This window comes from Rana temporaria, chromosome 10 (assembly GCF_905171775.1).
Source record: "Rana temporaria chromosome 10, aRanTem1.1, whole genome shotgun sequence".
In the NCBI taxonomy this organism is placed as follows: domain Eukaryota; kingdom Metazoa; phylum Chordata; class Amphibia; order Anura; family Ranidae; genus Rana; species Rana temporaria.
The window spans coordinates 22,327,527-22,399,615 of record NC_053498.1 but is presented as its reverse complement, the minus strand read 5'-3'; the positions used below and the strand labels follow the sequence as shown (position 1 = coordinate 22,399,615).

The following is a 72,089-nucleotide window of genomic DNA, read 5'->3' as shown; positions in this document are numbered from 1 at the left end:
GACTCACTCACCGAACCCCTGGGGTTAAGAACCACTGCACCAGAGGGTGCACAGGAGAAAACACCAGAAACCTGTGAGGGTGGCCCTAATGTTTTGACTGCCTAGGGACCTCCATAGAGTGTAATTCGGCACTGAGAATCTCAGAGCACACTAATCCAAAAACATCGAAAGGTTCCTATTATCCTAATGGTAGGTTCCAAAATCTTATTTGGCTATGAGTCGATCTTTCATGCAGGAAAATCTTTGCTATATGTTTGCAACCGCTAGAGAAATGCACATTCTTGTAACCGCCAAGATATTGTACCTGGACTCTGTCCTGAGCTATGAGCTTCAATAAAACAATACTTAACTCTGCAACCAAATTGTCTTCAGTGTCTCATTCCGCTAAAGAAAACGTCACTATAAAATGTCTCATTCATATTTAGACTGGGGTAGGGTAATGAGAGATCAAAAGGCTCTACTGTTTTTCCACACTTATTAACAATGTGCATAACCTGGCTTGTTGTACCACTGTACTGAGTGAATAAGTATAACACACAACCCAGTGAGGGTGTTTCTTCTGCCTATAAGGCCACGTACACACGGTTGAACATGTCCGCTGAAACTGGTCCGCGGACCAGTTTCCGTGGACATGTCCGACCGTGTGTACGGCCTAGCGGACAAGTTCTCCAGCGTACAAAAGTTTCTTAGCAAGCTGAGAAACTTGTCCGCTGGAAACATGTCCGTCGGACATGTCCGATGGTTAGCACACCTAATCGGAGATGTCCGCTGGTTATGACGTGTAACCAGCGTCCCGAAATCCTGCGCATGCGTCAAATTGATTTGACGCATGCGTGGAAGCATTGCACTTCCGTGTTTGAGAACGTCGGTGTCTTCTACATCACCGCGTTCTCTGTCCACAGGGATTTTGGTCTGATGGTGTGTACACACATCAGACCAAAAGCTCCCAGGAGACACGTCCGAGGAAAACGGTCCGCGGACCGTTCTCATCGGACATGTCTCCTCGTGTGTACGGGGCCTTACAGTCACTGTACCCTTATGTCAAGAAGGCCTATACAAGGTCTAGTCTCTGGCAAAATGACACTAGGACCGAGGCAAAGAAGAGGGCCTGAAGTCCCCAGGCTGGCCAGGCAGTAGATACTTGCTGTTTACCGGATCCTGGGATAAACCAAGGTCAGGGCACGGAGCAAGGAAACATAGTGTGAAAAGAGTTCCAAGGTCAGGGCTGGTTGAAAGAAATTGTAGTCCAGTTAACAATGCAAAGTCCACTTCAAGAAGCAATCCAAAGAGTAATTTCGGTTCAAGGCAAAGGTTGGCAACACGTGAAGCCAAGATAATAGCAGCAGTAGTTAGTCAAAGACACAAACTTGGAGCCAGGAAGCAAACGCTATCACAATCACAGAGAAACATACTGATGAGATTTAAATAAGATGCCTCCCACGCTGAAGATTAATCCAGCTAGGAGGTATTTGGCCAGACTCGTTTACCCAGAGCCGATGGGAGCAGCTAGGTGTCTGAGAAGACTCATAGACCTTCAGATGACAGGAGAAATTGGAAGGCTTCCCAACAATAAGTCCTGCTTACTAGAAGAATTGGTTTCTATTAGACATGTGCATTTGTTTTCGTCCAAATGCATTTTCGTCCAAATTTCAGGTATTTTTATTATCGTTTTAACAAACCAAAACGAACGTGCAGAATCCGAAATCCGAAAGATCCGACATAAAAAAATGCTTTATTTTCGTTTTTGTTGCTACAACAGTTGGATATAGATAGGAGATTCGACATGATGCTGACAATAACAATCTGTGTCTATCGAACCTGTGGTCAAATGTGCCTAACCTTAACTCTATTAGTCCAAGATTATTCTACATAGAGAGAAAAGATTCGACATAGAGAGAAAAGATTCAACATTATAGAGACAGTGTCGGGGTAGACCATTCGACATGAACGATGAAGATTCAACGAAGCAGCGAAAAACATACAAACGTTGAATCTGTCATTGAAGGCTTATGGTGTCTGTCGAAAGTTCTAAGAAGATTCGACAAGCAGCTAAACTGTACAACGCCGTACATTTCCGGTCAAATGCTCGGCTCATAGGCTATAGAAGAATTAGAATGTTTGTTGACTAGTAATAATAATTTATAGACATAACTATTACTAGTCATACAACATATAGCTATACTATGGCTTGTAAGCTGAACATTCGACGGGAAATGTACGATCGCGGCGTCGAATCTTTAGCTGCTCCGTCAAATCTTTTTAGAACATTCGACAGACACCATAAGCCTTCAATGACAGATTCGACCTTAATTCATTCGGATTTTCGGACGTATGCATTTTTTAACAAAACAAAATAAATAAAAACGAATTTTGTGAGTAACTAAATAAATGTATTTTTCAGACGAAAACTAAATTCCGAAACAAAATATTTCAGTGTGCACATGTCTAGTTTCTATACAGTGTTCTGATGATGACCATTGGCCACCTAGCCGAAAACGGCCATTTTTAAAACTCTTTTTTGCATTGATACATGTCCCCAGGGGCAGGACCCAGGTCCCCAAACACTTTTTAGGACAATAACTTGCATATAACCTGCACACAAGAAGGAAATGTCCTTTCATTGTCTAGATGTGGTTTGGGCTGAGCACTTTTACCTTGTAGCTATTGCGTTCATTAGGATGGATGATTCTCTCTTGGTCATCCCTGATGGTTCCCATGAAAAGTAACCAGCTGTTCTGCTCCCTGGAATTATCCTCCCAAAAAGCTAATTTTCCGTTTCAATGGCTCCCCTCACTGCCCTATTTAGGTATACGCCTCACTCCTAAATATGATGGTCTGTATCAGGCCAATTTTCCTCCTCTCCTTCAAAAACTCTCTGATATACAATCTTCCTGGTCTCACCTCCCGTTGTCCTGGTTCGGTAGAATCTCTGCCGTCCGTATGACCTATCTCCCAAAACTGTTGTATTTTTTCATGTGCTACCAGTCCCGATTGCCTCCTATATATTGTGAATTCACCAATGTAAGCTTTTAAAATTCATCTGGGGTTCTTCTCGACCCCGGATCAATAAGCAGATCCTGTATGCCCTGACGGATCAATGGGGGCTTCTCGGTCCCCAATCTTTAGGCCTACTACACTGCAGTGAACATAGCTCCATTATCCCACCTTCATGACACATATCAAATGCCGCTATGGGCCTCTTTAGATTTGATTGACTCTCACCCCACCCCTATTTCCTCTGTACCCTGGTTGCCTCCTTCAAAGCGCCCAAATAGGTTTGGCCCTTTTATGGCACACTCTCTCCGTATATGGGACTCTGTTCCATATTCGGCGGTTCTATTATCTCCTCATTTACCATTGCTACGTCTCAGCCATTGTCCATTGTTTCCCCCGAGTTGTGAGAACCTTGAACCCTCTTGATGGGTGAATAATGGATTCACTGATGTCCATTTTCTGTTTACCCCCATGAGAATAGTTACGTTTGAAGCCCTTAGATCTTCCCATGATATCCCCCTTCGGGAACATTATAGCTACCTCCAACATAAATATTTCCAACATCTTATAAGAGCCCAACCCACTCCATACACCTTGACTCCCTTTTAAAAGATTTGTAGGGCCCAACCTCACTCCCCTGGATTAATATCCTTAATTTATTCCTCTATCATTTCCTCTGGGAAACCCCCAGTGAGAGCATGTCATCTTCAATGGGAGCGGGACCTGGGTAAAAAACTGGACCCGGAGGACTGGCAGATCATGACGATATCCCCTGTAAAGAGCTCCAGGAATGTTCTCACCCTGGAGAATGCATATAAGGTAATCTACAGATGGTAATATATGCCAGCCAGGATAGCTCGCTTTATCCCTTCTTACTCCCCTTACTGTTATTGGGGTTGCCCAATGGAAGGCACAATGGCCCATATTTGGTGGACATGTCCTAAGGTATGGAGACTATGGGTTAGAGTCGATTCCCTTCTACGTAATATGTTCCATTCCAACCTAAGAAGAGACCCTTATGAAGCCCTCGTATGTAAACCCATCCTTGAACTTCTCCGCCCGAAACGCCAATTAGCCCAGCACCTTTTTAATGCTCCTAAGTTGAAAATTGCGAGAGCATGGAAAACCCCCATACTTAGCTTTGAGGCAGTTAAAAATCGCATGAATGATATTATGATTAACGAAAAATTGGAGTCCTTCACCTCTGATACCCACAGCAAATTTCTTAGGGTCTGGCAACCATGGATATCAAATCACCAACCCTCTAGATTTAATAGTCAACTTCTCTCAATCTAAGTGTCTCTGGATGCTCCCCCCCCCTTTTTTTTTTGACGGACTCTCTCCCCCCCTTCTCTTCTCCCTCTTTTGTTTCTTCTCTCTCTTGTAGGTCCCCCTCCCCCTACTCCCTGTAGTTTACCTATTCCTATTTCCGTGTACTTTTCGATGAGACTCTTGATGTTTTGGAGTCGACTTAGTGACGATGGTTACAGTGATATAAGATACCTAACTTTGAGAGACCAAATGGGAGCAAAAACCTAACAGTTGTCTTTTTTTTTGTGTTTCATACGATCACTGTACAGTAGAATTCTGTATATTTGCACCCCCTTTTTTATTTTCTACTTGTGTCATTGAATGTTGTACAATGTATTTGGCATCCCGCTGCTGGCAGGGCCATCTTAATAGCATCATGGGCCCCTGGGCAAAGTAATGCTCTGGGGCCCCTACAATGGTGACAGTGCAGGTAAACAGAAATCGAGTAGGTAGGAGGCAGGCGATAACTGGGGTGTAGAGGGGTCAGAGTGCTGGGGAAATATCTCGGGTGTAGAGGGGTCAGAGTGCTGGGGGGATATCTGGGGTGTAGAGGGATCAGAGTGCTGGGGATATATCTGGGGTGTAGAGGGGTCAGAGTGCTGGGGGGATATTTGGGGTGTAGAGGGGTCAGAGTGCGGGGGGGATAACTGGGGTGTAGAGGGGTCAGAGTGCTGGGGAAATATCTCGGGTGTAGAGGGGTCAGAGTGCTGGGGGGATATCTGGGGTGTAGAGGGATCAGAGTGCTGGGGAGATATCTGGGGTGTAGAGGGGTCAGAGTGATGGGGGGATATCAGGGGTGTAGAGGGGTCAGAGTGCTGGGGGGATATTTGTGGTGTAGAGGGGTCAGAGTGCTGGGGGGATAACTGGGGTGTAGAGGGGTCAGAGTGCTGGGGAAATATCTTGGGTGTAGAGGGGTTATGTAAACCCATCCTTGAACTTCTCCGCCCGAAACGCCAATTAGCCCAGCACCTTTTTAATGCTCCTAAGTTGAAAATTGCGAGAGCATGGAAAACCCCCATACTTAGCTTTGAGGCAGTTAAAAATCGCATGAATGATATTATGATTAACGAAAAATTGGAGTCCTTCACCTCTGATACCCACAGCAAATTTCTTAGGGTCTGGCAACCATGGATATCAAATCACCAACCCTCTAGATTTAATAGTCAACTTCTCTCAATCTAAGTGTCTCTGGATGCCCCCCCCCCCTTTTTTTTTTGACGGACTCTCTCCCCCCCTTCTCTTCTCCCTCTTTTGTTTCTTCTCTCTCTTGTAGGTCCCCCTCCCCCTACTCCCTGTAGTTTACCTATTCCTATTTCCGTGTACTTTTCGATGAGACTCTTGATGTTTTGGAGTCGACTTAGTGACGATGGTTACAGTGATATAAGATACCTAACTTTGAGAGACCAAATGGGAGCAAAAACCTAACAGTTGTCTTTTTTTTTGTGTTTCATACGATCACTGTACAGTAGAATTCTGTATATTTGCACCCCCTTTTTTATTTTCTACTTGTGTCATTGAATGTTGTACAATGTATTTGGCATCCCGCTGCTGGCAGGGCCATCTTAATAGCATCATGGGCCCCTGGGCAAAGTAATGCTCTGGGGCCCCTACAATGGTGACAGTGCAGGTAAACAGAAATCGAGTAGGTAGGAGGCAGGCGATAACTGGGGTGTAGAGGGGTCAGAGTGCTGGGGAAATATCTCGGGTGTAGAGGGGTCAGAGTGCTGGGGGGATATCTGGGGTGTAGAGGGATCAGAGTGCTGGGGATATATCTGGGGTGTAGAGGGGTCAGAGTGCTGGGGGGATATTTGGGGTGTAGAGGGGTCAGAGTGCGGGGGGGATAACTGGGGTGTAGAGGGGTCAGAGTGCTGGGGAAATATCTCGGGTGTAGAGGGGTCAGAGTGCTGGGGGGATATCTGGGGTGTAGAGGGATCAGAGTGCTGGGGAGATATCTGGGGTGTAGAGGGGTCAGAGTGATGGGGGGATATCAGGGGTGTAGAGGGGTCAGAGTGCTGGGGGGATATTTGTGGTGTAGAGGGGTCAGAGTGCTGGGGGGATAACTGGGGTGTAGAGGGGTCAGAGTGCTGGGGAAATATCTTGGGTGTAGAGGGGTTAGAGTGCTGGGGGGATATCTGGGGTGTAGAGGGATCAGAGTGCTGGGGAGATATCTGGGGTGTAGAGGGGTCAGAGTGATGGGGGGATATCAGGGGTGTAGAGATGTCAGAGTGCTGGGGGGATATCTGGGGCGTAGAGGGGTCAGAGTTCTGGGGGGATATCTGGGGTGTAGAGGGGTCAGAGTGATGGGGGGATATCTGGGGTGTAGAGGGATCAGAGTGCTGGGGAGATATCTGGGGTGTACAGGGGTCAGAGTGATGGGGGATATCTGGTGTGTAGAGGGGTCAGAGTGATGGGGGGATATCAGGGGTGTAGAGGGGTCAGAGTGCTGGGGGGATATCTGGGGCGTAGAGGGGTCAGAGTGCTGGGGGGATATCTTGGGTGTAGAGGGGTCAGAGTGCTGGGGGGATATCTGGGGTGTAGAGGGGTCAGAGTGCTGGGGGGGATATCTGGGGTGTAGAGGGGTCAGAGTGCTGGGGGGATATCTTGGGTGTAGAGGGGTCAGAGTGCTGGGGGGATATCTGGGGTGTAGAGGGGTCAGAGTGCTGGGGGGATATCTGGGGTGTAGAGGGGTCAGGGTGCTGGGGGGGATATCTGGGGTGTAGAGGGGTCAGAGTGCTGGGGGGATATCTGGGGTGTAGAGGGGTCAGAGTGCTGGGGGGATATCTGGGGTGTAGCGGGATCAGAGTGCTGGGGGCATATCTAGGGTGTAGAGGGGTCAGAGTGCTCGGGGGGGGGGGTATCTGGGATGTAGAGGGGTAGCCCAGGCTCAAGGACCAGCTGCTTTGGGGAAAGGGCAGGGGACCCCCATGCAGTTGGGGCCCCTGGGCAGTGCCCAGGTGTGCCCTCTCTCATTAAGACAGCCCTGGCTGCTGGGATTCTCCTTTCCATCTTCTGTTTGATGTAACCATCACATTGTTGCACTAACCTGTTGTGACTACTTTTCTATCAATAAAACTTTTGTAAAGAAAAGTAACCAGCTGTTCAATCCACTATCTTCCGGTGGCTCTGACAGATCATAGATAGGGTTCAACATTTTCCTATCAAGGTGCACTCTACTAAATCTGTCAGTGCTTCTTAGGCCCCTTTCAGACGGGATGACTCCGCCAGCAGATCTGCCTGCTTAGTGTGGGATCTCTCCACCGATGCCCACTGAGCAGATGGATGACAGGTCTGTGTCCGCTCCGCTGATGCAGAGCACACATGAACACAGCTCGTTCAATGGGCGGTCAGATGGAAATGGACTGCCTGCCTGTAATCTTCCATCTGCCGTTCAAACCGATCCACTTGACGGATGGGGAACGAATCCCCATGCGCCAGTTTTTAGCAGATAGGATCGGATGTCAGCGGGTGTCAGTGGACACTTGTCTTTGACATCTGTCGCTCAATAGAGGGCAATGGGTGGTCCGATTGGGTCCGCCTGTAAAACTGACAGCTGGACTGATCGGTCCACCTGTGTGAAAGGGGCCTTATGCCGCGTACACATGACTGTTATTCATATCATGGAAAAAAACAAAGTTTTTCTCGACACGATTCCTCTCAAGCCTGCCTTGCATACACACTATCATGATAAAAAATGCTCGAGCAAAGCGCGGTGACGTACAAAACGTACGACGGCACTATAAAGGGGAAGTTCTATTCGAATGGCGCCACCCTTTGGGCTTGATTATGTAAATTTCCCTTCTCATAACTTGCTTCTGAGCATGCGCGTATTTTCCCCAGTCGTTAAAGCCTACACGCGACCGTTTTTCATGACGAGAAAAACGACGGCGTGAAAAATGTAGAGAAAAAATAGAGCAGGTTCTAAATTTTTAAAGGCCGTTTTTCTCGTCGAGAAAAATGATCTGGAGCCTACACACAATCGTTTTTAATGACCAATTAAAAAAATGGCATTTTTCTCGTCATGAAAAACGGTTGCGTTTACGCAGCATTAGACTTTTCAGCATCGGCAAGTTGTTTGCCAGATTTGGAAGTATGCTACCTGGTCTTTTATTCACACGGGGCTGGATTCACAAAGAGTTACGCCGGCGTATCAGTAGATACACCGACGTAACTCGGAATCTAAGCCCTTTGTAAGTTTAAGTGTATGCTCAAACTGAGATACACTTAAACCTAGCTAAGATACGACGGCCTGCGCCGTCGTATCTTAGGGTGCAATTTTCCCGCTGGCCGCTAGGTGGCGCTTCCGTTGTTTTCGGCGTAGAATATATAAATGACTAGATACGCCGATTCACGAACATACGCTTGCCCGTCGCAGTAAAGATACGCTGTTTCCGTAGGAGGTACGCCGCGTAAAGATAAAGCTGCCCCTAGGTGGCGTAGCCAATGTTAAGTATGGACGTCGTTCCCGCGGCGAAATTTGAAAATTTTACGTCATTTGCGTAAGTCGTACGTGAATGGGGCTGGACGTAATTTACGTTCACGTCAAAACCAATACGTCCTTGTGGCCGTACTTTGGAGCAATGCACACTGGGACATGTACACGGACGGCGCATGCACCGTTCGTAAAAAACGTCAATCACATCGGGTCACCAATCATTAACATAAAACACGCCCCCCCTCATCCTCATTTGAATTAGGCGCGCTTACGCCGGCCCCCATTTACGCTACGCCGCCGTAAGTTAGGAGGCAAGTGCTTTGTGAATACAGCACTTGCCTCTCTAACTTACGGCGGCGTAGCGTAAATACGGTACGTCGCCGTAAAAATGCGCGGATCTACGTGAATCCAGCCCATGGTTATTAACTTTTACAAGGCAGATGTTTCGTTTTCAGGTGATGCCAGCTGGACCTTCAGGCAGCTCAGCTGCTGGCTGCCCCCAGTTTTTCTATTAGTGTTTTTTTACTGTTGCCCACTCCTGAGTTTGAACAGCCCAATTGTTTATAAATGTATTTCTGATCCTGTGTTCCTCAATTAACGATAAAGAAAACAAGGGGCCAGATTCTCAAAAGAGTTACGCTGGTGTATCTACAGATACACCGGCGTAATTCGAAATTCCCGCCGGCGTATCATTGTTTTGTATTCACAAAACAAGATACGCCGGAATTAGGCTAGGATCCGACTGGTGTAAGTCACTTACACCGTCGGATCCTAAATGCAATACAACGCTGACCGCTAGGTGGCGTTTACGTTCAGGTCTCATTTGACTATGCAAATGAGCCTGATACGCCAATTCCCGAACGAATTAGCGTCGCGTAGTCGTCAGTTACGTCGTTTCCGTAAGCGTAAGGTTACCCCTGCTATATGAGGGGTAACCTTACGCCAGTCCGCCGTATGCCATGTTAAGTATGGCGTCGGGTCCGCGTTGGCTTTTTCCGTCGGTTACGTCGTTCTCCTAAGTCGTTCTTGAATACGACTTTACGTCAATGACGCTCACGTCGGCGTCATTGACGTTTTCCGTCGTGAGCTGGAGCATGCGCACTGGGCTGTTTTTTCGCCCGGCGCATGCGCAGTTCGATCGGCGCGGGGGCGCGCTTAATTTGAATACAAGCCGCCACCTTAGAATTACGCGGCAATACGCCAGACCATTTACACTACGCCGCCGCAACTTACGGAGCAAGTGTTTGGGGAATACGGCACTTGCTCCTGTAAGTTGTGGCGGCGTAGTGTAAATAGCTTACGTGGCGCCGCCGCAGAATCTTAGAGAATCTGGCCCAACGTTTTTGTAATTTATGTGAACTCAATTTCTTAAAGATCATTAAAGCCTAGTACACACTTGCTGAATTCTGGGCCGTTATTACAGCAGCCAGTCTGACAGAAGCATGCATCTGTCGAGAAGGGGCATTACAGAAAATGGTCTGCCGATCGGCACACAATCAATGCTATCAGCCAATGGCTGATAGCACTGACCATTGTGTTTTGGAGGGGGGTGCCCCTTTGTCAGAACACAATAGCTCAGCAGGGGAGATTGCTGTACTAACATTGCATAGTTAGTACAGCGGCTCCTCCTGAGCTCTTCAGTTTTTTTTTGTTCAGTTGAACAAAAATAATAATAGTGTGTACCAGGCTTAAAGGAGTTGTAAAGGAAAATGTTTTTTCACCTTAATGCAATCTATGCATTAAGGTGAAAAAACTTCAGTGTATACCCCCCCCCCTCCCGAGCCCCCGTCTTACTTACCTGACCCATCGAAAGTCCCGCGCGCGGTCCCGAGATCCTCTTCCCCGCTCAGCCTGGCCGCTGATTGGCTAGAGCGGATGGATTGAGAGCAGCGCAGTCATTGGCTGGTGCTGCTGTCAATCACATCCAGTGACGCGGCGCACCGAGGGGCAGGGCCGAGTGATACAGCGAGCGGCTATGGCCGCTCGCTGTATCACGGGAGCGCGCCTGCATTTACTCACCACCATGCAAGCTCTCGCATGACTGTGGTCAGTACTTGCGGGGAGGAACAGAGACAGCCCCCGAGGGACCCCAAAAGATGTGGATCAGGGCCACTCTGTGCAAAAACGAACTGCACAGTGGAGGTAGGTATCACATGTTTGTTATTTTAAATGTAAAAAAAAAATTCCTTTACTAACACTTTAAGGGATAAAATGTTCCACCTCTCTGTGTTTGTGATCTACTAATAAAATAGATTTTCTGCAAAAGTGAGTTATGCTGGAAGTGGGAGGGCTTATACATGGCTGGCCAATGTTTTTTTTTTGTTGGCAGTATCTAAAGCCCTGTACACACGATCGGTTTGTCTGATGAAAACGGACCGATGGACCGTTTTCATCGGACAAACCGATCGTTTGTGGGCCCCATCGGTTTGTTTTCCATCGGTGAAAAAAAATAGAACCTGTTTTAAAATTTTCCTATGGGCAAAAAAACTGATAGAAAAAAACGATCGTCTGTGTGGATCTCCATCTGGGAAAAATCCACGCATGCTCAGAAACAAGTCAACGCATGCTCGGAAGCATTGAACTTCATTTTCTCAGCACGTCGTAGTGTTTTACGTCACCGCTTTGGACACGGTCGGATTTTTGACTGATGGTGTGTAGGCAAGACTGATAAAAGTCAGCTTCATTGGATATCCGATGAAAAAATCCATCGGATTAGATTCCATCAGATATCCGATCGTGTGTACAGGGCATAAGTCCTTCTGAAGATGGCAGTTTAACCCAATAGTCTGTTCATTTAATTCTGATGTTGCATCCCCTAATTTACTTCAAGAAACGGTACAAAAGTACAAAGTACAAAAATCCCACTTTGGATGTTTTCATACATGAAGACCATCATACTATTATATCTTTGTACATATTTTACAACCGTGGTAAAAAAATATATATATATATAGTTCTTAAATTGTTTGAAATTGTTTGATTTTATTGTAATTACATTTGGCAACGATCATTTCACAATCATGTTTTATTTGATTAGCAACCAGTAAGACTGAGGACATCTTATGGTGAAAGAGAAGTATTGTGGGGGACTACTTCAGATTGCAGGTAAGTAAAGCTGCTGGGGGGGGATTTAAAAAAAAATAAAAAAATACCTCCCTGGTTGTATTAGCCTGTTTATCAGATTTTTTGGTGGGATGTCTGTTCTTACCAATTCTCAGCCTGTATCCTGTTAAAGCCCTTTACTGGCATCTAGAACAGTGGTCTCCAAACTGTGGCCCTTGGGGATACCAACAATGGCGCATAATTCGTCTCACTGACACCAATGAAGGGGGTACATTTCCCTCCAATTACACCAATGATGGAGCACAGTTCCGCCCACTGACACCAACAATGGGGCACAATTCCTCCCAATGACATCTGCAATGGGGCCCAATGACATCAATAATGGGGCACAATTGACACCAACAATGTCAATGATGGGGCCCAATACACCAATCCCAAAGCACACCTTCCTGTAAAAATGGCTGTGCATCTAAGTGGGTGTTGTTGCAACCAACGGCTAAAACCGTGTCGAATCAAAGCAAAAAATGTCACCAGCACACCAAGGATCTCCACATGCCTGATGAAGGGGTCCCGCGTGACTCCGAAACATTGCTATCTGCTGTAACTATGTGATCACTGGTAAAAGCTTTGGACCCACTCTGAAGATCCTTGGTCTGCTTTGATGGCAGGGGAGGGCTGGCAGCCTTAGGCCTGGGGGGAAAGTCCAGTCAAGTGGCCCATTGAACCGTCGAATAAGCTCACCATCCGGTCCCAGGGAGTTGTAGTTTCCTCTGCGCTGCTCTGTTTTCTACCCACCGGGAGCTTGAGCGTGGACTACAACTCCCAGAATGCAACAGCTAATGGCGAGCCGCTGTGGCCATGCCCCCGGCCCAACTTCCTAGTGCAGAATAAAAAAAAGATGGTAAAGGGCAGAGGCTGCCGACCATGATGAACATAAGTTAGAGCGGCCTGGGAGGCAATTGCCACCCTGCCCCCCGGCCCAGCCCTCCCCTGTTTGATGGAGCACAATGACACCGACAATTGGTCACGATTCCTCCCAATGACATAAGCAATGTGGCCCAATGACATCAATGATGGGGCACAATTGACACCAACGATGTCAATTATGGGGGATAATGACATCAACAATGGGGCACAATTCCTCCCACTTACACCAATAATGGGGCACAATTACTCTCACTGAAACAAGCTATGGGGCATTATTTTTTTTACCACTAACATTGGAAACTTTTCTACTCCCACTGGCCACAGTAAAGCCGTCCTAAAATCTGAAGGACAGTACACTGGCCCTTTGTTTATAAAGTTTGGAGTCCCCTGATCTAGAGGGATCAAGTCCACAGCAAAGGATAGTATAAGCAGACGTGGGGGGCGGTGTATCGAATATGGTGATCCAGGCTGGATAGGTAATAATGACGATTAGCAGCTTGGAGGAAGGGATGTGATGTAGAAAGCTGTAAAGCAGCAGGCTAGGAAGACCACTGTCGATCACTGAATACAGAGATGCAATTATACGAATAACTATTTAAGCAATGCATTTAGCTGGCTGTAGTTTCACTTTGCTGTTTAAATGATTAAGATGCGTTTCTTTCTTGTATCAATCTGTAGCTTTACTCTCCGTACCATTTTGAGGCTCAGGTTTAGGAAGATAGCACACATGTTCAAGCAAGTTATATATATTTAGTCCAACCACATAGCTGTAGTCGGGGTACTGACAAGCCAATTCTGACATGCATCCCTGGGCAGTAAGACCATGTTCTACGCCATCTAAAAAACAAAGATTATAAACATTAGCATACAAATAACAAAAAAATAAAAAAATAAATGCATCTCCAGCACAGCACCGTGGTTAAGTCGTTAGCACTTCCATCTTAGTAGAACTAGGGTCATCTGTTCGATTCCCAACCACAACATTACCTGCCTGGAGTTTGCATGTTCTCCCTGTGCCTGTATGGGTTTCTTCCCACACCTCAAAGACATACTGGTAGGCATAGGTGTGTGCAGCCTATGGCATTAGGGTGTGCACCCAAAAGCTTAAACACACATGCGCAGTAGAGCAGTGGATAGTGTCAGTAGAGCAGTGGATGGTGTCAGTAGAGCAGAGGATGGTGTCAGTAGAGCAGAGTATGGTGTCAGAGCAGAGGACGGTGTCAGTAGGGCAGAGGACGGTGTCAGTAGAGCAGAGGATGATGTCAGTAGAGCAGAGGATGATGTCAGTAGAACAGTGGATGGTGTCAGTAGAGCAGTGGACGGTGTCAGTAGAGCAGAGGACGATGTCAGTAAAGCAAAGGACGTGTCAGTAGAGCAGTGGACGGTGTCAGAAAGCAGTGGATGGTATCAGTAGAGCAGAGTACGGTGTCAGTAGAGCAGAGGATGGTGTCATTAGAGCAGAGGATGGTGTCAGTAGAGCAGTGGACGGTGTCTGTAGAGCAGAGGATGGTGTCAGTAGAGCAGAGGATGGTGTCAGTAGAGCAGAGTACGTTGTCAGTAGAGCAGAGTACGTTGTCAGTAGATCAGTGGATGGTGTCAGTAGAGCAGAGGACAGTGTCAGTAGAGCAGTGGATGGTGTCAGTAGAGTACGTTATCAGTAGAGCAGTGGATGGTGTCAGTAGAGCAGAGGACAGTGTCAGTATAGCAGAGGACAGTGTCAGTAGAGCAGTGGATGGTGTCAGTAGAGCAGAGTACATTGTCAGTAGAGCAGAGAATGGTGCCAGTAGAGCAGTGGATGGTGTCACTAGAGCAGAGGACGGTGTCAGTAGAGCAGTGGATGGTGTCAGTAGAGCAGTGGACACTGTCAGTAGAGCAGAGGATGGTGTCAGTAGAGCAGAGGACAGTGTCAGTAGAGCAGTGGATGGTGTCAGTAGAGAAGAGGACAGTGTCAGTAGAGCAGAGGATGGTGTCAGTAGAGCAGTGGATGGTGTCAGAAGAGGAGTGGATGGTGTCAGTACAGCAGAGGATGGTGTCAGTAGAGCAGTGGATGGTGTCAGTAGAGCAGAGGACAGTGTCAGTAGAGCAGAGTACGTTGTCAGTAGAGCAGAGGACAGTGTCAGTAGAGTAGAGAATGGTGTCAGTGGAGCAGAGTACGGTGTCAGTAGAGCAGAGGACGGTGTCAGTAGAGCAGTGGACGCTGTCAGTAGAGCAGAGGATGGTGTCAGTAGAGCAGAGGACAGTGTCAGTAGAGCAGTGGATGGTGTCAGTAGAGAAGAGGACAGTGTCAGTAGAGCAGAGGATGGTGTCAGTAGAGCAGTGGATGGTGTCAGTAGAGCAGTGGATGGTGTCAGTACAGCAGAGGATGGTGTCAGTAGAGCAGTGGATGGTGTCAGTAGAGCAGAGGACAGTGTCAGTAGAGCAGAGTACGTTGTCAGTAGAGCAGAGGACAGTGTCAGTAGAGTAGAGAATGGTGTCAGTGGAGCAGAGTACGGTGTCAGTAGAGCAGTGGATGGTGTTAGTGTAAAATTATTTAAAGGGATTTATTAAATTTTCCAAAATTAGTAGCAGTTAGGAATCTCCCACCAACTAGTCAGAATTGGGAGTAAAAACTTCTCTCACTGCTTTATTTCCAGACTAATATTATTTTGATCCGTTTATAACTGTTTATGGGGCATGAGTTTGTGTTAAATGTCAACCAAACATACAAAAATAATAGTTTTTAGAAATAAAATTACCTGCTGTTTTGATCCTCGCACGTATTGTGGCGCATTGATCGGTTTCGCCTCTGCAGATTGTGACTGAGGTCGGAGTGCACATTTTTGAAGTATCAGTTGAATAGCAAGCTGGACATTTGGGCCCTAGTTTTTCAGCGGTTTTATTCATTTCTGTGTCGTCATTTTGTAAAAAAAAAAAAAGAAATAAATTACAACACATAAGAAAAATTGAACAGTGCATAATGGAATAGATAAAATAATAATAATAATAATAATAATAATAATAAAAGATCATGTAACATAAAGAAAAATTGGCCACAGAAATGGAAAGTACCGTATTTATCTACGTATACCGCGCACTTTTTTGCCCTGAAAATTAGGGCAAAATCGTGGGTGCGTGGTATACGCCGATACCTGCTTTCCCGCGCTGAGTTATGAATACTGCGCCTACATATACCGAGCGCAGTACACTCGGGTATAGTCGGCCAGTCTCGGCTCCTTCCGCGCTCACGTCCTGGACGTACAGGACGTCAGCGCGGGTAGCCGAGCATTGCCGACAATACACGAGTGTACTGCGCTCTGTATATGTCGGTGCAGTATTCAAACTCGGCGCGGGAAACGAGCGGGGAGGCCGCGAGGACGTCGCAGAAGGATGCCGGACCCGCCGAAGAGGACACCGGACCCGCCGAAGAGGACACCGGACCCGCCGCAGAAGGACACCCGAAGCCGCAGAAGGACACCCGAAGCCGCAGAAGGACGCCGGACCCGCCGAAGAGGACACCCGAAGCCGCAGAAGGACGCCGGACCCGACGAGGCCGCCGATGGACGCCGCACAAGACACCAAAACTGTAAGTACAAAAAAAAAAAAAATTTCCACGGGATTGGGGGCCACTTTAGGGGTGCGCGGTATACGCGGGAGCGCGTTATACCGCGATAAATGCGTTACTAACAACAAGCTTTAAAGGGGTTGTAAAGGTAAAAAATATTTTCCCTAAATAGCTTCCTTTACCTTTTGTGTTCATTTGTTTTTTATTTGATTTTAAAATGGCTTGGTACAACAGGCAGATATTTAAACAGATAGCAGTATTACAGCATACGAGCCAAGAAAGGAAAATTAAACAAAAAACGACAAATTACAGACAATACTAATCATGTTCTCAGCTTGTATAGCCGAAGGTACCTGGTGCCTGCTATGTCTCCTAGCCATATGTCTATTCTTTCCCTCCCCCAACCCCCCTCCCTACCCCTGTCTAAGGAAGCGTGCTACCCTATTGATCAATCCACTGAGCAAAAAGGAGAGACGAGAAGAGATGAGGCCATTGAGTTTACAGCTTTTTTCTTTATATTGGTCAAATTCCCAGGGGGGGGGTGCTGAACCCTATTTGGGGCTTTCATCCGTCCCACCCCGACCACAATGGGTGTCACAATGGGGGGGGGGGGGCGTGGTATCCTGGAAGGAATTTTTCCGATTTCCCTAGCCTAAGTTCCCCTCCGCCCTCTGCCACGGTCCCCATATTCTTTCAAATTTCCCATAGTTCCCTTGACGAATGAAATACACTCTCTCGTTTGAGATTGTTAGCTTCATAGTTGCTAACCAGTTTTCTACCGACGGAGGAGTCTGTGCCTGCCATTTTTGGGCTATCGTCTTTCGTGCCTGGAAGAGGCATCTCAATATAGCTTCCCTATTGCCTTGAGGAACTCTTGTGTCCTCTATGCACCCCAAAAGACAAATCCTAGCCACTGGGTCAAGAGATATTCTAAAGACTTTGTTTATCTTCTCTATTATTTCCACCCAAAAGCCATAGAGTTTGGGGCACTTCCAGACCATGTGTATTAGATCTCCTTTATAAGAGCTGTGAAAATGTGGAACAGACTCCCTCCAGAGGTGGTTCTGGCCAGCTCAGTAGATTGCTTTAAGAAGGGCCTGGATTCTTTCCTAAATGTACATAAAATAACTGAGTACTAAGATTTGTAGGTAAAGTTGATCCAGGGTAAATCCGATTGCCTCTTGGGGAATCAGGAAGGAATTTTTTCCCCTGCTGTAGCAAATTGGATCATGCTCTGCTGGGGTTTTTTGCCTTCCTCTGGATCAACTGTGGGTATGGAGTTGGGTATATGGGATTGTATTGTGTATTTTATTTTGTTTGTTTATTTTTTTGTGGTTGAACTGGATGGACTTGTGTCTTTTTTCAACCTGACTAACTATGTAACTATGTAACTATGTAACTATCTTTGCATCTCGGGCATTCGTTATTTTGTCTCCACCCTAATTTAAACATTTTGTGCGGGGTATGGTATACCCTATATAATAAGAACAAGTGGGACAGTCTTTGCGCGGGGGCAATTGAGACCAGAGCGCCTTGTTGAAGGATCCTATCCCACAGTTCGGGTGATATTGTTCCCAAGTCTTTTTCCCACGCTACTTTACTCTTAGCCGGGCCCGCTCTGCTTATCGCGCTAGCGCCCAGACTATTATATAATGTTGATATTAAGCCTTTGGCAATTCTTGCATTGATTACCTTAATAAGGATGGGGATCTGGGTCCATACAATTGTTTTAGAGCTAAACTGTGCTTGAATAGCATGGCGAACCTGCAAGTACTTATAAAATGTTTTGTTTGAAATGTTAAATTCCCTTGTTAAATCTAGGAATGTTTTTAAGGTATTGTCCTCAAACAGGTGCTTAAGGCGCGTTATACCTTGACTCGTCCACTCCCTCGATTCTTCTATACTTGTTACTTCCTGTAAGTTGTTTTTTTTCCATAGGGGGGAAAATTCTGTTAGGCCAACATATCCCAATAGGGTCTTTTTTACCTTTACAACCCCTTTAACATGTTAATGTCATTTAAAAAATAAAATCAACATTTTTAAATCTGCAGTTTTCATCACTTAGGCCCCGTACACACGACCGGGTTGATCCGCTGAAACTGGTCCGACGGATCGGACAGTTTCCAGCGGATCAAAATTTCTTAGCATGCTAAGCTACATCAATAGATTTGCACCTAAAGCTACATCAATAGATTTGCTGGTGTTCTCATATTAATTCCTAAAGGCAGTAGAGCTGCACGGTTCTGGGGAAAATGAAAATCACGAAGAATCTTAGAATGAAGATCACGATTCTCAAAAAAATGCATGGTGCTTTTGTTAGCATGCAGTTTTGTGTTTTTTTTTATTTTATTTACACACACATTATATACCGTATTTATCGGCGTATACCGCGCACTATTTTGCCCTGAAAATCAGGGCAAAATCGTGGGTGCGCGATATACGCCGATACCCGCTTTCCCGCCATGAGTTTGAATACTGCGCCCGCATATAGCGAGCGCAGTACACTCGTGAATCTTCGGCCAGTCTCGGCGCCTCTCGTACTGACGTCCTGACGTCCTGAGCGTACAGGACGTCAGTGCGAGAGGCGCCCGAGCCTGCCCGAAGATTCACGAGTGTACTGCGCTCGCTATATGCGGGCGCAGTATTCAAAGTCGTGGCGGGAAACGAGCGTGAGGACGCCAGACCCGCCGAAGATGGACGCCGGACCCGCCGAAGATGGACACCGGACCCGCCGAAGATGGACACCGGACCCGCCGAAGATGGACGCCCGACCCGCCGAAGATGGACGCCCGACCCGCCGAAGACGGACGCCGGACCCGCCGAAGAGGACACCCGAAGCCGCAGAAGGACGCCGGACCCGACGAGGCCGCAGATGGACGCCGCGCAAGACATCAAAACTGTAAGTACAAAAAAACAAAAAATCTTTTTTTCCCACAGGATTGGGGGCCACTTTGGGGGTGCGCGGTATACGCCAGAGCGCGTTATACCGCGATAAATACGGTATATCTCAATCACAAAAATAAAAATGCATGCTAACAAAAGCACCGTGCATTTTGGTGCAGCGACATTAAAAAATACAATTAAAAAAAGGCCCATGCACTTTGGTGCTATTGAGGGGTGGCAGGCAGTTCATTCTCAAGTTAATAGGCTGTTCTGCAGCAAGGCACATATTCTGATGCATCGCGTAGATGTGAAGTTGATCCTTTAAAACACAGTCAGGAGACCGAGGGGCATCAAAAACCACAGCAGTGATAGCTGATAATAGCATGGCTGATTTGTACAACGTCACTACAGTATTACCCTACCTCACTGCGCACTCACTGCTCTATGTTTTCCAAAAAGCTTAAAAAATAGATTTTTTTGGCTGGAGCTACACTTACAAGTACCAGTTCAAAATTACAAACATATTCTACTTAACAACAAACCTACAGTCCCTGTCTTGTTTGCACCGCCTGTATACTGCTGTTCAAAGTATATAGGGCCAAAGAGGCTGGTAATGACCTGGGGGGAGGGGGGGAAACTCATGCTATTTTTCTCAATGATTTTCATCCATATTGCAGGGACCAAACATTACATTAAAACCGCAAGCAGTTTTAAATTACTTTTTTCTTATAGTATCACCCAGCAGGTACGATATTTAAAGGAATTTTCACATTGTTTTTTTCACTTTAAGCATCATTAAAATCGCTGCTCCAGAAAAAACGACTGTTTTTAAAACGTTTTTTTTCCATTGATACATGTTCCCTGGGGCTAGACCCGGGTTCTCAAACCCGTTTAAGGACAATAACTTGCATATTAGCCTTTAAAATGAGCACTTTTGAATTCAAACGTTCGAGTCCCATACACTTCAATGGGGTTCTAAAAGTTTGCGCGAACGTTCGGTCCGTTCGACGGTTCTGGTGCGAACCGAACGGGGGTGTGTTCGGCTCATCCCTAGTTGTGACTGGTTCTCTTTAGCTTCGACCTCACACTTGTAGATAAACATAGAGAAAACAAAGACACACTCACCTTGAAAAGTTCCATTGTTGCAAAGATTTCCTTTACAACACTTCGGTGATATTTGAAAGAAAATGGTATCATTATAATAGGCATACCAATCACCCGTGCAAGGCAGGTTATTAGAACATCGTCTCCTAATGGAGCGGACAGGTTTACCTGCAAAAAAATTATAGTAAGGTACTGTCTATATGATGCCATGTTATAAAGCTTTGTAACATCCCTGATGTTATTCCTGCAGAACGAGCGCCGCTGTATCTTATCCATTCAGCTGCGCTCCGTTCTGCAAGACATCCGCTTCACTTCCTGTGCGCGGGTGTCTGCGTTCCACGCTGGAACGCGGAAGTGCGACCAGCGTTCCCCTCCGATTTCCCTGCGAATTCGCGGCTATTTAAATCCCCAGAAATGACGGCGGGGTGTTCCGTTATTTTGTCGGATGCCCGCCGTCATCTGGGATCGCCCAGCGAGTTACCAGGACCCCAAGACTCTCCTGCAACCCTTGTCACCTCCTGCAGACCCGACCGGGGATATCCTGTCTCCCTGCAACCTGCACATCAGCAGCTCTCAATACCTCTTACCAGCCATAGACCAGATCCTCCAGCATCCAGGAACCCAGGACCCTGTTCCCTCTCAGCTCCAGGAGAAGTACTATAACAGCCAGCAGAACCGCAAGTATCATAGTCTATCTATTTGACTTGCACTGTCACTGTTTATCCATTTACATGCTATTGGAGCAAGTTATTCTTGATTCTGTTTGATGGACTGAGCATTCTGCAATTAATGGCCATATATATGTGAAGTAACATTATCATCGCCTCATACCAGTACTCAGCCATTTACTCTAGTTCCTGTCATACAACAACTGCATAGCAAGGGAATATTGACAGTCTATAATACCTCAGAGACTAAATTCTAATCATCTATTTTTCCACGCTTATGATTTAATAAGTTACATTCATGTTGGTTTCTAATCTGAGGATGTGATGAATTAACCCCAAACTTTCTGAGAATATAGAGAGTGAACTGGTGGTTAGTCCTGAAAAGCCTCTGCAGCTGAGATCCAGCATTAAAACAAATAGCACTCACACAGTAGTGTCGTTACAAGCTTTAACTCATATCTTTACAGATTTAGTATTATAATTATTTTACAGTTCTGTCCCCTATGGGACAAAGTACATGAAGTATTTTGTCCCATGTTGCTAGGTGCTTTCTAACCTTAGTTATGAGGTCCAACCTGCCACCCTCCCTCATGCAACAACCGATCTGATAACAGCTAAGAAGGGGACGGCTGATTCATAACATTCCACAGACAAGCAGTGGCAAAATGAATGCAGGGGAGGGGCGTGTCATTCTCTGTATTCCTCTTGCCATTGCTTATCTGTGGAAAGTGCTCAGAGACTAGATAAGCTGTAGCTTTGAATCAGCCGTATCCTTTATAGCTGTTGTTTAATTGGCTGTATCAGGAGGGTCGGGGGGACCTCATTACTAGTGTTAGAAAGTACTCACTGCATGTGCTTTGTGCTATAGGGAGTAGAGCATAGCAATTATATCATGGGAAAAGGGCTGCTCCATCCCTGATGCACTAGACAAAAGATATCTCCCATGAGACTTTGTTTCAGAAATAAAAATCACACAATTACTAATTGGTGTATAAAAAGTAAAAAAAAAAAAAACTTTTATTGAAAAGCAGGATTTAAAATTGGTTGGGTGAGACACTTCACGTCCTGAGCTTGTACCATTCCTACAATATACATATACTGCAGGAATACATGAACTTATTCAAATAAAATGCATATCCACTAAGTTAACCCAACGCGTTTCGACGTATATACAGTCTTCATCAGGTGGTAAGGTAGTGGAAGCAATCAAAGATATGAAGGTGACTGGATGTCCAGACAGGTAATGGCTCAGGGGTCTGAGACCAACCCAGACCTAAAGCCCCACAGAAGACCAATGGCTGTCAAGGGCAGCACAGTGGTGCAGTGAGTAGCACTTTCGCCTAGCAGCAAAAGGGTCGCTGGTTCGAATCCCGACCACGACACCATCTGCTTGGAGTCTGCATGTTCTCCCTGTGCCTGCGTGGGTTTCCTCCGGGTCCTCTGGTTTCCTCCCACACTCCAAAGACATGCTGGTAGGTAAATGGATCCTGTCCAAAAATTGGCCCAGTATATATATGTATATCTGTGTGTATGACTGTGTGTCCCAAGCGTGTCGAGATCCTACGGGGTAAAATGACCGCACCAGCCAAGCCGACACTGGCTAGAAAAAGCGCCCAGAGGCGATTCAGTTCGCATGTGTAGCGCTATACAAGTCATTCATTCATTCATTCAAGCAGAAGGCCTCAGAGGTGGCTTGCTCACATTTACTAAAGGAAGAGTAAGAGGCCACAAAATATATTTATAGAGCTGGTTGGTAGATAACCACAGCAAAAGGAGAGCAATCTCATATAAAGCCATCCAGCATGGGTTGACAGCATGGACTCCACTGGCTTTGTGTTATAGGTGACAGAACTCTGAACAAATTATAATGATAGATCATACATGTTTAAAATGGAACTTTACCCATAACATCTTGATAAAAAATAATGTTCTTTAGCAAGGAACATACATTCCACGTTAATAATTATGCCACCAAAAGTAGTGTGTTATGTAAATTTCCTCCAGTATTGTTTCTGTTTCTTGTTGCTGGAGGCTGCCATTTTGCTGAAGCCCAAAACCCCTGAACAGCAGTAAATTATAAAGCAGAAACGGTTTAAAAAACAATTACATTCCTGGAATGCTGGGATTGCTAACTGTCATGTTTTCTTGTGTTCTCAACCAAACTGTCAAGCCATCAAATGGCTGGTGTCAAATTATTAACATGTGCAGCGCAATGGCAGTTGCAGATCAAACAGAAGCAGCTTCCCTGGCTCGCTTTAAAGTGGTTGTGAAGCCTAAACAATTTTAAAGTGGAGTTCCACCCATAAATATAACATTACATCAGTAGTTTTAAAAAAAATGTCATTAGTCCTTTACGGAAAAAAAAAATGTTTTTAGATGCCTTCAAAGTGTTGTTGCTAGGCAGAATAGTTAATCTTCCCACTTCCTGCACCTAGGTGCTTAATGCTGTCTAACCTACACCGCACAGACTCCTGGGAATGTAGTGGGTGTAACTTTCCAGGAGTCTGTGCACTCCCCAGTCTCAAAGAATCATGTAACTTGGACAGCACAGGTGCTGAAACCTGATCTGACACTGCTTGTGCAGCACTGAGCATGTGCTAGATCTGCAAGGCTGAAATCCAGGAAGTCATACAGTCTGACTTCATGATGCCCACACTTAAGATGGCCCCAGTCAATTTCTATTTTATAAAGTGTCTAAATGCTGTAACAACCTAACAAAACGGACCTTAGTTTACAGATTAACTTTACTAGAATACATTAAGCTTGTGTATTACAGGGGTATTTATATTTAGAAAGTGAAATTGTGGCCGGAACTCCGCTTTAACTTAATGTATTCCTTGCATTTAGGTAAAAAAATTTTAAGTGTCAGCATCCCCCCTCACCCCCCCCTTTACTTACCTGAGCTCTCAATTGTTCCAGCGTTGCTTACATCTTCAGATCTTCTCTCCCCTCACTTTCTGGTCTCGCTGGCTTGGCTGGGGCACTAGGAGCCACCGTCAATCAAAGCCAGTGATAAGGAAGCAGGGAGTGGGGCCAAGTTCCGCTATCTGTGTCAATGGACGCAGCAGGGGCTTGGGTTCAAGCATGCACGAGTGCCCCCATGGGAAGTGCCTTCCCATGGGGGCACTGAACATAGGGGAGGGGCCAGGAGCGCCAGTGGAGCACCCAAAAAGTGGAGGTTTGCAGCCGCTAAGCAGGTAAGTATAGACATGATTGTTATTTATTATTATGATTTCCACCAATGGAGAGATCTAAGATTAAAGCATGATACTCACTATTAGGATCCACTCCAATACTTTCAGAGATGGTCATACAAAGATTGTCATCTGGACATTTATGTTCTTCACCTTCGCAATAGTCAGTATTGTGGCCATCACATTTCAAACACGTGACATTTTCAGCTAGAACTAAAATAGGTAAAAGGTGATAAATTAGACCATCATCCTTCCTAAAAGACAGAATATCACATTTGCTGCACAAATGGCTGTAAACCCTCCACCAGGCAGAAGTTTATCAGACTACAGCGCCTGACCGCGATTTTATGTTTCCAGCGCGGTGGGATCATGCTGAAAATCACCGCTGTGAGGTTGTGCTTCTCGTGCTCGCCGCGCATCCATAGAAATCCATTGGGGGCGATGAGCCGTAGGGTGACCACATTTCCAAACTGCCATTCAGGGACACCCCCCTTCCTAAAAATCAGCTTGTGCTGTAACAAATCACAGCACAGCCAGGGGGCGGCCGGTGCACGCTTTACCCAGAAGCACTAATCAGGCCCCCCACCAAAAAAGGTTGCCGCATCGCCACTTTACTCACTGACAGTACTTGTCCTGGCATGCCGAGGCCCATTTTACCTTGTTCCAGTGCTGGCTCTAAGGTAATTAGACACAAGAGGCGGGATTTATAATTTCTCCAATCACAAGCAGGGGGGGCGGGGATTGTGCCTCTTCCCGGCCAGGACAAGTACTGTCAGTGAGTAAAGTGGCAATGTGGTGGCCTTTTTTGGGGGCATCAGATCAGCTCTGGGGGGTGGCTATGTCAGTTTTATTCTGGGACACTGTATTGTCCTGGGATGAAGGTGCCCGGGACAGACCTGTGCAGGACTGTCCCGGGCAATGCCTCACTGTGCCCATTGCAACCTCCCTGTGCCCAGCCTCACTGTGCCCAACCTCACTGTGCCCATTGCAACCTCACTGTGACAACCTCACTGTGCCCATCCTCACTGTGCACATTGTCAGTGTACCTGGAATTGACAGGCTGCGGCCGTCCATTCATTGTTTAAAACTCGCGGTCTCCTCCTGTCCCTTCTGTGATAGGCGGAACTGTGTCTGCTGTGAAATGCCTATCACGGGCATTCTCTCATCCTCGGACTCAGTTTCCCAGCAGACACTGTGTTCAGTGTTCCGCCAATCACAGATGTCCTCTTGTCCGAGTATGAAAAGGCGTCCATGATTGGCGGAACACTGAACACAGTGTCTGCTGGAAAACCCGAGGATGAGAGAACGTCCGTGATAGGCGTTTCTCAGCAGACACAGTTCCGCCTATCACGGAAGGGACCAGGAGGAGACCGCAGGTTTTAAATGATGGACGCCCACAGCCTCCCAATAATTTCAGGTACAATGACTTGAGTATAAGCCGAGGGGGGTATTTCCAGCCCTAAAAAAAATCTGGAAAACTCGGCTTATACTCGAGTATATACGGTAATTTTTATTATATGTATTAAAGATATATTTTTATAATAACTGTCTCATGTTGTGCCTACAAAATCTGCAATTTTTTGATTAGAGTTTTTAGAACTTATTTTAATTCTTTTGTCTATAATAGGATAAAAAGTAATATAATTTAAAAAAAATATATAGAATAGAAGCAATATAATCATTTCCTAATATTCAAATCGAATCAATTCAAATTTAAATAGAATATAAATGAATACATTAGAATAGAATAAAAAAATAACAGAATAGTATTATAAAAAAAACAACAGAATAGAATAGAAAGAATATAACCATCTCCGAGTAGAATACATTTGTATTTAAACAGAATAGAAAATAAAATAATAGATTATAAAATAATTGAATAGAATAAACAAATAGAAAAAAATAATAGAATACAATAGAATGAATATAACCATTTCCCAATATTCAAATATAATCTATTTGAATTTGAATAGAATAGAAAATAATAGATTATAATCAGAGCTTTTTTCTCAGAAAATAGGTGCAGGAACTCAACCACGACCCGTTCAGATTTCACAAACAGTAGAAGGGTCTTAAAGGGGCATTAAATACCACAATTGCATTACATACACAGTGCAGAGTTCAGGGGGTTACAAAGCTGTCATTTGTAAACACAGAAACCAGACTTCTGTGTTTAAAAGTGATTGTGGTGAGCAGGCACCAAAGGGTCTGAGCCAGAGGTGGTGGAACTGAGTTCCCCCAAGTTCCCCCTGAAAAAAAGCCCAGATTATAATAGATTAGAATAGAAAGATGGTTAAATTTATTCTATTCTGTACTGGTTTTTACTATATTATTCTGTTATTTTCTATTCAATTCTAATTTATTCTTTTTTAATCTATTCTATTTGACTGATTCTATTTGAATTTTGTGAAATGGTTATATTATTTATTTTCTATTCTATTGTTTTTTTAATTCTATTGTTTTCTTTTCTATTCAAAATTCAGAAAATCTTTCTAATTTATTCTATCCTTTTTTGTTTATTCTATTCTATTCCTTTCTATTCTATTACATTCCATTCTTTTATGTTCTTTTATTTTTTACCCTCTTTTGTTCTGTTTTACTGTATTATATTCTATTCTTTTATTTTCTGTTATATTCTTTTCTATTATAATCTTTTATTTTCTATTCTGTATTATTCTCTTTGGAAATTGGAAAACTTTTTTCGAATTTGAAAATGATCCGAATTCAAAAAACGTTTTGAATTCAAAAACTATTCAAATTCAATACGTATTCTAAAACTATTCAAAAACTATTCAAATTCAATAAGTATTCTAAAACTATTCAAAAACTATTCAAATTCAATAAGTATTCTAAAACTATTCAAAAACTATTCAAATTCAATAAGTGTTCTAAAACTATTCAAAAACTATTCAAATTCAATAAGTATTCTAAAACAATTCAAAAACAATTCAAATTCAATAAGTATTCTAAAACAATTCAAAAACTATTCAAATTCAATAAGTATTCTAAAACAATTCAAAAACTATTCAAATTCAATAAGTATTCTAAAACAATTCAAAAACTATTCAAATTCAATAAGTATTCTAAAACAATTCAAAAACTATTCAAATTCATAAAGTTTTTTTAAAAAAAATTGAAAACGTTTCGAATCAATCCAAATTTGGATTTGGAAAATTTGAATCGATTCGAATATATCAATGGTTGCATTTGTTGTCATTTATTTTAAAACAATAAAAACTCATCTTAAAAAAAGAAGAGTAACAAAGGCTTGTGATTTACGATTGTATAATTCTCTTACCTGTGGAAAGACCAAGAGAGAGAAGCAACAGGACAACGCCGGTTGTCTTTATCTTTATTGTTTTTAAATGTCTTGGAATTTGGTGATCTTCGTTTGCTTCTCGAAATTGTTATGTCCTCCTGAAATATTGAAATATATATATGATTTTAAAAGTCCACGGGGTGGATTTACTATTCTATAAAATCTTTTGATGACGTTTGTTTAAATATTTAAAAATAATATTTGCATTGATTTTGGACAAACCTTAGCAATCTGGATCCAGCAGTGGTGGAGATCCCAATGAAATACACACCATGTGTTAGCTTAGCCCTCAAGATGAAACTGAATGCGTTGTGTGCATTTTATGTGTGTTATACCGTCATCCATAGGCAATGATTCAAGTCTAATGCCGCGTACACGCGATCATTTTTCGGCATGAAAAAAACGTTTTAAAAAAATGTCATTTAAAATGATCGTGTGTGGGCTTCACATCATTTTTCGGCTTCTGAAAAACGACAACATTTTTTTTTTTTCGAGCGTGCTGCATTTTTTAACGACGTTTTAAACAATGTCCTTTTTTCGGGTTGTAAAAAATGATCGTGTGTGGGCTAAAACGACGTTAAAAACCCGAGCATGCTCAGAAGCAAGTTATGAGACGGGAGCGCTCGTTCTGCTAAACTTACCGTCCATAATGGAGTAAGCACATTCATCAGGCTGTAACAGACAGAAAAGCGTGAATCGTCTTTTACTAACAGAAAGTCAGCTAAAGCAGCCCCAAGGGTGGCGTCATCCGCATTGGAACTTCCTCTTTATAGTGCCGTCGTACGTGTTGTACGTCACCACGCTTTGCTAGAGCATTTAAAAAAAAACGATGTTGTGTGGGCAACATCGTTTTAATGATGAAGTTGGAAAAACGTTGTTTTTTCTACATGCCGAAAAATGTCGTTTTATTTTTCATGCCGAAAAATGATCGTGTGTACGCGGCATAAGAAACAATTACATTTTATGGAATTTTTTTGAGAAAAAGAGAAATGCCGCGTACACTCGATCATTTTTCGGCATTAAAAAAAACGACGTTTTTCGGCATGTAGAAAAAACAACGTTTTTCCAACTTCATCATTAAAATGACGGAAAGTAGCAAAGGACGGATGGACGGCCGCACACCAAAGAACTCTTGAGTTGTCTTTATTGAAGGAACATGAGCAAACACCGCAAATACACACTTTGTTCACACTTAGTTAGTGCTTAATCATTTATCATTAAAACGATGTTGCCCACACACCATTGTTTTAAAAAAATGCTCTAGCAAAGCGTGGCCGGTGACGTACAACACGTACGACGGCACTATAAAGGGGGAAGTTCCATTCGGGTGTCGCCACCCTTAGGGCTGCTTTAGCTGATTCCGTGTTAGTAAAAGACGATTCGCGCTTTTCTGTCTGTTACAGTGTGATGAATGTGCTTACTCCATTATGAACGCTAGTTTTACCAGAACGAGCGCTCCCGTCTCATAACTTGCATGTGCGGGTTTTTAACGTTGTTTTAGCCCACACACGATCATTTTTTACAACCCGAAAAACGTCGTAGTTTAAAACGTCGTTAAAAAATGCAGCATGTTCGAAAAAAAATGTTGTTGTTTTTCAGAAGCCGGAAAATTATGTGAAGCCCACACACGATCATTTTAAATTAAGTTTTTGAAAAACAAGTTTTTTTTCATGCTGAAAAATGATCGTGTGTACGCAGCATCACACTCTCTTTATTTTCTCCTTTCTTTCCCTTTTATCTCTCTATCTTAATTAATTTTTTTTATCCCCCCTCTAGCTGTTTTTTCTGTTCTTTCTCTTATTCCTTCTCTCCCTCTCCCTTCCATGTATTCTCTATTTTTATGCCTTCTCTTTCTCCTTGGGGGGAGTTGGGATGAGTGGCAGTGCTGGCGGGGAGTTCTGATCAGCCAACTTGGGTGCTCTTGATCAAGATCACCTGCTGACCTGAGAACTGTAGTAGGGACTTTAATCACAGGTAGTGTTACCCACTGTGTCTCCAGCTCTGTAGTGTCTCGCAGCAGTGACCCCTATGCTGAAATCAGAAGATAGGGTCTTCTCCAGCCCCTCCCACTTCACATTCCTCACCAGTCAGCTGACCTCTAGTCTCTGCCTGCCACACAGCCATGTTGTGAACTGAATGGGCGGCCACAGGCTCCAGGAACTGCCCTGCTGGGCATCTGCCAAAAGGCTGTGAGTGCTGCGGGCTTCAGGAACAGCCCAGGATTTGGTGACCCCTGGCAAATTGTCATTTGACCCCCAAGGGGGTCCCGACCCCCAGGTTGAGAACCACTGACATACAACTTACATTTCAAAGATATCGGTTACAAAGGCATGTTGCATCTTTATCCTGTCATGTTTGACATATCCCAGCCCCATAGACCACAGCATTCTGTGTAGACAAATATACGGGGATCAAGTATTTATCAAAAATGAGAGCAACACTCCTGAAGCCACATTCGTATAGGGTTAAATTTATAGAGAAAATCAGACTTTGTAGGCAAAATGGCCGAGAGTAGAATATAAACTGGACTGCGGAGGGGCAACCCATGCCATTTTTTAAATGAGTTTTATCTTTATTACAGTCGCAATCAGTTTTAAAATACTTTTTCTTAGGGCTGCGGAAATTAACGATTAATTCCTCCATTGATCGTTAATTTCTTTGATCGATCAAAATAATTTTGATCGGGACGATCCACGGATTGAGCCTAGCTACGGAGCCGCGGCCATCTTGGTACACCCGGCGGCGGCCTTGTAGCCGCGCGAGCAGGGAGATGTGGACATGAAGGTATGGGGCAAGATGTGGATATTACGGTATAGGGCGAGATGTGGATATTACAGTACGGGGGGAGATGTATGGGGGAGATGTGGACATTACGGTGGAGGTGTGGATATTACAGTATGGGTGGAGATGTGGACATTACAGCATGGGGGGAGATGTGGATATTACAGTATGGGGGGAGATGTATGGGGGAGATGTGGACATTACGGGGGAGATGTGAATATTACAGTATTATATACAGCCGGTGTAACCCTACGTGAATCCAGCTAATAAAGTTTATAGATCAGTTTTATAAAATATAAAAAATAGACATTTAAAAACCCTGTAACAGGAAGTTTGCAACCATATACCTTAGTTGCAGTTTGCTGATTTTTTCAAAATAAAACTGTAGGTTTAAAAATAATAAAATTGACTTTCTAAAAGGATATTAACTCTTTAACCTTATATGAGATTTTAGATTTTATTGGGTTATTGGGATTTTTTTTTAATTATGATGTTTTATTTTTCTGTGACATTTGTTGGGCTGAACAGCAAACAACCAATGTGTATATAAAAGATGGATGTTCTCTCCTAGATAATATTTGCAGTTCTAGGTCTTCCCTAGAGACTTGTTGGTTGAAGAGATTATGCCATAGGGATATTGCTGCAGTTGTGTTTTTTTTTCCATTCCCAATTAATGTTTTTGCTTCAGCTGCCCGTAGCAAGATAGAACCTAAAGCAGGATTTGTGGATGCATAATAATATACAGTAAGGCTAGGGGATATTTTATTCTCAATGACCATCTGTGCTAGGGAAGTGGAGGAATTGAACCCCATGGAAAGGGGAATTAGAACCCACTGACCACCAATGGGGTGAATTGGAACCTCACTTGCCATCAGTACTGAGTGGGGTGAGGGGAATGGGATGATTGAATAGATTTGAAGGGAGATTGTCATAATTGCTTATTTATTGCCTCTATATAGTTGGCCACATATTGTCCCATTTGTCCATTTGCTGCCCATTTGTAATGATTGTTCATTTGTTGCCTTTGCATTACAGTGCTGCCTTGGTATTGCAATAATTGCCCCTTTATTGCCCCCATATTGTAACAGTTCACTGTTTGTTACCTGCATAATGTATATTATTTGTGGCCCATATATTATCAGGATTACACTTGCTTTGGCTTGTCATATCACCAGGTCTGAAATATTTTGGTAAGCTCTTGCATACAGGTAATATGCTGATTATATCATGTTTTTGTTACACCTTTTCATAAATGATAGAGGTTGGAATAGATAGTTCAATCTCAGTGTTTGCTGACAATATGAAACTAAGCAGGTCAATAACGTCACAATAGGATATAGTAAAAGTCAGTGGTGGCTGTTGATATATTTTTGAGGGCGGGCAAAAACAGTGTTCTGCACCCCGAGCCCACCCTTTTTTTAAGCCAGATAGAGCCTCAGGCTCTAACCATGTGCTTTTAAAAAAGAAAAACCCTCCCATTAGAATCCATGCATCCAGCAGCCTGCATTCAAATTAGGGGCCGGGCGCTTGGATTAAGAGGAAGCGCCCCTGTGCCCCGTACGTACGGGCAACCACTGTTAATAATAAATGAAGACTTAGTTAAAATAAAGGGGTGGACAGCTACTGTATATGGGAGATGTGGTTCAATATGGGAAAATAAAAAGAAATGCATTAAAGCTAAAAATACACATGCAAGTCATATGTTAGGAGGAGAACCTCTGGGGGATTCAAGGATGGAAATGGATCCCAGGAGATCACAGGCTCAGCAATAGCACCCCATGTGTGCCCATAAATGCTCCCCTAAGTTGTAGATAGTTCTAGTCATTCCCCAAATGTTCTGGTCACAAATCCAGAAAAAAAAAAAAATTCAGGTATAGCATACTACTGCAACTTCTTCAACCCACAGACCTTGCTTAGAAAAACCTATACAAATGCTAAAGCCTGGTTGAGAACATCTTTATCATATGGCACTACCCGCAAAAGAGATACTGGAACTGTAAAGTTAATTATACGATTTTCATTACGCTCCATCATTTCTAAATATTGGCATCTTTTAACTGAAGAATATACTGTATTCTATCTAAATATGTGCGGTCCTCTCCAGGGCCGGATTCCAGACAAGGCCAACAAGGCCAGGCCTCGGGGCGGCAGTGGGTGCAGGGCCGGCATTGCAGCTGAGAGGAGAGGACAATTTTATTTCGGGAGTCCCCCCAGGTCATGTCACGGATGGTGAGAGGAGAGAAAACAGAGGGAAGAGGAGGTGAGATGGTTCTCAATGTCATATTCGGCAGCAGCACCCCCTCTAGCTTCTCAGTGTCCTGCCGAAAAAGTCCCCCGGTGGATAATGTCCTTCCTGTACTGTGCAGGCGGGGGCGGCATTGAAGGACCCGGCCTTGGGACAGCAAAGGGAGTAAATCCGGGCCTGGTCCTCTCTGAAGTTGGTATTTAGACAGCCAATAACACTCCTGCATCACCTGGCCCCAGTGTCGATCCTGACCTCCCTGGGGCCCTAAGCAAAATTACATGTCACATTAAAGTTGAGAAGGGGGCGCTGCCGACAGTGACATGTCGCATTAAAGATTAAAGTTGAGAAGCGGAGGGAGGGGGCTGTTGGAAATGACATCTTACATTAAAGTGAGAAGCGGGGGGGTGCTGACTTCTTGCCTCTTCCAAGCAGCCAGCGAGTTGAGAGGTGGGGTGAGGGGTGACTTCTCACCAGGCGGGACCTCTAGTAATTTGGGGGGCCCTCCACAGCTTTGCGGGGCCCTAAGCGTCTTGCATAGTGAGCTTATAGGGCGGATCGGTGACCGAAGAATTCTTTCCCTGGTGAAGAAAACACCCTTCACAACAGTTGACCAGATCAAGAGCACTCTCCAGGAGGTAGGTGTATGTGGAGGGCCGTAGTTTGAAGACCCCTAGTTTAGGTATTTGATTGCTTTCTCATATGTTCCCCCCCTTTTTTTCCCACCCCTACCTTACTCTCCTGTATTCTCTTGGTTTCCACCTGTGTACCTTGTATACAGTGCCTTGCAAAAGTATTCCCCCCCCCCCGGCTTTTTACCTATTTTGTTACATTACAGCCTTTAGTTCAATGTTTTTTTTACCTGAATTATATGTGATGGATCAGAACACAATAGCCTTGTAGTGGATATGTACATAAATCTATTTTTCAGAAATAAAAAACTGATAATACTACATCATTTTGTGATGTGATCATCCTTTGAATAAAAAAAACATTTGGACAAAATTGATGATCCTTGATGTGCTGTCAAATATCTACACAGCCAGAGCAGCCAAGCCCTCCGTTGACCCAGAATGACCAAATAAAGTTAATTGTATACAATTTTTAAATATAGAACACAGTTATATAAATACAATAAGTTACAACCAAAAATTGACAATTAAAAATGGTGAAACACACAATTTTTTTTGTTTTATTCTCAAAGGTAACACCATCAGACAGAAGAATGTATCAAATTAGGATATACAGTGCCTTGCAAAAGTATTCACCCCCCTTGTAATTTTTTGAAGATTTGCATCATTTAATTTACAGAACATGCCCACAACTGTGAAGATCTTTATTTTTTTATTGTGAAGCAAACAACAAATAGGACAAAATAACTGGAAAAATCGATGTGCATAACTATTCACCCCCCTAAAGTCAACACTTTGTAGATCCACCTTTTGCAGCTATCACAGCTTCAAATCGCTTTGGATAAGTCTCTATGAGCTTGCCACATCTTACCACTGGGATTTTTGCCCATTGCTCTTTGTAAAACTGTTCCAGATCCATTGGATGGATGATTTGAGCTTGTGAAAAGCAATCCTTAAAGTGGAGGTTCACCCTATAAAAAATTTCTAACACTCCATCCAGCCCAGTTGTGCATATAAAATGACACTGACCTTTTTTTTTTAATCGTAGATATCGTTTAGCCGTGGAATTCACTGCGGCTTCTGGGTAGGGAATCCCGCGGGAGTGGGCGTTCCTATTGACATGCCAATTGATTGACATGCTAAACGACGGCGCACACAGCGCGTCACGACTTCTTGAAGGAAGCTCGGGTCGGCTCGGCTCTATTCGGCGCCGGTGTGCCAAGTACTTGCAGTCAATCTTCTATCGCTACACCAACGTACGATTGTAGCAGGCAAATTTCCCTACCCCAGTTGCTAAACTGCCGAAAGAAATTTGGTTCCAGCCATCCACATGCCCAGCGGCTGAATGATAGCTTGGCTAAATTGCTAGCACTCCAGCTGCTGCCTTTTCAGCTGGTAGACTCTGCCCCCTTTCGTGAGTTTGCGTAATGTGCGGTACCTCAGGGGTAGGCTCCCAAACGCCAATTTTTTCACGGAAGGCGATTCCGGCTCTCTACCAGCATGTGGAAGCCAATGTCTTGGCCTTGTTGGACAGGGAGGTCAGCAGTAAGGTGCATATTACCACTGACTCATGGTCCAGCAGGCATGGACAGGGATGTTACCTTTCTTTCACGGTGCACTGGGTAACTCTCATGGCAGCTGGGAAGGATGCAGGACAGGGTGCAGTATTGTTGGAGCTCGTTCCGCCACCACGCCTCCAAAATGCTGGTAGTGGTGATTCTGCCACAACTCTCTCCTCCACCCCCTTCTCTTCTTCTTCCTCTATGACCTCTTCCTGTGCTGATTTGTCCTCAGAACCAGCAGTGCTCCGTAGGCGTTCTAGGGGCTATGCAAGCATGCCATGCAGTGCTTGAGTTGCTCTGTTTAGGGGACAGGAGCCACACTGGGGCAGAGATTCTGTCAGCTCTGCAGGGGCAGGCTCAGAGGTGGTTGACACCATGCCAGTGTCAGCCAGGAATGGTGGTTTGAGACAATGGCACCAACCTCCTCTCCACCCTCCGACAGGGACACTTGACCCATGTTCCCTGTTTGGCTCACATCCTTAATTTGGTGGTACAGCGGTTCTTGTGCAGGTTCCCAGTCTTACAGGATCTCCTGAGACAGGCCAGGAAAGTCTGTGGGCATTTCCGCCGGTCATATAATGCCAGTGCTCGGCTGGCTAACCTCCAAAAGGAATGCAACCTGCCCAAGAACTACCTCATCTGTGACATGCCCACCAGGTAGAACTCAACGTTGGCAATGCTGCAGCGGCTGCACATGCAGCAGAGGGCCATCAGCGAGTACCTGTGCGACTATTTTACCAGGACAGGGTCAGGGAGGTTGGCTTTTTTTTTGCCAAGCCAGTGGCTCATGATCAAGGATGCATGCACTGTCCTGTCACCTTTTGAGGAGGCAACGAGGATGGTAAACAGTGACAGTGCATGCATCAGTGATACTGTCCCTCTTGTCTACCTGTTGGAGCACACGCTGTGTGGAATAATGGCAGAACAGAGTGAGGAAGAGGAGGTCTTCCTTACCTCTTAAGGCCCCCTTTATCCTGACAGTATTCCTGTGGGCCCGCCGCTCACACAGGAAGAGAAGGAGGAGAAGGATTGATTCCAATTCAGAAATGAACGACCGCCCAGCGCTTTTTTTTTTACGTCGTTTGCGTTCGGCTTTTTCCGGCGTATAGTTACCCCTGCTATATGAGGGGTAGCTAATGTTAAGTATGGTCGTCGTTCCCGCGCCGAGTTTTGAAATTTTACGTTGTTTGCGTAAGTCGTTCGCGAATACGGCTGGACGTAATTTACGTTCACGTCGAAAGCAATGACGTCCTTGCGACGTCATTTAGAGCAATGCACACTGGGATATTTTACTGACGGCGCATGCGCCGTTCAAATAATACGTCAAAAACACGGGGTCAAGTTAGATTTAAATAATACACGCCCCCAACATCCCCATTTTAATTACGCGGCCTTACGCCGCAACACATACGTTACGCCGGCGTAACTAAGGGCGCAAGTTCTTTCTAAATAAAGAACTTGCGCCCAAAGTTAGAGCGGCGTAACGTATCGGAGATACGTTACGCGGGCCAGACAGATATGCTCAGGTATCTGAATCCGGCCCCCTGTCATGTTCGGACCGCCTGTATACTGCTGTTAAGAGTATATAGGGCCTGGGAGCCCCACGTATTTTCTTTTATAATTTGGGTACAGGGTTCCCCTTAATATCCATACAAGACCCAAAGGGTCTGTTAATGGGCTGGGGGGGGGGGTACCTATGCCGTTTTTCTCAATAATTTTCATCTATATTGCCAGGACCCAACATTACATTAAAGCCGCAAGCAGTTTTACATGACTTTTATTCCTTTAGAAATGTCATTGTGTGCAGGGACTGTTCTAAACACAGGAAACACGCGCCACTTCACAGGCATACTATAGACACCCCCCAGATACAATATTTAAAGGAATATTTAACTTTTATTTTTTCACTTTAAGCATTATTAAAATCACTGCTCTCGAAAAAATGGCCGTTTTAAAAACTTTTTTTTGCATTGATACATGTACCCTGGGGCAGTAAGTTAGGACAATAACTTGCATATTAGCCTTTAAAATTTGCACTTTTGATTTTTCATGTTCGAGTCCCATAGACTTTAACAGTGTTCGAATGTAAGCGCAAACTTTTGGTCCGTTCGCATGTTCTGGATGCGAACCGAACTGGGGGGTGTTTGGCCCATCCCTAGTCCTTGTAGAATGGGGGCTGTTTATCTCCCTTTCCATTCTTTTTGCGTATTTGATATGGATGATTGCTGGCCTTTTATACGTTTGTTGGCTTTGTGTCTATACAAAATTAATAAAACTATTGAAAATAATCAGGAATATTCCCCCTTTCAACCTTGCTGTCACCTCTGAGACATGTAGCTGAGCTGGCTGCCCTGTTCTGAAAGGATCCCTTTTGATCGTATACAAGGGCAAGGTTATTTTATGGTGAGGAGCTTTGTCAGTGTCTGCTTTTTCATCTTCACCAGGACATTGTTCTACCATCTCTCTGTCTAGCTCCTGCACACAAGTAGGAAATGTCCTTTCATTGTCTAAATGTGGTTTGGGCTGAGCACTTTTACCTTGTAGCTATTGCGTTCATTAGGATGGATGATTCTCTCTTGGTCATCCCTGATGGTTCCCATGAAAAGGAACCAGCTGCTCAATCCATTATCTTCCGGTGGCTCTGACTGATCATAGATAGGGTTCCGCACTTTCCTATCAGGCCCTGTACACACGATCGAACATGTCCGATGAAAGCGGTTTGCGGACAGGTCTGTGTCCGCTCTGCTGATGCAGAGCAGACATGAACACAGCTCGTTCTGCTCTATGGGCGGTCAGATGGAAATGGACTGCATGCCTGTTTACTTCCATCTGCCATCCAAACCGATCCACTTGACGGAAGGGGAACAAATCCACATGTGCCAGTTTTTAGAAGATAGGATCGGATGTCGGCGGGTGTCAACGGACACATGTCCATTGACATCCGTCGCTCAATAGAGGACAATGGGTGGTCCGATTGGGTCCGCCTGTAAAACCTGTATGAAAAGGGCCTTCGACTTTTCATAATCGCCAAGTTGTTTCCCATATTTGGAAGTATGCTACCTGGTCTTTTATTCACATGGTTTCTAACTTTTACAAGGTAGATGTTTAGGTTTCAGGTGATGCCAGTTGGGCCTTCAGGCAGCTCAGCTGCTGGCTGCCCCCAGTTTTTCATTTTTTTTTTGTAACTGGGGCCTATTAGTGTTTTGTTACTGTTGCCCACTCCTGAGTTTGAACACCCCAATTGTGTATAAATGTATTTCTGATTCTGTGTTACTCAATTAACGATAAAGAAAACAAGGTTTTTGTATTTTAGGTGAACTCCTTTTCATGAAGATCATTAAAGCCACTCACAAGCCGAATGCTGGGCTGACATTTGGGCTGTGTGTACAGCAGTCGGTCCGACAGAAGCCAGCTGCTGCTGAAGGGGCAGACCGAAAAAGGCCAATGGCTGAGAGCACTGACCGGTGTGTTTTGGAAGGGGGGGGGGTGCCCCCCTGTCAGAACAAAGTAGCTCAGCAGGGGAGATCGCTGTATTAACATTGCATAGATAGTACAACGGCTCCTCCTGAGCTCTTCAGTTGTGTGTACCAGGCTTAAGGGATAACATGTTCCACCTCTCTGTGTTTTTGATCTACTCCTAAGATAAATTTTCTGCAAAAGTGAGGTATGCGGAAAGTGGGAGGGCTTTTACATGGCTGGCCAATGTTTTTTTGGCATTTAGCGCCTGGTTACTTTTCAGAACCGGTGTTATTAAAATTTAGAGGGGGTCAGAGAGTTAAGTAACTCTGACTGTTGTTGATTGATTCAAATTTGGGTCTCTGTTTCAGCTTGGCTGTGCTGTGGGCTTATTCTGTTGTGCTGGGGTGTTTTTCCACCCCCGTGCGGTAGGTGGCAGCAGTGGAGTCAGGGTTTGGGTTCTTCTTTCCAGCAGCCAATCAGGAGGCATGGGCCTCGCTGGGCATGCTGGGAGAGGGTACTTATGAAGCAGACGCCATTTTGTGTGGTCCTTCTTCCGGTGTGGCAACCACCTTCAGGGTGGCCACATCACGGTGCTCTCTGGTTGAAGTGTGCGTGCTATGCAGAGTTCCTGGTTCCGGGCCTAAGTTGGTCCGGAGCATTTGAGCAGTACAGGGACCCGATGGTCGACTGGGTTCCCACTTTTGAAGATCCCAAGCGAGTGTAGCTGTTCGGTGGGGAGTCCATCTGAGGAGCACCAATGAGAGGCTGGCGGTCCAATAGGATTCTGACGAACCACCGGGGATTGAGGTGACCGGACACTGAAGGATTGACTCCTCTTTCGTTACCTGTGGCGACGTTAAAAAGAGGATTCAGGCGCAACTTTACCTAAAAGGACCTGTGGCAGAGGTTTCCTTTCTGACGTTCATTCAAGAGGGCCTGTGGCAGAGGTTCCTTCCTGACATTCATTCAAGTAAAGGTCTGTGGCAGAGACTTCGTTCTAAAGAGGTTCGAGCGGTGTTCCGGCTGCTAGGTCAGTGAGAGAGGCCTATCCGGGCACGCTAAGCCCACTCAGGCAGGAGTGGTGTAAAAGTGTTACGCATAGGGACAGGACTGTTCCGGAAATACGCCTGAATCTGCTGTTCTCCTTCTTATCTCTATCCCTTTCATCACCTGTTAACTGTTTTAACCGTTTTACTCGGCTGGGTAATAAAAAGCACATAAAAAGACATTTACTTTGTGGACATTCCTTTACTACTGCTGTGTGTAGGGCCGGCCCTACCATGGGACCCAATGGTACCATTGTACCAGGCAGCACTTTCAGGGGGGCAGCAAATTTCCTGTCCGCACGCCATCCCATTCCGCCAGCTCCACTCTCCACTCCACTGTGGGGCTAATTGCCGCCCGACCGCTCCTCCCGTTCCGCTCTCCGCTCCACTGTGGGGTTAATTGCATGAATAGAGCCATAACAGGTCCTTTTTATACTCCTATATACATGTATAGAGCCATGATAGGTCCACTTTAGTTATCATGATATAAAATAATGGATGTGGGGGCATTTTGGTGAACGTAATTTTTTTTTGGGGGGGCAGCATTTCATTCTTGGTACCAGGCAGCACAATGTCTTGGGCCAGCACTGGCTGTGTGCATCATTCGTCCCTAGACATTCGGAAAGAGCCATGAGGTAAATTTGCCATCCCATCTATTATCAGCGGCTCCTTCGGGGGTGAGCGCTACAGGCAGTATCTAAGTCCTTCTGAAGATGGCAGTTTAACCCAATTGTCTATTCCTTTAATTCTGATCCTGCGTCCCCTAATTTACTTCATGAAGCGGTAAGTACAAAAATCCCGCTTTTTGGATGTTTTCATACTTGAAGACCATCATACTATTATATCTTTGTACATATTTTACAACCGTGGTAAAAAAAAAAAAAACGAAATATAGTTCTTAGATTGTTTGAAATTGTTTGATTTTATTGTAATTACATTCGGCAACAATCATTTCACAATCGTGTATTATTTGATTAGCAACCAGTAAGATTGAGGACATCTTATGGTGAAAGAGAAGTATGGTGGGGGACTGCTTCAGATTGCAGGTAAGTAAAGCTGCCTGAGCTGTTATTTTTATTTTGTAGCCTGCCTGGGGTATGTGGGGGGGGGGGGGGAATCTAAATAAAATAAAAAAACCTCCCTGGTTGTATTAGCCTGTTTATCAGTCTTTTTCGTGGGATGTCTGTTCTTACCAATTCTCAGCCTTATCCTGTTAAAGCCCTTTACTGGCATCTAGAAAAGTGGTCTCCAAACTGTGGCCCCTGGGGAACTATTTTATCCACTGATACCAACAATGGTGCATAATTACTGACACCAATGAAGGGGGTGCATTTCCCTCCAATTACACCAATGATGGAGCACAGTTCCGCCCACTGACACCAACAATGGGGAACAATTCCTCCCAATGACATCAGCAATGGGGCCCAATGACATCAATAATGGGGCACAATTGACACCAACAATGTCAATGATGGGGCCCAATGACACAAACGATGGGGCCCAATGACATAAACAATGTTAATGATGGAGCCCAATACACCAATCCCAAAGCACACCTTCCTGTAAAAATGGCTGTGCATCTAAGGCCGCGTACACACGGGCAAACATGTACGATGAAACCGGTCCGCCGGACCGTTTTCACCGTACATGTCTGCCCGGGGATTTCTGTACGATGGCTGTACTAACCATTGTACAGAAATCCGCGCGTAAACAATACGCGGGGCGTGTCCGCGGCGTCGCCGTGACGATGACGCGGCGACGTGGGCGGTCCTGCTAGTTAAATGCTTCCACGCATGCGTCTAAGTCATTCGACGCATGCGAGGGATGGCGGGCGCTCGGACATGTACGGTAGGTCTGTACAGACGACCGAACATGTCCGAGCGGGCAGGATTCCAGCGGACTGTTTTAAAACAAGTCCAGAAATATTTGCCCGCTGGGAAAAGGCCCGGCGGGCAAATGTTTGAAGGAATCCTGTCCGCTCGCGCCTACACATGACCGAACATGTCTGCTGAAACAGCAGACATGTTCGGTCGTCTGTACGGCCCATAAGAGGCGATTCAGTTCGCATGTGTTGCGCTATATAATGTTTTTCACTCACTAAGTACAGTAGGTGTTGCAACCAATGGCTAAAACCGTGTCAAATCAAAGCAAAAAATTTCACCAGCACACCAAGGATCTCTACATGCCTGATGAAGGGGTCCTGCGGGGCTCCGAAACATTGCTATCTGCTGTAAGTATGTGATCACTGATAAAAGCTTTGGACCCATTTTGAAGATCCTTGGTCTGCTTTGATGGAGCCCAATGACACCAACGATGGGGCACAATTCCTCCCAATGACACCAGCAATAGGGCCCAATGACATCAATGATGGGGCACAATTGACACCAACGATGTCAATGATGGGGGCTAATTACATCAACGATGGGGCAAAATTCCTCCCACTTACACCAATAATGGGGCGCAATTACTCTCACTGAAACAAGCTATGGGGCATTATTTATCGGAAAATGTTCTACTCCCACTGTCCACAGTCCAGCCGTCCTAAAATCTGAAGGACAGTACACTGGCCCTTTGTTTAGAAAGTTTGGAGTTCCCTGATCTAGAGGGATCGAGTCCACAGCAAAGGAGTATAAGCAGACGTGGAGGGCGGTGTATCGAATATGGTGATCCAGGCTGGGTAGGTAATAATGACGATCAGCAGCTTGGAGGAAGGGATGTGATGTAGAAAGCTGTATAGCAGCAGGCTAGGAAGACCACTGTCAATCACTGAATACATAGCATGGCTGAGCAGAGATGCAATTATACGAATAACTATTTAAGCAATGCATTTAGCTGGCTGTAGTTTCACTTTGCTGTTTAAATGATTTTGATGCGTTTCTTTCTTGTATCAATCTGTAGCTTTACTCTCCGTACCATTTTCAGGCTCAGGTTTAGGAAGATAGCACACATGCTCAAGCAAGTTATATATATTTAGTCCAACCATATAGCTGTAGTCGGGGTACTGACAAGCCAATTCTGACATGCATCCCTGGGCAGTAAGACCATGTTCTACGCCATCTAAAACACAAAGATTATAAACATTAGCATACAAATAACAAAAAGAGACACAACACTACCTGCCTGGAGTTTGCATGTTCTCCCTGTGCCTGTATGGGTTTCTTCCCACACCTCAAAGACATACTGGTAGGCATAGGTGTGTGCACCCAAAAGCTTAAACACACATGCGCAGAAGAGCAGTGGATGGTGTCAGTAGAGCAGTGGACGGTGTCAGTAGAGCAGTGGATGGTGTCAGTAGAGCACAGGTTGGTGTCAGTAGAACAGTGGATGGTGTCAGTAGAGCAGTGGATGGTGTCAGTAGAGCACAGGTTGGTGTCAGTAGAACAGTGGATGGTGTCAGTAGAGCAGTGGAAGGTGTCAGTAGAGCAGTGGAAGGTGTCAGTAGAGCACAGGATGGTGTCAGTAGAACAGTGGATGGTGTCAGTAGAGCAGAGGACGGTGTCAGTAGAGCAGAGGACGGTGTCAGTAGAGCCGAGGACGGTGTCAGTAGAGCAGTGGACGGTGTAAGTAGAGCAGAGGACGGTGTCATTAGAGCAGTGGGTGGTGTCAGTAGAGCAGAGTACGGTGTCAGTAAAGCACAGGATGGTGTCAGTAGAGCAGGAGACGGTGTCAGTAGAGCAGAGGACGGTGTCAGTAGAGCAGAGGATGATGTCAGTAGAGCAGTGGATGGTGTCAGCAGAACAGTGGATGGTGTCAGAAGAACAGTGAATTGTGTCAGTAGAGCAGAGGACGGTTTCAGTAGAGCAGAGGATGTGTCAGTAGAGCAGTGGACAGTGTCAGTAGAGCAGAGGACGGTGTCATTAGAGCAGTGGATGGTGTCAGTAGAGCAGAGGACGGTGTCAGTAGAGCAGTGGATGGTGTCAGTAGAGCAGTGGATGGTGTCAGTAGAGCAGAGTACGGTGTCAGTAGAGCAGTGGATGGTGTCAGTAGAGCAGTGGATGGTGTCAGTAGAGCAGTGGACGGTGTCAGTAGAGCAGTGGATGGTGTCAGTAGAGCACAGGTTGGTGTCAGTAGAACAGTGGATGGTGTCAGTAGAGCAGTGGATGGTGTCAGTAGAGCACAGGTTGGTGTCAGTAGAACAGTGGATGGTGTCAGTAGAGCAGTGGAAGGTGTCAGTAGAGCACAGGATGGTGTCAGTAGAACAGTGGATGGTGTCAGTAGAGCAGAGGACGGTGTCAGTAGAGCAGAGGACGGTGTCAGTAGAGCCGAGGACGGTGTCAGTAGAGCAGTGGACGGTGTAAGTAGAGCAGAGGACGGTGTCATTAGAGCAGTGGGTGGTGTCAGTAGAGCAGAGTACGGTGTCAGTAAAGCACAGGATGGTGTCAGTAGAGCAGGAGACGGTGTCAGTAGAGCAGAGGACGGTGTCAGTAGAGCAGAGGATGATGTCAGTAGAGCAGTGGATGGTGTCAGTAGAACAGTGGATGGTGTCAGAAGAACAGTGAATGGTGTCAGTAGAGCAGAGGACGGTGTCAGTAGAGCAGAGGATGTGTCATTAGAGCAGTGGACAGTGTCAGTAGAGCAGAAGACGGTGTCATTAGAGCAGTGGATGGTGTCAGTAGAGCAGAGGACGGTGTCAGTAGAGCAGTGGATGGTGTCAGTAGAGCAGTGGATGGTGTCAGTAGAGCAGAGTACGGTGTCAGTAGAGCAGTGGATGGTGTCAGTAGAGCAGTGGATGGTGTCAGTAGAGCAGTGGACGGTGTCAGTAGAGCAGAGGATGGTGTCAGTAAAGCAGAGGATGGTGTCAGTAGAGCAGAGGACGCTGTCAGTAGAGCAGAGGATGATGTCAGTAGAGCAGAGGATGATGTCAGTAGAGCAGTGGATGGTGTCAATAGAACAGTGGATGGTGTCAGTAGAACAGTGGATGGTGTCGGTTGAGCAGAGGATGGTGTCAGTAGAGCAGAGGACGTGTCAGTAGAGCAGTAGATGATGTCAGTAGAGAAGAGGACGGTGTCATTAGAGCAGTGGATGGTGTCAGTAGAGCAGAGGACGATGTCAGTAGAGCAGTGGATTGTGTCAGTAGAGCAGAGTACGGTGTCAGTAAAGCAGAGTACGGTGTCAGTAAAGCAGTGGATGGTGTCAGTAGAGCAGAGTACAGTGTCATTAGAGCAGAGGACGGTGTCAGTAGAGTAGAGAATGGTGTCAGTAGAGCAGAGTACAGTGTCATTAGAGCAGAGGACGGTGTCAGTAGAGTAGAGAATGGTGTCAGTAGAGCAGTGGACGGTGTCAATAGAGCAGAGGATGGTGTCAGTAGAGCAGAGTACAGTGTCTGTAGAGCAGAGTATGTTGTCAGTAGAGCAGTGGATGGTGTCAGTAGAGCAGTGGATGGTGTCAGTAGAGCAGAGGACGGTGTCAGTAGAGGGTTTCAGTAGAGCAGAGGACGGTGTCAGTAGAGCAGAGGACAGTGTCAGTAGAGCAGAGGACGGTGTCAGTAGAGGGTTTCAGTAGCGCAGAGGATGGTGTCAGTAGAGCAGAGGACGGTGTCAGTAGATCTGAGTACGGTGTCAGTAGAGCAGAGGACGATGTCAGTAAAGCAGAGGACGTCTCAGTAGAGCAGTGGACGGTGTCAGTAGAGCAGTGGATGGTATCAGTAGAGCAGTGGATAGTGTCAGTAGAGCAGAGTACGGTGTCAGTAGAGCAGTGGATGGTGTCAGTAGAGCAGTGGATGGTGTCAGTACAGTAGAGGACTGTGACAGTAGAGTAGAGGATGGTGTCAGTAGAGCAGTGGATGGTGTCAGTAGAGCAGAGGACGGTGTCAGTAGAGCAGAGGACGGTGTCAGTAGAGTAGAGGATGGTGTCAGTAGAGCAGAGGCTGGTGTCAGTAGAGTAGAGGATGGTGTCAGTAGAGAAGAGGATGGTGTCAGTAGAGCAGAGTACGGTGTCAGTAGAGCAGTGGATGGTGTCAGTAGAGCAGTGGATGGTGTCAGTAGAGCAGTGGACGGTGTCAGTAGAGCAGAGGATGGTGTCAGTAAAGCAGAGGATGGTGTCAGTAGAGCAGAGGACGCTGTCAGTAGAGCAGAGGATGATGTCAGTAGAGCAGAGGATGATGTCAGTAGAACAGTGGATGGTGTCAATAGAACAGTGGATGGTGTCAGTAGAACAGTGGATGGTGTCGGTTGAGCAGAGGATGGTGTCAGTAGAGCAGAGGACGGTGTCAGTAGAGCAGAGGACGTGTCAGTAGAGCAGTAGATGATGTCAGTAGAGAAGAGGACGGTGTCATTAGAGCAGTGGATGGTGTCAGTAGAGCAGAGGACGATGTCAGTAGAGCAGTGGATGGTGTCAGTAGAGCAGAGTACGGTGTCAGTAAAGCAGAGTACGGTGTCAGTAAAGCAGTGGATGGTGTCAGTAGAGCAGAGTACAGTGTCATTAGAGCAGAGGATGGTGTCAGTAGAGCAGTGGACGGTGTCAATAGAGCAGAGGATGGTGTCAGTAGAGCAGAGTACAGTGTCTGTAGAGCAGAGTATGTTGTCAGTAGAGCAGTGGATGGTGTCAGTAGAGCAGTGGATGGTGTCAGTAGAGCAGAGGACGGTGTCAGTAGAGGGTTTCAGTAGAGCAGAGGACGGTGTCAGTAGAGCAGAGGACAGTGTCAGTAGAGCAGAGGACGGTGTCAGTAGAGGGTTTCAGTAGCGCAGAGGATGGTGTCAGTAGAGCAGAGGACGGTGTCAGTAGATCTGAGTACGGTGTCAGTAGAGCAGAGGACGATGTCAGTAAAGCAGAGGACGTCTCAGTAGAGCAGTGGACGGTGTCAGTAGAGCAGTGGATGGTATCAGTAGAGCAGTGGATAGTGTCAGTAGAGCAGAGTACGGTGTCAGTAGAGCAGTGGATGGTGTCAGTAGAGCAGTGGATGGTGTCAGTACAGTAGAGGACTGTGACAGTAGAGTAGAGGATGGTGTCAGTAGAGCAGTGGATGGTGTCAGTACAGTAGAGGACTGTGACAGTAGAGTAGAGGATGGTGTCAGTAGAGCAGTGGATGGTGTCAGTAGAGCAGAGGCTGGTGTCAGTAGAGTAGAGGATGGTGTCAGTAGAGAAGAGGATGGTGTCAGTAGAGCAGAGTACGGTGTCAGTAGAGCAGTGGATGGTGTCAGTAGAGCAGTGGATGGTGTCAGTAGAGCAGTGGATGGTGTCAGTAGAGCAGAGGATGGTGTCAGTAAAGCAGAGGATGGTGTCAGTAGAGCAGAGGACGCTGTCAGTAGAGCAGAGGATGATGTCAGTAGAGCAGAGGATGATGTCAGTAGAACAGTGGATGGTGTCAATAGAACAGTGGATGGTGTCAGTAGAACAGTGGATGGTGTCGGTTGAGCAGAGGATGGTGTCAGTAGAGCAGAGGACGGTGTCAGTAGAGCAGAGGACGTGTCAGTAGAGCAGTAGATGATGTCAGTAGAGAAGAGGACGGTGTCATTAGAGCAGTGGATGGTGTCAGTAGAGCAGTGGACGGTGTCAATAGAGCAGAGGATGGTGTCAGTAGAGCAGAGTACAGTGTCTGTAGAGCAGAGTATGTTGTCAGTAGAGCAGTGGATGGTGTCAGTAGAGCAGTGGATGGTGTCAGTAGAGCAGAGGACGGTGTCAGTAGAGGGTTTCAGTAGAGCAGAGGACCGTGTCAGTAGAGCAGAGGACAGTGTCAGTAGAGCAGAGGACGGTGTCAGTAGAGGGTTTCAGTAGCGCAGAGGATGGTGTCAGTAGAGCAGAGGATGGTGTCAGTAGAGCAGAGGATGGTGTCAGTAGAGCAGAGGACGATGTCAGTAAAGCAGAGGACGTCTCAGTAGAGCAGTGGACGGTGTCAGTAGAGCAGAGTACGGTGTCAGTAGAGCAGTGGATGGTATCAGTAGAGCAGTGGATAGTGTCAGTAGAGCAGAGTACGGTGTCAGTAGAGCAGTGGATGGTGTCAGTAGAGCAGTGGATGGTGTCAGTAGAGCAGAGGATGGTGTCAGTAGAGCAGAGGATGGTGTCAGTAGAGCAGTGGATGGTGTCAGTAGAGCAGTGGATGGTGTCAGTAGAGCAGTGGATGGTGTCAGTAGAGCAGAGGATGGTGTCACTAGAGCAGAGGACGGTGTCAGTAGAGTAGAGGATGGTGTCAGTAGAGAAAAGGATGGTGTCAGTAGAGCAGTGAATGGTGTTAGTAGAGTAGAGAATGGTGTCAATAGAGCAATAAACATTGTATTGTTATTAATTTTTACAATTATATATTTATTTATTTTTTAATTTACAATATTATTTATTTATTTAAATTAAATTAATGTGCGGCGCTATCTCAGCCAAAATCTTCCGAAATGAAAATGAATGAAATATGATTTATCTGTAAATTATACTGTGATATATGTCACACACTGCTGTAAATATACAGAGGAACCTCGGATTACGAGGATAATCCGTTCCAGGAGAATGCTCGTAATCCAAAGTACTCGCATATCAAAGCGAGTTTCCCCATTGAAGTCAATGAAAAAGAAAATAATTTGTTCCGCATTGACTTTATTTGCATGCAATTCCGGGAACGGAGTATTTCCGTGTCTTTCCAGGGATTTCCAAACATCGCCGATCGGCTGTGGACATCCTTCCCAGAAGAGTTGAAGGTGTTATAGCTGCAAAGGGTGGACCAACTCGACTTTGAACCCTACGGACTAAGACTGAGATGTAATTTAAGTTCATGTGCGTGTAAAGGGGGGGGGGGGTGTCCCAATACTTTTGACAATTTAGTGTATTTCTACATTTCATTTTAAGCTTACAAGTTATAAGATTTTCTAATTTGGCATCTCAAGCAGCCATTTGGAGCTGAGATGGAAAATAGACTGACAAGAGTCAAAACAAAATAAATAAATATATAGGCCCAGATTCACATACCTGGGCGCATAGTTATGCCGGCGTAGTGTAGAGCGGCGAGCACAGTATTCTCGAAATACTTGCTCCCAACGTTGCGCAGGGTAACTTAAATCCGTCGGCGTAAGCCCGCCGAATTCAAAGTAGGTGGACGGTGGGCGTGATTCATTTAAATGAACCGTGACCCCATGCAAATGATGGTCCGAACGAACGGCGCATGTGCGCGCATGCTCAGAATCACGTCGAAGATACTCCCTAAGATACGACGGCTCAATGCCTACGACGTTATCGTAACCTACGCCCAGCCCCATTCACGTACTACTACGTAACCGACGTAAAATACGACGGCTGTTCCGTCGTCCATACCTTTGCAGGGGATGCGCCTCCTATAGGTGGAATAGCTTTACGCCGGACGTACGCCTTACGTAAACGGCGTATACTACTGCGACGGACGCAAGTACGTTCGTGAATCGGCGTATCTCGGTCATTTGCATATTCGACGCGTAAATCAATGGAAGCGCCCCTTGCGGCCAGCGTAAATATGCGCCCAGGCTCCGACGGCGTAGGAAACTTACGTCGGTCGGATGAAGCCACATTTCAGGCGTATCTAGCATTAAGAATCATTCGCATAGATACGACGGCGCATCTGTGCGCTTACGCGGCGTATATAAAGATACGTCTGCGTAAGTGCTTTGAGAATCCGGGCCATAGGGCCAGATTCACAAAAGAGACACGACGGCGTATCTCCTGATACGCCGTCGTATCTCTGAGATACGATTGTCGTAACTATGCGCCTGATTCATAGAATCAGGTTCCGCATAGATAGCCATAAGATCCGACAGGTGTGTGTGTCTGTGTCTGTGTTACATCGTCGGATCTTAGGCTGCAATTCTAGGCCGGCCGCTAGGTGGCGATTCCATTGCAGTCGGCGTAGAATATGCAAATTACTAGTTACGCCGATTCACGAACGTCTGCTTTGCCCGTCGATCTAAATTTATGTAGTTTCCGTAGGGATGCGTCGCGTAAAACTAAGCATGCCCTCTAGGTGGTCTAACCAATGTTAAGTATGGCCGTCGTTCCCGCGTCAAATTTTTAAATTTCATGTCGTTTGCGTAAGTCATCCGTGAATGGCGCTGGACGCCATTTACGTTAACGCCGAAAACCAATGATGTCCTTGCGACGTCATTTAGCGCAATGCAGGTCGGGTAATTTTAGGGACGGAGCATGCACAGTACGTTCGGCGCGGGAACGCGCCTAATTTAAATGGTCCCCGCCCCATTTGAATTAGGCGGGCTTGCGCCGGGCAGATTTACGTTACGCCGCCGCAAGTTTACAGGTAAGTGCTTTGTGAATCAAGCACTTACGCTGTAAACTTGCGGCGGTGTAACGTAAATGGGATACGTTACGCCGCTGCAGCGTAACGCATTTCTATGTGAATCTGGCCCATAGTGTTTATAGATTATTTTTTTTTATATATATATATATATATATATATATATATATATATATATATATATATATATATTTTTTTTTTTATATACATATATATTTTTTATATAAAAAATGTAATTAAATTATTTAAAGGGATTTATTAAATTTTCCAAAATTAGTAGCAGTTAGGAATCTCCCACCAACTAGTCAGAATTGGGAGTAAAATTTCTCTCACTGCTTTATTTCCAGACCAATATTATTTTTATCCGTTTATAACTGTTTATGGGTCATGAGTTTGTGTTAAATGTCAACCAAACATACACAAATAATAGTCTTAAGTTAGGTTTTTAGAAAAAAAATTACCTGCTGTTTTGATCCTCGCACGTATTGTGGCGCATTGATCGGTTTCGCCTCTGCAGATTGTGACTGAGGTCGGAGTGCACATTTTTGAAGTATCAGTTGAATAGCAAGCTGGACATTTGGGCCCTAGTTTTTCAGCGGTTTTATTCATTTCTGTGTCGTCATTTTGTAAAACAAAAAATAAATTAATTACAACACATAAGAAAAATTGAACAGTGCATAATGGAATAGATAAAATAATAATAATAAATAATAATAATAATAATAATAATAAAAAAAAAAAAAGATAATGTAACATAAAGAACAATTGTCCACAGAAATGGAAAGTACTAACAACAAGTTAATGTCATCTAAAAAAAAACCAAAAAAAAACGGAATTTTTTTAAATTCAAAGACTATTCGAATTTGAAAACGATTCAAAATTGACTTGAAAAATTTGAGTTGATTTGAAAACGAATAAACAAAACGAATTCTGAAATGGAATAAACAAATGAAACAAATTTAACTAAACAAAGTTATGTAAATAATGGGCCAGATTCTTGTAGAATAACCGATGGGGCCCACACACGATCAGTTTGGTCTGATGAAAACGGTCAGACCGTTTTCATCAGACTAACCTATCGTGTGTACGCAGCATAATACTAAGGCCTCATACACACGATAGGTTAAAGCGGGAGTTCACCCATAAAACAATTTTTACCCTTAGATGGATGCTCGTTTTGTCTAGGGGAATCGGCTAGTTGTTTTAAAATATGAGCTGTACTTACCGTTTTCGAGATGCATCTTCTCCGTCACTTCCGGGTATGGGTCTTCGGGAGCGGGCGTTCCTTCTTGATTGACAGTCTTCCGAGAGGCTTCCGACGGTCGCATCCATCGCGTCACTCGTAGCCGAAAGAAGCCGAACGTCGGTGCGGCTCTATACTGCGCCTGCGCACCGACGTTCGGCTTCTTTCGGAAAATCGTGACGCGATGGATGCGACCGTCGGAAGCCTCTCGGAAGACTGTCAATCAAAATAGGAACGCCCAGTCCCGCAGCCCATACCCGGAAGCGGCGGAGAAGATGCATCTCGTAAACGGTAAGTACGGATCATATTTTAAAACAACTAGCCGATTCCCCTAGACAAAACGAGCAGGAAGCTAAGGGGAAAAAGTCATATATACGGGTGAACCACCGCTTTAAACAGAGGACAACGGTCTGATGGACCGTTTTCATCGGTCAAAACCGATTGTGTGTGGGCCCCATAGGTTATTTAACCATCGGTTAAAAAAAAAGCCAACTAAAGGGAGCTGCGGTGGCTCAATGCGATTGGCACTGCGCTGACAAGCCATTCACCTCTGCAGCTAGGGGTTCGGATCCCGGTCTCGGCTACATGTGAATTGAGTTTGGTGGTCTCAGCCCGGCTCCCGGTGGGTGTGCTATGCGAGGTAAGCTTGCGCTTAGTACGCCCACCCCCCTCCCGCAAAAACCACCACACTTACACGCACTCAAAATTGGGTTAACATGCACGCACTTTGACCACGCGGTCTCTAAAATAAGAGAGGCAAAGGACTAACAGGGCAGGTTGAGCGGGCAAATCCTCTCACTCCCTTATAGGGAGTCCCTCTGCCCCGTTGGGCTTCAAAGTGGAGCAGGTAGGGCGGGCTGTGTGGGAGGACCCCCTCACACACCCGCCATTGCCACCAGGGGCATGGAGAAAGGTGGCAGATTGCCAACTCCTGCAGTCCGGCTCCTCTTTCGAGTACATGCACAAAATACACATTAAAAAAGAAAAAAAAAGGGGTATACTACATTAAAAAAAAGCCAACTAGATTTAAATTTAACGGATGGATTCCTAACCGATAGGTCAAAACCGATCGTTAGTAGGCACAACCATCGGTTAAAAATCCACGCATGCTCAGAAATCAAGTCGACGCATGCTTGGAAGCATTGAACTTCGTTTTTTTCAGTTGTGTTTTACACAATCGGTTTTTTAACTGATGGTGTGTAGGCGCGACAGACCATCAGTCAGCTTCATCGGTTAACCGATGACAACGGTCCATCAGACCATTCTCATCGGATGGACTGATCGTGTGTACGCGGCTTAACAATATCAATAATAACAATAATAATAATAATAATAATAATAAATATTATTAGTTAAAGTGGATGTAAACCCCAATTCTTTTTTTTTTTTTATGTCACAATGTAGAGTAAAAGATTTTCTATCATCTGTGCCCAGTCTTGCCACACAGAGTTAATCCAGCTCTGAGCAATCCTCTTTTAATGTTCAGAGAAATAAAACGAACTTACAGAGAAAAACCTTGGTCTGTTCCACCCCCTTGCTGTGAGTGACATGTTATTTACATATCGCATGCACTAGCATGGAGACAGGCATTATTTTTTAATTCCAACCCCCACTCCTTTTCTGAAGTCATGTGGTTATGTTTTTGGATTTTGACTGGATGTTAGTGATCATAGCAGAGTAGCAGTGTAAAAAATACATAGGAAAAAATGCATGTTGACAAGGGGAGTGTAGAGGAGGGGGGGGAGTCTACTGACATCACAACTCCACCCACAGAGCTCCAGACAACAGACCCACCCACAGAATCTGCAGTTTTTCAGTTCTTTTTTTTTTTTTTTTTTTCTTTTTTTTTTTTTTTTAAAGTGTATTTTGTGCGTGAACTCGAGAGAGGAGCCGGACTGCAGGAGTTGGGAGTAGGCAGGCCTCCCCCAGAGGCAATCTGCCATCTTTCTCCATGCCCCGGGTGGCAATGGCGGGTGTGTGAGGGGGTCCTCCCACACAGCCCGCCCTACCTGCTCCGCTTTGAAGCCCAACGGGGCAGAGGGACTCCCTATAAGGGAGTGAGAGGATTAGCCCGCTCAACCAGCCCCATTAGTCCTTCGCCTCTCTTTTAGAGACCGCGTGGTCAAAGTGCGTGTGTTAACCCAATTTAGAGTGCGTGTGTAGGTGTGGTGGTTTTTGTGGGAGGGGGGTGGGCGTACTAAGCACAGGCTTACCTTGCATAGCACACCCACCGGGAGCCGGGCTGAGACCACCAAACTCAATTCACATGAAGCCGAGACCGGGATCCGAACCTCTAGCTGCAGAGGTGAATGGCTTGTCAGCACAGTGCCAATCGCGTTGAGCCACCGCAGCTCCCAGTTTTTCAGTTCTTATGACAGACAGAGGGGAGACATTTGACAGGTAAGGATACATGCAGGATACATGCAGGAGACATCTATATCCTTATAGATCAGCACAATGGAAGTACTTTAGAAAGGTTGAGAGCGGCTTTACATCTACTTTAAGCCTTCATGTCACATTTTATCCTTGATGAAAAGGACAGTTTTTGGCCCCCAAAACGTGGTAGATATTATATACCGTATTTATTGGCGTTTACCGCGCACTTTTTTGCCCAGGGCAAAATCGTGGGTGCGCGGTATACGCCGATACCCGCTTTCCCGCGCCGAGTTTGAATACTGTGCCGGCATATACCGAGCGCAGTACACTCGTGTATAGTCGCGCAGTATCGGCTCCTCTCGCGCTCACGTCCTGGACGTACAGGACGTGAGCGCGAGAGAAGCCGAACCTGCCTGACTATACACAAGTGTACTGTGCCGGCATATACCGAGCGCAGTACATTCGTGTATAGTCGGGCAGGCTCGGCTCCTCTCGCGCTCACATCCTGGACGTACAGGACGTGAGCGCGAGAGTAGCCGAGCCTGCCCGACTATACACGAGTATACTGCGCTCGGTATATGCCGGCGCAGTATTCAAACTCGGCGCGGGACAGCGGGAATCGAGCGGGGAGGATGCCGCAGAAGGACGCCGGACCCGACGAAGAGGACACCCGAAGCTGCAGACGAACGCCGGACCCGACGAGGCCGCCGATGGACGCCGCGCAAGACACTAAAACTGTAAGTACAAAAACCTTTTTTCCACAGGAATGCGGGTCCACTTTAGGGATGCGCGCTATACGCCGGAGCGCGCAATACCCCGATAAATACGGTACAATTTATATGTGTAATAAACTGAATTGTGGACTCAAACATTATAGTGTAGTGACAGATATCTCCAAATGTAAGGTTGGATCTTCAGAATGAAGACTAAGGGGCAGATCCACATACATTTAGATATGCGCAGCGTATCAGGGATATGCTACGCCGCTGTAACTTACTTTTTTATTCTTTGAATCCACAAAGAATTTGCGCTGTACGTTACGGCGGCGTAGTGTATCTCTCGGCGCGTAATTCAAATCGGCGGGTAGGGGGCGTGATTCATTTAAATGAAGCGCGTCCCCGCGCCGAATGAACTGCGCATGCTCCTTTTCAAAATTTCCCGCCGTGCATTGCGCTAAATGACGTTGCAACAACGTAATTTTTTTAACTTAGACGTGAGTTACGTCCATCCCCATTCACGGACGACTTACGCCAAAAAAAAAAAAATTCAAATTTCGACGTGGGAACGACGGCCATACTTAACATGGCAAGTCTATCTATACGCCGCTAAATAGCAGCTTTAACTATACGCCGGAAAAAGCCGACTAGAGACGACGTAAGAGAATGCGACGGCCGCGCGTATGTTTGTGGATCGTCGGAAATAGCTAATTTGCATACCCGACGCGGAAAACGACGTGAACGCCACCCAGCGGACGCCGAAGTATTGCATCTTAGATCCGAAAGGCGTTCAAGGACGTATACCTGTCGGATCTAACCCAGATGCCGTCGTATCTTGGTTTGAGGATTCAAACCAAAGATACGACGTGGGTAATTTGAAAGTACGCCGGCGTATCAGTAGATACGCCGGCGTACTCTGTCTGTGGATCTGCCCATAAATATTCATTTATTGCATAGGTCCAGTTGTGACTGGTTCTCTTTAGCTTCTATCTTACACTCGTAGATAAACATAGAGAAAACAAAGACACACACACACACTCACCTTGAAAAGTTCCATTGTTGCAAAGATTTCCTTTACAACACTGCGATGATATTTGAAAGAAATAGGTATCATTATAATAGGCATACCAGTTAGCCATGCAAGGCAGGTTATTAGAACATCGTTTCCTAACGGAGCGCATGGGTTTACCTGCAAAAAAATGATAGTAAGGTACTGTCTATATGATGCCATGTTATAAAGCTTTAACTCATATCTTTACAGATTTATTATTATAATTATTTTTACAGTTCTGTCCCCTATGGGACAAAGTAATTGAAGTATTTTGTCCCATGTTGCTAGGTGCTTTCTAGCCTTAGTTATGAGGTCCAACCTGCCACCCTCCCTCATGCAACAACCAATCTGACAACAGCTAAGAAGGGGACGGCTGATTCATAACATTCCACAGACAAGCAGTGGCAAAAGGAATGCAGGGAAGGGGCGTGTCATTCTCTGCATTGCTCTTGCCATTGCTTATCTGTTGAAAGTACTCAGAGACGAGATAAGCTGTAGCTTTGAATCAGCCATCTCCTTTATAGCTGTTGTTTGATCGGCTGTGGCAGGAGGGCAGGGGGGATCTCATTACTAGTTTTAAAAAGTACTCACTGCATGTGCTTTGTGCTATAGGGAGCAGAGAATAGCAATTATATCATGGGAAGAGGGGTGCTCCATCCCTGATGCACTAGACAAAAGATATCTCCCGAGAGACTGTTGTAGCAATAGAAATCACACAATTACAAATTGGTGTATAAAAAGTAAAAAAAAAAACTTTTATTGAACAACAGGTTTAAAATTGGCTGGTCTAGACACTTCACGTCCTGAGCTTGTACCATTCCCACAATATACATATACTGCAGGAATACATGAACTTATTCAAATAAAATGCATATCCACTAAGTTAATCCAATGCGTTTCGACTTATATACAGTCTTCATCAGGTGGTAAGGTAGTGGAAGCAATCAAATATATGAAGGTGACTGGATGTCCAGACCGACAGGTAATGGCTCAGTGGTCTGAGACCAACCCAGACCTCAAGCCCCACAGAAGACCAATGGCTGTCAACCCGAAGGTGGCTTGCTCGCATTTACTAAAGGAAGAGTAAGAGGCCACAAAATATATGTATAGAGCTGAATGGTAGATAACCACAGCAAAAGGAGAGCAATCTAATATAAAGCCATCCAGCATGGGTTGACAGCATGGACTCCACTGGCTTTGTGTTATAGGGGACAGAACTGTGGACAAATTATAATGATAGATCATACAATAGATCATCAATAAACGCTTATTGCATTTTTTTTTTATGTAGAAGAATACATATCGGCCTAAACTGATGGAAAAAAAAATGTATATATATTTTTGGGGGATATTTATTATAGCAAAAAGTAAAAAATATTGCTTTTTTTCAAAAATGTTGCTCTTTTTTTCTTCATAGGGCAAAAAAATTAAAACGGCAGAGGTGATCAAATACCACCGAAAGAAAGCTCTATTTGTGGCAAAAAAAAAAAAAGGACGACAATATTGTTTGGGAGCCACATCGCACAACCGCGCAATTGTCAGTTAAAGCGACGCAGTGCCAAATTGCAAAAAGTGCTCTGGTCTTTGGGCAGCGAAAGGGTCCGAGCTAAAGTGGTTAAAGCAACGCAGTGCCGTATCACAATAAATGGCCTGGTCAGGAAGGGGAGGGGGGGGTGAAACCTTCCGGGGCTGAAGTGGTTAATGAAATAAAGGGGCCAGCCTGAAGTGACCTAGCAGTAAAGTTCCACTTTAACAATACTTTGAGTTATCATATTGTGTATGTTACCCCCCCCTCCCAAAAAAAAGGAAGAAGATTTCCACCAATGGAGAGATCTAAGATTAAAGCATGATACTCACCATTATTAATATCCAGTCCAATACTTTCAGAGATGGTCATACAAAGATTGTCATCTGGACATTTATGTTCTTCACCTTCGCAATAGTCAGCATTGTGGCCATCACATTTCAAACACGTGACATTTTCAGCTAGAACTAAAATAGGTAAAAGGTGATAAATTAGACCATCATCCTTCCTAAAAGACAGAATATCACATTTGCTCCACCAGGCAGATGTTTACCAGACTACAGTGCCTGACCGCGATGTTGTGTTTCCAGCGCGTTGGGATCGCGCTGCAAATCACCGCTGCAAGGTTGTGCTTTTCGCACTCTCCGCCCCCACGAGATGCCGCGCATCCATAGGAATCCTTGGGGGTGACGAGCGGGAGGTAGGGTGACCACAATTCCAAACTGCCATTTTGGGACACCCCGCTTCCTAAAAATCAGCTTGTGCTCTAACAAATCACAGCACAGCCAGGGGGCGGCGGGTGCACGCTTTACACAGAAGCACTGATCAGGCCCCCGACCAAAAAAGGTTGCCGCATCGCCACTTTACTCACTGACAGTACTTGTCCTGGCATGCCGAGGCCCATTTTACCTTGTTCCAGCGCTGGCTCTGGGATTTATGATTTCTCCAATCACAAGCAGGGATTGTGCCTCTTCCCGGCCAGGACAAGTACTGTCAGTGAGTAAAGTGGCAATGTGGTGGCCTTTTTTGGGGCATCAGATCAGCTCTGGGGGGTGGCTATGTCAGTTTTATTCCGGGACACTGTATTGTCCTGGTATGAAGGTGCCCAGGACAGACCTGTAAATTGCGGGACTGTCCCGGCAATCCGGGACACTTGGTCATCCGAGCGGGAGGAGTGACATAGCTTGGCGCTGGCTCCCGCGACGGGGCTCGCAGGTGTCAATTTAGCCGCTAGCAGAGGCGAGATTGACACAATTTCAGCGGCAGGTACTGTAGTCTCGGGCTAGTATCTAAACATTTTCAAATCAAAATGATCCTCTTGCAATGGAGCCGAGCGGGGGCCATCTTTCACTCACTCAGCACTCAGCCTGTGAGGGAAAAGGACCCGACCGCCTCTACCGACGGCTCCGGAAAGCGGCATAGACGACTGGAGCGCTGCGGGAGGGGGGGCCCTCTCCCACCCCGATAAAAGTGATCTTGCAGCAAATCCTCCTGAAGAGGACAAGAAGGCATTGAAAAGTCTATGGATGCTATCCAATGATACCTTATACAGGATACCTTGTCCTTATGACTTTATATACAATATATTAGACTTTTTCTTTCCATATCCTTCCTATTGGGTAATTGTTGACTTTGTCTGTTAGTAAGGGTGTGTTTTGTCTGTCTAGATGTACCGTATATACTCGAGTATAAGTTGACCCGAGTATAAGCCAAAGTACCTAATTTATCCTAAAAATAAATGGGAAAACGTATTAACTCGCGTATAAGCCTAGGGTGAGAATGCAGCAGCTACTGTAAGCGGAAAAGAGGGTCAACAATGCCTATTTGCACACCTCACTGTGCCCATTGCAATCTCACTGTGCCCAACCGCACTGTGCCCATTGCAACCTAACTGTGCCAACCTTACTGTGCAAACCTCACTGTGCCCATTGCAACCTCACTGTGCCCAGTGCAACCTCACTGTGCCCATCCTCACTGTGCACATTGTCAGTGTACCTGGAAATGAGAGGCTGCGGGCCTCCATTCATTGTTTAAAACTCGCGGTCTCCTCCTGGTCCCTTCCGTGATAGGCGTTTATCAGCAGACAAAGTTCAGCCTATCACGGACGTTCTCTCATCCTCAGTTTCCCAGCAGACACTGTGTTCAGTGTTCCACCAATCACGGACGTCCTCTTGTCTGAGGATGAAAAGGCGTCCCTGATTGGCGGAACACTGAACACAGTGGGCTAGATTCAGATAGGTTAGCAGATCTCATTTACGATCCGCCGCCGCAAGTTTTTGAGGCAAGTGCTTTATCCAGAAAGCACTTGCCTGTAAATTTGCGGCGGCGTATCGTAAATCCCCCGGCGGAATTCAAATTCCGCCGGTAGGGGGTGTGTAAAATTTAAATCAGGCGCGTCCCCGTGCCGAACAAACTGCGCATGCGCCGTCCGTGCATTGCTCTAAATGACGTCGCTAAGATGTCATTGGTTTTGACGTGAACGGAAATTACGTCCATCCGTATTCACGAATGACTTACGCAAACGACGTAAAAAATTCAAAATTCGACCCGGGAATGACGGCCATACTTAACATAGGATTCGCATCATATAGCAGGGGTAACTATTCACCGGAAAAAGCCGAACGCAAACGACGTTAAAAAAAAGCGCCTGGCGGTCGTTCGTTTCTTAATCGGCGTAACTCCTCATTTGCATATTCCTCGCGTATACAAACGAAAGCGCCACCTAGCGGCCAGCGTGAGATTGCAGCCTAAGATCCGACGGTGTAAGTCACTTACACCTATCGGATCTTAGGGATATCTATGCGTAACCTGATTCTATGAATCAGGCGCATAGATACAACGGCCGGACTCAGAGATACAACGGCGTATCAGGAGATACGCTGTCGTATCTTCTTTCTGAATCCGGGCCAGTGTCTGCTGGGAAACCCGAGGATGAGAGAACGTTGGTGATAGGCATTTCTCAGCAGACACAGTTCCGCCTATCACGGAAGGGACCAGGAGGAGACCGCAAGTTTTAAACGATGGACGTCCGCAGCCTCCCAATAATTTCAGGTACAATGACTCGAGTATATGCCGAGGGGGGTATTTCCAGCTCTAATAAAAGGGCTGAAAAACTCGGCTTATACTCGAGTATATACGGTCATTTTTATTATATGTATTAAAGATATATTTTTATAATAACCGTCTCATGTTGTGCCTATAAAGATACACACAGTTCCCAGAAGGCAGCGCGCCCCATTCACCAGAAGACACCACGACGGAGGACGAAGAAGAAGAGGACCGCGGTGGAGGAAGAGGCAGAACAGCTACTTCCGCATAGCAACAGCCCTTTCTGGTAAATAATTTTTGTTTTTCCTTTTTTTTTTTTAGATTTTAGGTAAAAAAAAACAAAACAGGTGGAACTCTACTTTAAAAACAATTTGAAAACTTTTCGAATCTATCCGAATTTGGATTTGGAAAATTGGAATCGATTCAAAGCCGAATAAACAAAATGAATTCTGAAAACAAATTAAACAAATTAATTGACTTTAACGAAACTAATTTATGTAAATAACGAATCGAAAAGGAAACATAAAGAAACAATTTTTTTGTTCTGCACCTGTCTACTGTATGCATTTGTGACAAATCAATGGTTGCATTTGTTGTAACTTATTTAAAAACAATAAAAACTCATCTTAAGAAAAAAGAGTAACAAAGGCTTGTGATTTACGATGTATAATTCTCTCACCTGTGGAAAGACCAAGAGAGAGAAGCAACAGGACAACGCCGGCTGTCTTCATCTTTATTGTTTTTTAATGTCTTGGAAGTTGGCGTTTTCTTCTCGAATTTGTAATGTCCTCCTGAAATATTGAAATATATATCTGATTTTAAAAGTCCACGGGGTGGATTTACTATTTGATAAAATCTTTTGATGACGTCTGTTTAAGAAATCATTGTCAAACAGCATTTAATAAATGTAAATATTTAAAAATAATATTTGCATTGATTTTGGACAACCCTTAGCAATGTGGATCCAGCAGTGGTGGAGATCCCAATGAAATACACACCATGTGTTAGCTTAGCCCTCAAGATGAAACTGAATGCGTTGTGTGCATTTCATGTGTGTTATACCGTCATCCATAGGCAATGATTCAAGTCTAATGCCGCGTACACACGACCGTTTTTCGGGTTCTAAAAAAGGGTTTTTAAGGGTCTAGAAAAAACAATGTTTTTTTCAACCCGATCATTAAAACGGCCTTGCCTACACACGATCGTGAAAAAAAAAATGCCCTAGGAAAGCGCGGTGACGTACAACACGTGTGACGGCACTATAAAGAGGAATTTACTTTTGGATGACGCCACCCTTTGGGCTGCTTTAGCTGATTTCGTTTTAGTAAAAGACGATTCGCGCTTTTCTGTCTGTTACAGTGTGATGAATGTGCTTACTCCATTACGAACGGTAGTTTTACCAGAACGAGCGCTCCCATCTCATAACTTGCTTCTGAGCATGTACGGATATTTCACGTCGTTAAAGCCCACACACGACCATTTTTTACAACCCGAAAAACGACAATGTTAAAAACGTTGTGAAAAAATAGAGCATGTTCGAAAAAAAAATTGCCCGTTTTTTAGAACCCGAAAAATGCTCTGAAGCCCACACACAATCGTTTTTTGGGTCTAAAAAATTACGTTTTTAAGGGTCTAGAAAAAAAAATGCTTTAGCAAAGCGCGGTGACGTACAAAACGTACAACGGTACTATAAAGGGGAAGTTCCATGCGGATGATGCCACCCTTTGGGCTGCTTTAGCTGATTTTGTGTTAGTAAAAGAAGATTTGCGCTTTTCTGTCACAGCGTGATAAATGTGCTTACTCCATTACGAACGCTAGTTTTACCAGAACAAACGCTCCCGTCTCATAACTTGCTTCTGAGCATACGCAGATTTTTCATGTCGTTAAAGCCCACACACGACCATTTTTAAAACCTTAAAAACGACAACGTTAAAAAACGTAGTGAAAAAATAGAGCGTGTTCGAAAAAACATTTGCCCATTTTTTAGAACCCGAAAAATGCTCTGAAGCCCACACACGATCGTTTTTTAATGACATTAAAAAAAACATCATTTTTTAGAAGCCGAAAAACGATCGTGTGTACGCGGCATAAGAAACAATTACATTTTATAGCATTTTCTATTTTTTATTTATTTTTTTGAGAAAAGGAGTAAGGCCCTTGTCACCCTCCTCTAGGATAAGTGTTGGAAGCTGTGTTTGTGCTGGCAATTTAACCAGTTCAATACCAGGCACTTTTATCCCCCTTCTGATCAGACCAATTTTCATCTTTCAGCGCTGTCACACTTTGAATGACAATTGCGCGATCATGCAACACTGTACCCATATAAAACTTGTATCATTTTGTTAACAAAGCTAGAGCTTTTTTTTTAGATTTTTTTTTTTTTATCAGAAAAGGTTTTATTGAAAGAATACAAAGTGCAAAATATCCAGTCCAATATATCAGAAAATATAACCACATACAACTTACATTTCAAAGATATCGGTTACAAAGGCATCTTTATCCTGTCATGTTTGACATATCCTAGCCCCATAGACCACAGCATTCTGTGTAGACAAATATATGGGGATCGGGGGCCAGATTCACAGAGGAAATACGCCGGAGTATCTACTGATACTCCGGCGTATTTTCAAATTTGCCGCGTTGTATCTTTATTTGTAATTCACAAAAAAGATACGACGGCTTTTGGCTAAGATCCGACAGGCGTGCGGCTTTGTACGCCTTCGGATCCTAGGTGTAATTTTCCGGCGGCCGCTGGGTGAAGTTTGCGTCGTTTTCCAGCGTCGGGTATGCAAATTAGCTGATTACGGCAATCCACGTCGTCGCTAGTCGGTTTTTCCCGTCGCAAACTTAGGCCTGCTTTTTCATGGCTTATCTTTAGAATAGCCATTTTAAAGTATTGCCGTCGTTCCCGCGTCGAATTTCAATTTTAATTTTTTTTGCGTAAGACGTCCGGGAATACGAAACGACGTAACGCACGTCGCGGTTCAAACAATACATCGGGGCGCCGTAATTTTGCGCAAAGCACGTCGGGAAATTTCCTAACGGAGCATGCGCAGAACGTTCGGCGCAGGAACGCGCCTAATTTAAATGGTACACGCCCCATTTGAATTAGGCGGGCTTGCGCCGGACGGCTTTACGTTACGCCGCTGTAAGTTTACACGCAAGTGCTTGGTGAATCAGGCACTTGCGCTGAAAACTTGTGGCGGTGTAACGTAAAGGGGATACGTTACACCGCCGCAGATAACTGCCGCAGATAACTGTGAATCTGGCCCCAAGTATTTAGCAAAAATGAGAACAACACTCCTGAAGCCACATCTGTATAGGGTTTAATTTATAGAGAAAATGGAGAGCCGAAAGGTGGACTTTGTAGGCAAAATGGTCGAGAGTAAAATAAAACCTGGACTGGGGGGGAACCTATGCCATTTTTTTAAATGAGTTTTATCTTTATTGCAGTCGCTATCAGTTTTAAAATACTTTTTCTTAGGGCTGCGGAAATTAACGATTAATTCCTCTTCCTGGAAAGTCGCTTAAGTTAAGACAGTGATCAGACTTGGATCAGACTTGGAGGCGACTTCCATTGAAATCAATGGGTACAAATCGCCTACAAGTCGGATTGAAGTAGTACAGGAACTTCTTTTGAAGTCGGAGCGACTCGAGTCGTGTATATTAACACCGCTCCCATTCACTTGCATTGTTTTTCTCGACAGCGCGACTTGGGACGACTTGAGGCGACTTCAAGTCGGATCCCAAGTCGCCCCAGTGTGAACCGGCTCTTAAGTTGTATCCGGGCCTCTTAGCTGTGGTGTGGTGCATCAATTTTCATGTTTGTTACATTACACTACAAGCTAAGGAGACTGTGGAGATCCTCTAGGGCAGGGGTGTCAAACTCAATTTCATTGTGGGCCGCATAAGCATTATGTTTACTCACAAAGGGCCTGCTTGGATCTGTAATGCATGGCCTGAATGTTGGCTGGGACTAAGATACAAAATAAACAGTCAAAGCAATACATGTTAGATTATAAAGATATTAAGATTATAGATCAGTTTTATCAAATATAAAAAAAATAGACATTTAAAAACCCTGTAACAGGAAATATGCAACCATATACCTTTAGTTGCAGTATCGCATATTTAAAAAATAAAATTAAACTGTAGGTTTAAAAATAATAACATTGACTTTCTAAAATTATATTAACTCTTTAAATCTTATATGAGATTTTAGATTTTATTGGGTTATTGGGATTTTTTTTTTTATTATGATGTTTTATTTTTCTGTGACATCTGTTGGGCTGAACAGCAAACAACCAATGTGTATATAAAAGGTGGATGTTCTCTCCTAGATAATATTTGCAGTTCTAGGTCTTCCCTAGAGACTTGTTGGTTGAAGAGATTATGCCATAGGGATATTGCTGCAGTTGTTTTTTTTTTTCCATTCCCAATTAATGTTTTTGCTTCAGCTGCCCCTAGCAAGATAGAACCTAAAGCAGGATTTGTGGATGCATAATAATATACAGTAAGGCTTGGGGATATTTTATTCTCTATTACCATCTGTGCTAGGAAAGTGGAGGAATTGAATCCCATGGAAAGGGAATTAGAACCCATTGATCTCCAATGGGGTGAATTGGAACCTCACTTGCCATCAGTACTGAGTGGGGTGAGGGGGTTGGGATGATTGAATAGATTTGAGGGGATATTGTCATAATTGCTTATTTATTGCCTCTATATAGTTGACCACATATTGTCCCATTTGTAAATTTGCTGCCCATTTGTAATGATTGTTCATTTGTTGCCTTTGCATTACAGTGCTGCTTGTTTGTTGCCTTGGTATTGCAATAGAAAAAAAAAACAGAATGGGATGGTATATGGGACTTTAGTGATGCAAGAGGGAAAAGTATGACATAACTATATGAAATGAATAGATAGCAGAAATTTTCGTCAAACCCACAGCACATGAGTCAAACAAAAAAGTACTTTGGTAAAATTTGAACATTTATTGATACATATCATCGTAGAAAACATCGAAACATTTCTCTAAAAACAATAATAGAAAAAGTGCTACTTGTGCAATAATGTGCAACGAGACTTCTTCAATAAACCTGTGCTATTGGTTCTACATGTTTCGCCCTATATCAGGGCTTCTTCAGGAACACACAGGTAGGTGGTGATCTATATAAGAAAGGTATCAAGAATCAAATAACAAATAATGATAATCGAAATATATGAAATTATCAAAACCTTTGAAATAAGAATTATTAGAGATACAGCATTTATATGTTACACATACAGTTGATTAGTAAAAATACATTCAAGAGTTCGGTGTATGTTAAATATATATAACAGCTCTATGTTACTCAAATAGTTTAAGACTAGGGCCATACCTTAATAGTTTAGTACTGAGTGGGGTGAGGGGGAGGGGATGATTGAATAGATTTGAGGGGAGATTGTAATAATTGCTTATTTATTGCCTGTATATAGTTGACCACATATTGTCCCATTTGTCCATTTGCTGCCCATTTGTAATGATTGTTCATTTGTTGCCTTTGCATTACGGTGCTGCTTGTTTGTTGCCTTGGTATTGCAATGGTTGCCCCTTTATTGCCCCCATATTGTAACAGTTCACTGTTTGTTACCTGCATAATGTATATTATTGGTGGCCCATATATTATCAGGATTACACTTGCTTTGGCTTGTCATATCACCAGGTGTGAAATATTTTGGTAAGCTCTTGCATACAGGTAATATGCTGATTATATAATGTTTTTGTTACACCTTTTCATAAATGATATAGAGGTTTGAATAGATAGTTCAATCTCAGTGCTGACAATACGAAACTAAGCAGGGCAATAACGTCACAACAGGATATAGTTAAAGTCAGTGGCGGCTGGTGGTATATTTTTGAGTGGGGGGGAGGGGGGGCGGCATTCCAAACCCACCCCTTTTTGAAGCCAGATAGAGCCTAAAAAAAAACTTCCATTGGATTTCATGCGTCCAGCACACTGCAATGTAAATTAGGGGCCAGGCGCATGGATTAGGGGGGAAGTGCCCCGTATGGACGGGCCACCACTTGTAATAGTAAAAGAAGACCTAGTTAAAATAGAAGGGTGGACAGCTACTGTAAATGAATGAAAAAACAAAAAGGTGGGACTTTGATTGAAGCACATTACTGAATTATATGAACCAAAATATGGTAAAAAATAGTTTTATTAAAACAAAGAGGGCATGGCATATACATAGTAAGATAGTGTGATAATAGTTTTTCCATTCAAGTTATCTGAGATGGAGGCATATTAGTTATTGCCTCAATTAAAAGCCCCAACCTTAGCCTTAGGCTCCTTTTTCAGCTACTGTAAATGGGAGATTCAATATGGGAAAATAAAAAGTAATGCATTTGAAAGCTAAAAATACATTTGCAAGTCATATGTTAGGAGGAGATCCTCTGGGGGAATCAAGGTTGGAAAAGGGTCCCAGGAGATCACAGGCTAAGCAATAGCATCCAATGCCAAGCAGCAGGGGGCATGACATGTGTGCCCATAAATGCTCCCCTAAGTTGTAGATAGTGCTGTTCCTAGTCATTCTCCAAATGTTCTTGTCACAAATCAAGGAAAAAAAAATTCAGGTATAGCATACTACTGAAACTTCTTCAACCCTTTTCAGAAAAGCCTATACAAATGCTAAAGGCTGGTTGAGAACATCTTTATTATATGGCACTACCCGCAAAAGAGATACTGGAACTGTAAAGTTCATTATACGATTTTCATTGCGCTCCATCATTTCTAAATATTGGCATCTTTGCACAATATTGCACTTGTAGTGCAAAGTGGATTTGCATTTAGTAAATCAACCCCATATTGTCCTTCATCACAATTATGATAATATGTTGGTTTCCTTCTTTGTTCTAGAGGTCTTAATGCATGAGCACCTCTGGGCACTGTCCATGGGCCCCAGGTGCATAGGAACCCCATGATCTTGCATTACATCATACTTGCCGGGACAGTCACGCTTTCTACTAAGCTGTCCCAGGATCCCATAAACAGTACTGTGCCCTCCTGATCCCAGTATTCTGCCCTCCTGACTCCCCTTCTACTGTACCTTTTGTGTTGATTAGTCTTTGATTTATGGCATGTTTTCTTATTGTTTAAAATAAAAAAAATTATGTTTAAAAAAAAATGTTTAATTCTATCAACTATTTATACTTTAATTCTTGAGAGTAGGATAGACATGTGCACAGCAAAAAAAAATTGTTTATTTCTGTTTCGTTTCTGTTCTTTTATTGTGATTCGTAATGAGTCGTAATTTCGTAAGACGTTAGTTATCGTATTCGTACTCTTTAGTATTTTCGTAACACTTTTTTTTTCGTTTCCGTTTTTTTCTGTTAGTTTATTTTTCGTTGAATCGAGATTAGTATTTTCGTTATATTTTGTATTCTGCCGCGTTCGTATTTTTAAAATGATTTTATTCGTTCCTTCGTTTTTACGTTGGCTTAATTTTCGTTGTTTTGCTATTCGTATTTACATTATATTTTCCATCATGCCGTGTTCGTATTTTCGTAAGAAATATATCTTCGTTGCTTTATGATCATTCGTATTTTCGTGTCTAATTTCCTTTGATTGTAAAAACGTACTTTTGTAGATTTTATTGCATTCGTAATTCTGTTAGAATACATTTTACGTTTATTCGACACACTACTCGTCGTCATTTTGTGATTCGTACTTTACTGTGATTGACTTGACCGTCTTAGTTAGCACACACACCCTGTCTAGAATAAAGTCTGACATAGAAGAAAACTAAATTATGTCAGATATTACAAATACAAATCTAGAAATTAGATGCACTGCAGTCTAACACAGAAAAAGACACAAGGAGCCAGGAGGTAATGAGAAAGAAGCTCATTGGGGGAAGGAACAAACCTCTTCAGAGGAAAGGGACAGCGTTCAGTGGCTATTGGTCAATGTCCAGAAATATTTCAGTACTAACGAAAGCTAATTTACATTATTTCGTATTTTTGTTGTTTTCATTTCCGTTTTCCAAAGATTCGTAATTTATTTTTCGTTAGTTTTGATTTTCGTTTTTTTATTCTTTGTTCAGCATTTCGGTTGTTTTCTTTTCGGTCTTAGAATATTGGATTCGGTATTTTCGTTGTTTCCGTTTCTTTCTTCTTTCGTATCTTCGTTGTTTTCCATATTCGTTATTTTGAAAATATCATTATTCGTTATTAATTGCGCTAAACCGTTCGTTCATTCGTATGTTAACAAATCAAATAAAAAAAATTGCACATGTCTAGAGTAGGAGCGTAAATTAAGACAGGCTGTTAGGGGCCCCAGTGCAATACTTTGCCCAGGGGCCCATGATGCTACTAAGACGGCCCTGGGTGATTCCACCGGATCCACAGGGAGGGAATTTGGATAGGTGCATTTTACAAAGGGAGACACTTTGAAGATACGGTCCCTCTTGCTAAAGAGATGAATACATATAATCCTTTTTTATTAACCCGTATTGGATCTGCGTGGATGTGTGTGCTTTGCATACACATGCCGGAATATATATTGATATCGTTTAAGTATTAGATGGCTTTCTCATATATGCCTCCCCCCTTTTGTTTCCCACCCCCTTCTTTACTTCCCTTGCATTATCTTGGTTTCCACCTGTGTACAGTGCCTTGCAAAACTATCCCCCCCCCCCTGTTTTTTTTACCTATTTTGTTACATTACAGCCTTTAGTTCAATGTTTTTTTATCTTAATTATATGTGATGGATCAGAACACAATATCCTTGTAGTCTATATATACTGTACATAAAACTATTTTTCAGAAATAAAAACTGATAATACTACACCGTTTTGTGATGTGATCATCCTTTGAATAAAAAAATGTTTGGACAAAATTGATGATCCTTGGTGTGCTGGCGAATATCTACACAGCCAGAGCAGCCAAGCCCTCTGTTGACCGAGAACGACCAAAGAAAGTTAAAGGGGTTGAAAAGGTTTGTTTTTTATTTTCTAAATAGGTTCCTTTAAGCTAGTGCATTGTTGCTTCACTTATCTTTTCCTTCGATTTCCCTTCTAAATGTTTTTTTTTCTTTGTCTGAATTTCTCACTTCCTGTTTCTCCTCAGTAAATTTGCCCCCATCATCCGAGTGGTGGTTAGTAGACATGTGCATTTCTTCCTATTTGCAACATTTAACTGGAGAGTTATATTGTGGTGACTTTTCTTCCACTTCCAAAATTTTTAAGGTATCATGACTGCTCTCTAGTACAGTGCTCAAGGTGCCCCAACAGGTCATGGTTTCAGGATTTCCCTCAGATGAAACGGCTGTGGTAATTACTAAGGCAGTGCAACTAATAAAATCACCTGTGTAAAATAATGGAAAGCCTGAAAACATGACCTGTTGGGGCACCTTGAGGACTAGAGTGGAGAAACACTGCTCTAGTACACAGAGTCACTTCAGCTTGATGGGCTACTGCTACTCATAAGGGTCAATTACTACAAGGGGACTACTAATGACAGTGACATTTCTCTAGTAGAGTCACTGTAAATTGTCTACTGTGTCTAAAAGGGCCCCATTTACTATTAGAAGGCTGCTCTTAAAGGGTCACTACACGTTTTGTTGCTAATGCTCCTCGACTTCCAAGGGCCTGATGGTGGCCCCAGAGCCAAGGAGAGCTGACATTCTCCCTCATATTGCACATTACTAGGCATGGTGGGTGTAGTGTTAGATATAAAGATGGGCGCCAGTCACATTTAAAAATTAACAAAAAGAGTTTTTATTTCTCTTAACAGAAAAAGTGTCAGAGAGGATTAGGGCACAGGACACTAGGGGTGCGCATCTTCACTGGCCTCACGATTCGACTAAGATTATCATGTCAATGATTCGATTCCGCGATGCATCACGATGCATCACGATTACAGCGCAAGTGCGCATGGCTCTCCCCCCAAAATACTAAAGGAGATGATCAGAGACTGCAGACGTGGTACAGGAGATGATCAGAGACTGTGGACATAGTACAGGAGATGATCAGAGACTGCGGACATAGTACACGAGATGATCAGAGACTGTGGACATAGTACAGGAGATGATCAGAGACTGGGGACATAGTACAGGAGATGGTCAGAGACTGCAGATATAATACAGGAGATGGTCAGAGACTGCGGTCATGCTACAGGAGACAGTCAGAGACTGCAGACATGCTACAGGAGATGATCAGAGACTGCGGACATGCTACTGTAGATGGTCAGAGACTGCGGACATCCTACAGGAAATGATCAGAGACTGCGGACATACTACAGGAGACAGTCAGAGACTGCGGACATGCTACAGGAGATGATCAGAGACTGCGGACATGGTACAGGAGATTGTCTATATTTCTCCTCCATACAGCCCAGTCCCTGCCTGCAGTGACAATGACTTATCACAGGTGACACATCAGATTCCACTACAGGCCCGTACCCCCCCCCCCCTCGTGTCCCCGGATTACCACCCTCCTCCTCTGTACTTACATGCTGCTCTGCGCACAGAGGATGATTGGAGGGAACTTACTTGTGTCATTGCAGCCTTGTAAATAGATGGGCGATCTGCCTGCTCACCATCCCCCGATCTGCATTCCAGCTCTCGTCCATTCTCTCGTCAGCAGGGTGTTTGTATAGGCTGTGCTAATGTGACTGACTGCCCAGCCCGCCTCTCTCCACTCTGCTCTCACATCTCACGTCTCTCCTGGCGTCAGCCCCTCCCGCCTTTCTACTGATCTGATAGTTACAGTCAGTGGGCGGGGCTGACGCCAGGAGAGACGTGAGATGTAAGAGCAGAGAGGAGCGAGGCGGGCGGGGAGGGGCGGGGCTAAACATAGATTATTACGGTCGCATGCATCGGTGCCGCATCGGGGACACCAGAATCGCGATGCACCGATGCAGCGATTAAATTTGACACCCCTACAGGACACCCTTAGGCAAATGCAATAGCAACTGGGCAGACTCCTTGGACAAAAATAGAACTAGGAAGACAGCAATACAGAGGAAGGGCCTTTAAGCTGATTGTAGACATCTGTATTTTTAGCGGCTGTCTCCTATAGCAACAACTTCACTCACAGTATCCCACTGTAGATCCTCAAGCTTAGCTCACAGCTTCCTGCTGGACTCTTCATCTCAACTCACAGCTACCTGCTGTATTTTTCGGACTCTCAGCTACCCCCTGGATACCTTAAGCTTCACCCTCAGCTACTTGCTGGGTTCCTCCGACTCTCAGCTACCCGCTGGATCCCTCAGGCTTGACTCACAGCTACCCGCTGTACTTCTCATCAAGCTTTACTCACAGCTACCTGATGTATTCCTGGAGGAGTCTCTACTGAAGCTTTCCCACTTACTTCACTGTCCCAGGCTGGTGAAGTGTCTGATCTGCTACTCCTTCAGAACTCCATGCCTTCTAAACTCACCTCCGGCAACAGGAGTGGTTGTCCCTCTGGCAACTGCTTCTCCTTTACCTCCGGCAACGATCAGGCTCCCCTCAGACCGAGCCTCTACACACGTGGTTAGGCCTTGGGCTTCAGGCTTACCTTACACCTCTGCTGCTGCTCCTCTTGCACATACCCAGACCGTAGACCGGGTGGAAAAGTACCCTGATCACCTGACTCCTTATCAATAAATAGATTATCCCAGCATGCTCAGTGGCCAAGGAAACTCCTGCTGATTGGCTGAGACAACATATTCACTCATAACCCGACTTCACAGTAATCCATCATCCCAATGACAATGGCAACAGTGTCACCTATTGACAGAAGAGAGAGATCACAATCTACACTCAAGCTTAGGAAATAAACCAGTTGATCAACACTACAAATTAGCCAGGCTAGTTACCACCTAGCACCACTAAATTTTGTAGCAGCCCTGTTTAGGAAAAAGATGCTACACCAAAATATTGAGATATTTTGGGTATCCTTTGCCCTTAAACCCCTTTCCTCATTTTAATGTGCAAATAAATCTTGAAAACTAAAGTGATTGGCTCCCAACTGTTTGTTCTGCCCTATAATAGGACAAAGGCCCACTCTGATATGTTACACTGCTAGCTTTCCAGGCTTCATAGAATCATTTTTCAGTGCCCAGGAGTGAGAAGTGCTACAATAGTTTTATTCATAGTGCAGTTTTCTTGCTGGTTTGGCCTAATAATTTGAAGTTTTCTGTAATGAAATGAGACACCGGAGACAATTTGGTGGCAGAGTAAAGCATTGTTTTACTGAAACCTACAGCTCAGGACAGAGTACAGATACAATATATTGGAGGTTACAAGAAGATGCATATCTTGAGCAGTTGCAAACATATAGCAAACATTTTCCTGCATGAAAGGTTAACACGTCAAAGGCCTTAAAGTGTACCAGTAGCTAACTGAAATTGAAAGTTCAGTTGGGCTTTCATGTTCCATAATCCATTGTATACCAAAAATGATCTTTACCCCTTCCGGCCAGTGGAGTTCTTAATGCTGGGTGATGGAGCCAGACTTTCCAATCAAGTGACTACTGTGATTGGCTTTCACTTGATCACATGTTCAGGAGCTTGTTTTTGGCTCCTGATCATAAACAGTTGGTGTTGGCGACAGTGGTGCTGGCTGAACATACACACCACTGTGTTGCCACATATATGCATATGGACGACATTAATGGGTTAAAAAAGTATATGCCAACATTCTGTAAGGTTATAGAATGTAATGCATTGCAATGTGCTGCTATCATTGTCTATTTCATATATTGGGGACTTCAAAGATCAATGTGTGGATGAGCTTATTGAAGGATAGA

General features: G+C 44.5%; 1 protein-coding gene across 3 annotated transcripts; it reads right to left on the bottom strand.

Annotated features, from left to right (window-relative positions):
• Nucleotides 1–13,036: 13,036 nt before the first annotated feature.
• Nucleotides 13,037–60,103, bottom strand: LOC120916429 (phospholipase A2 inhibitor and Ly6/PLAUR domain-containing protein-like). 3 transcript variants are annotated; one of them, XM_040327395.1, is made up of 5 exons: nucleotides 59,995–60,103; nucleotides 56,610–56,734; nucleotides 20,277–20,424; nucleotides 15,463–15,612; nucleotides 13,037–13,564 (listed from the first exon to the last, which is right to left on the bottom strand). In XM_040327395.1, the coding sequence occupies exons 1-5, from the start codon at nucleotides 60,044–60,046 to the stop codon at nucleotides 13,395–13,397; spliced, it is 645 nt and encodes a 214-aa protein (XP_040183329.1). In that variant the 5' UTR covers nucleotides 60,047–60,103; the 3' UTR covers nucleotides 13,037–13,394. The 3 variants fall into 3 exon arrangements, with proteins under 3 accessions (XP_040183329.1, XP_040183328.1, XP_040183327.1); XM_040327394.1 differs by lacking the exon at nucleotides 56,610–56,734 and adding an exon at nucleotides 24,199–24,330 and having other exon boundaries at nucleotides 20,277–20,423; nucleotides 59,995–60,082; XM_040327393.1 differs by lacking the exons at nucleotides 13,037–13,564; nucleotides 15,463–15,612; nucleotides 20,277–20,424 and adding exons at nucleotides 41,201–42,215; nucleotides 49,818–49,967; nucleotides 54,734–54,880 and having other exon boundaries at nucleotides 56,600–56,734.
• Nucleotides 60,104–72,089: the final 11,986 nt, after the last annotated feature.

Coding starts and splice junctions, on each gene's coding strand:
- LOC120916429 (XM_040327393.1), bottom strand. CDS start 60,046: ATGAAGACAGCCGGCGTTGTCCTGTTGCTTCTCTCTCTTGGTCTTTCC. Junction 54,881..56,599: donor TGGACTGGATATTAATAATG/GTGAGTATCATG, acceptor ATTTTTTTGCAG/GTAAACCCATGCGCTCCGTT. Junction 49,968..54,733: donor CAACAATGGAACTTTTCAAG/GTGAGTGTGTGT, acceptor ATGACGACACAG/AAATGAATAAAACCGCTGAA.